The sequence below is a fragment of the Carettochelys insculpta genome, chromosome 27, assembly GCF_033958435.1.
Source record: "Carettochelys insculpta isolate YL-2023 chromosome 27, ASM3395843v1, whole genome shotgun sequence".
Lineage (NCBI taxonomy): Eukaryota > Metazoa > Chordata > Testudines > Carettochelyidae > Carettochelys > Carettochelys insculpta.
Window position 1 is genome coordinate 14410490 of NC_134163.1, and position 57329 is coordinate 14467818.

A 57329-nucleotide genomic window follows, 5' to 3' on the forward strand; every position below is an offset into this window, starting at 1 on the left:
CAATGGGACCCAGCCCCACCTTGAGGCACAGAGCTGGGATCCTGGGGGCAGGCGCTAAATTGCCTCAGCACGGCAGTGCCGGCCAGCAAACTGCAGGAGGGAAGGGGCGGACTGGCTCCCCGGGCCTCCCCCGGCAGGACTGGGACCCTGCTCCCCAACCCAGCCCCGTGTGGACGCGCTAAACCCGGCCAGCAGGCTCAGCCGGCCAGCAGCGCACAAGCCCCGCCCTTCTCTGGGTGCTTGGCCAATCAGCCGGCGGCAGAGGCGGAGCTTCTTGCCCTCACCTGAGGCCGCAGCGCGCGTCATCAGGAGCTGGCGGCGGCAGGGCCGGAGCTGCGGTCCCGGGCGCGCTGCGCCCCTCCCCCCGCCCGCGTGCTGGGGCTGCTGCGGGGCGCTGCGGGGGCGGGGCTTGCTCGGACCCCCCGCCCCCGTTGCTGCGCCCTGCCGGGGGCCATGTGGCCCGGCACGTGGAGGAAGGCGCTCGCCGCGCTCAGCCCCCTGCCTTGCGCTGCTGCCAGGTGGGTGGGTATGGGGGGGTCCCTGGGGGCTCTTGGGGGGGCAGCAGCAGTCGGTGGCAAGGGCTGTGTTTGCCCAGGCTGCGCCCCCAGCTCAGGGCATGTGCCCGCCTGCGTCGGAGCCGGTGCCCCCTTCCTGGGGTCCCAGGGGTCGGCTGGCTGCAGGGTGACTGGCTGGGGCGCACCATGCGACTGTGGCTCATGGGGGGGGTGGCCAAGGGGCCCCCAGTAGCCCCAGCCTGGGATCTGTTGTGGCTGAGGCCCCATACAGCAAACAGCTAATGGGGAGTCCTCCACCAAAGGGGCGGGGGCTGTCTCCTAACCGTGGTCCCAGATGGGTGATTGGGGGGTGGATGTGTGGGCACACACAGCCCTGTAGGCCTCGCTTTTGCGGGCTTGCTAAGGGTGCGGGAAGAGCGGCAGCTCCTTTGCTCGTGGCCAAGCATCTGCTTGCCCGGGTGGGGCAGTTTTGTGCACTGGTGAGGGTAGGAGACCAGGCGGATTGGACAGGGCGACTGGAAGGGCGCTACAGGCTGCTCTGTAGCTGCCCAGTACGAACCCCTCCCAGACCTGGGACCCAGAAAGAAAATTCATGCAATGGCTGGGCGGGAGCGGTGAGTCTGGCTGTGGTGCATCAAGTCTCCAGGTTGAACCTCTCTCGTCCGGCACCCTTAGGATCTGACCGGTGCCTACTGAGGGAATTTGCCAGACCATGGGAGGTCATATTAGCTGTGTCTACACGTGCACGCTACTTCGAAGTAGCGGCACTAACTTCGAAATAGCGCCCGTTGCGGCTACACGCGTCGGGCACTATTTCGAAGTTAACTTCGACGTTAGGCGGCGAGACGTCGAAGTCGCTAACCTCATGAGGGGATCGGAATAGCGCCCTACTTCGACGTTCAACGTCGAAGTAGGGACCGTGTAGACGATCCGCGTCCCACAACGTCGAAATTGCTGGGTCCTCCATGGCAGCCATCAGCTGGGGGGTTGAGAGACGCTCTCTCTCCAGCCCCTGCGGGGCTCTATGGTCACCGTGGGCAGCAGCCCTTAGCCCAGGGCTTCTGGCTGCTTCTGCGGCAGCTGGGAATCCATGCTGCAGGCACAGGGTCTGCAACCAGTTGTCAGCTCTGTGTATCTTGTGTTGTTTAGTGCAACTGTGTCTGGGAGGGGCCCTTTAAGGGAGCGGCTTGCTGTTGAGTCTGCCCTGTGACCCTGTCTGCAGCTGTGCCTGGCACCCTTATTTCGATGTGTGCTACTTTGGCGTGTAGACGTACCCTCGCAGCGCCTATTTCGATGTGGTGCTGCGCAACGTCGAAGTTGAACATCGACGTTGCCAGCCCTGGAGGACGTGTAGACGTTATTCATCGAAATAGCCTATTTCGATGTTGGCTTCACATGTAGACGTAGCCATTGTCTAGCAGTTTTACCAACACTTCTACTGCTTACTGTGCTCTTAAAAGACATTTGAGGGTAAATTACAGCTAAATAACAGCACAGAACACTGAGAGCCAGGCCTGGTGGCTTTAAACAAACTTTATGGGACTGTTGAAAACTTGGCCATGCCTATGGTAAGTGGACATCTGGCTAAGGAAAACCATGCTGGATTACTGATGTTGCCAGAGGAGGGTGTTCTGGATTAGAGAGGTTCAACCTGTAGTAGCAGCGGTTGGTACCAGGGGCTTCAGCAGAAGGTGCTAAGCTGACCTCACAGCTTGGCCCAGCATTCGGTGCTGCTCACAGGGTAGCAGTCTCTCTGCTGCTGTGGGTCATTGATCAGACCTGGGTGGTGGGAATCTTTTGCTTCTGGGCCCATTGCTTGGGGCATTTTCACCTCTGGACTTTGGGGCTTTTAGGCTGGCCAAGTGGCTCTCCTGCCCTGCCGGGAAGAGAGACACCATCTTTGCCTTGTCTTCGGGCCATGGGAAATGCGGTGTGGCTGTGATCCGGACCAGCGGCCCTGCCAGCGGGGCGGCCCTGCGGAGTCTAACTGGGCAGCAGGACCTGCCCCGGCCTAGAGCTGTCACCTTGCAGAGGATCCACGACCCCAGCTCTGCGGAGACCCTGGACCGGGGCCTGGTCATCTGGTTCCCAGGTTAGAGCTGAAGGCTGTAGCAGGCTCTGTAGGGCTGGGACACCCGGCCCATGCACACAGGGGGTCTTGGGGGCAGCTCCCACCTTGATCCACGTGGGGATTGACAGGCACTGAGACCCCAGGGATACTCAGTCTGTGCCGCAGAGCATGACATTTGCTTGGTCTCTTGCCGCCCTCACTAGCTGGATGGAAACAGCTGGCTGGCGGGAGCTCCCCCGTAATAACCCCCCGGCAGGGGCAGCCACCTTCCGGAGAGGGTCGCCCGCTCGTTCCTGTCCGCAGCTCCCAGCACTAACCCCACAGCATGTGGAGCTGCAGCGAGGTGCCCAGCCCAGGCCAGCCCTCTCTTGGCACATCTCTGTCCCAGGGTCACCCTCCATCCCCATAGTCACACATCCTCCCCGCCCCAGGAGAGATTCCCAGCTGCATTTTCCCGATCCCCACTCTCCAGCTGCCTCCCAGCTGATCTTGCGTGGCCTCATCTGCGGCTCTTCGAGCAGAGCACGTGCAGGATCGGGGCCAAAATGGAGCCTGGTTGTGGCTGGCCGTGGGCAGCAAAGCCCACGTCATTGGGCCCGTCTCCTTGTGGCTGGGTCCCGTTCTGTCCGGTGTGGTGTTGCACGAGACACCAGGGCAGGCATTGCCCCAGGATGGCTTGTCTTGCCCCAGCGCTGTGCCAGGCCTGTCCTCCCTGCGGCCTTGGGCCCTCTGTGTGCACGTGGCCTGGGGCGGGCGAGATGGGATTTCCACTTTCCTGATCAATCGCCATCTGCTTTCTCGCCTCCGGTGGTCTCCCGCCCTTCGTGCACAAGGGAATTGGAATGGCCGAGCCCTGCGGGTCACAAGCCCTGTACCGGGGGTGTCTGACTCACAGCCCAGGGGCAGCCTGAGCAGTTCTGTGTGAGCCCTCGGGGTAGGGGTGGTGTCCATCCCCTTTCCCCAACTCCAGCTCTGCTGTGCCCTGGGCCACCTCTTTCCATCCCTGCTCAACCCCCGCCCCCTGCATTGCACCCCTCCCTGGGGAACTACCGAGCTGCCTGGCAGGGGGTGGCCACGGGGGTCAGTCCCGCTCCCCACCCACCCACCACAACAGTGGGAGCTGCAGGGAAGTGACACGATGCTGCAGCATCTGCTCTACTCTGCTGCCATCTCCCAGGCCAGCCCGGTTCCTCCAGCCACTGCTGCGAAGCTTTGCTTTCCTGTGGCTCCTGTCATGAGTGCAGAGGAATGACCCCTGGCTGCTGGCCCCAGCATGCCCAGAGCCCTGCAGACTAAGCCGAGTATGGGGGCGTGGGGACGTCCCGTCCATAGGACACTTGGGGCAGCTACTGCGGGGGCCTGACAAAATGTGGGGCCTGGGGGTGGCCGCGTCGAACCTTTCTGTGGACGGAACAGCTCTGAACTCACCACCTGCAGGCCACAGGGCCATGCTGTGCTACCGGTGTGGTGCTGGGGACCCTGCGGGGGGTGTTTAAATGGCCCCGGGGCAGCAGGAGGGACCAGGTGGTGCATGAGGAGGTGGGGAGCATGTAGGTGGGCCGGTGGGGCCAGGAAATGTGCAGAGGAACGACCACAGCGAGACCCCCAGCTCCCCCGGAGCCTTACCAGAGTGGGGTGCCCGCTGGCCCACGAAGAGGACATGAGCCCTGGCCCTGGGGTACACTGCATTCAAGACCCCTGTCCTGTACTGAGAAGAGCTAATGAGGGGTTTCCGTTCACGCCAGAGCTCTGGGAGCAGGAAGGGCCCGGCTCTGTCCTTGGTACTTGCACATGGCTCCAGAGAGCTCGTGGGTGTCTTGCAGCCTTTACAAGCAGCATTGCTTGCGCCCTCTGTTCTTGTACTTCCCCCACCTCCTTTGCTATTGTTGAGAGCTCCGGCATGAAAACAGGATCTCTGCTCCCCAGCCCAGCAGTCCGTGAGGCTGCCAGCGAGCAGCTGTCGGGTCCTGGCTGGATGAGGGAACATCCCAGAAAGCCCCTGGCGCCCAGGCAGAGTTCCAAGGCGGATGTTGTGTGAGGGTTTCCCGCCGGATGCTGAAGGGCTGAGATGCTCCCAGGCACAGGGCGTCTTTCTCTCCCGCGGCTGAAGGGGGAGACCGTCAGTGCAGGGCAGTCGGAGGGGCTGGAGCTGGCTGCCATCGATACCCTCATTGCCAGGGAGCAGATCTGCTGTGTGGGGTTGGCTGTGGGTCCCCTTTCAGCTGCCGCTGGGACAGAATTTGGCACTTCTGGAGCTCACCAAGCCCCAGTCTCTATTGTCTGCGTGAAGGAACTTGGTGCTCAGCTCATCCGTCCCCTGCCGCTGTGCCTAGACCGCCCTGCGGAGGGGGCCAGAGCCCGGCTGCTCAGCAGGCGTGGGACCAGGATGGGATTTGCAGGGTCTGGGACCAAGTCTCCTCTAGGAAGCCGGACAGGGCTCGGCTGGGCTGGGCGGGTCTCTTGCTACATGGGTGGGACCAGTGAGTGGCGACTGTGGCCAGTGCAGGTGGAGCTCTAAGGGGACTGCGGTTTGGACGGTGGGCCAGGAGTTCAGGCGCTTGCCCGGGGGATCCCAGCTGGGTCGTGATCCCGGCTAGAGGACCAAGGGACTGGGTAGTTGGAGAGTTCAGCTTATTGTGTGCTGGGGTTGCCTGGAAATCCAGCCCCCGGGGCAGGCACTGAGTCCTTGGCTCTTGGGCCCCCACCCACCAAGTTCCGACCTGAAGCACTTGGGTTTCCCCTGGCACGTTTCACAAGAGCCAAGATGTTAGCTCTGTTTGCAGCCCTGGCCAGAGGATTCCCCTTGGCTCTCTGGGTGCTGTCTGCAAAGCTGCCGTGCTCCAGCCGGAGGTGGGGGCAAGTGATTTCCAAACAGGGATTGGTGTGAAGGCAGCTTTGGGGAGCACCATCACCACCCCACCTCAGTCGCTGTCTGGCTGTGCGCTGCAGAGGGAGCTTTTCATTCCTTCTCTGCTGTCCGTCTCAGCCACCTGTCTGTCCCTTCCCAGCAGCGTCCTGTCCCTGATTGCCCTCATTCTAACGGTCGGGCCCTTGGCCCATCCTGGCAGCACCAGCGCAGAGACGGATAGAAATGCATTAGCATTTAACCCGCTTCCTGCCCCAGTTGGGCAGCTTCCCACAGGAGCCACATGCAGGGATCCCTCTAATTCCCCCCGGCCCAGTCATTTGTGGAATAAATTTTGTTGTATGCACCAAGGCATGAGCTGATGTGCACCACCCATAGAAACACAGGCTGCTGGCTGTGGGCACTCTGCTAATCAGCCGGGCGCTATATAAACCTCTTCTGGGTGGCCTCTGGAGTTCTCAGTGTAGAGGGGACACTGGACGCATGTCCTAGGTAAGCGCTGTCTCTGATGGGCTCTGTGTTTTGCAGGGCCCCACAGTTTCACTGGGGAGGACTGCGCAGAGCTGCACGTCCACGGGGGGCCGGCAGTGGTGAGCGGCGTGCTCCAGGCCTTGGGTGAGTGTCTCCCTCCGTCTCTCTGACAATCAACAAGCCAAGTTCTCCGTCGCTCTGTCCCCCCTGTGCTGTGGGCCTGGGATGGGGAGAAAGGGCCTCAGGTAACACCTGCTGAGTTGGGCTGGTGTCAGGGATGGATCTGGGGAGTGGATCAATGGTGAACCATTGATAACTAGGCTCAGTGAAAGGTTGTCCAACCAGTTATGCACATGCCTTATAGTAACCCTGTCTAGCTGCATTTCCCTAGTTCATCGATAAGAATATTATGCAAAACTGTATCAAATGCATCACTAAAGTTTAGGTGTGCCACATCTCCCCTGGCCCCTTATCCACAAAGTTTGTTTCCCTATCAGATTGGTTTGCCATGAGTTGGTTTTTTTTTCTCACCACCTTGTTATCTTCCAGCTCTTAGCAAATCGATTCCTTAACTATTTGTTGCATTATGTTTCCTGGCACAGAAGTTAAGCTGACTGGTCCGTAGTTTCCTGGGTTGTCCTTATTTCCCTTTTCGTACGTGGGCACTATATTTGCCATTTTCCAGTCTTCTGGAATCTGTTCCAGGACTTCTCAAAGACGATCGCTAATGGCTCAGATACTTCCTCTGTCAGCTTCTTGATTATTCTAGGAAGCCTTTTGTCAGGCTCTGGTGACTTGAAGACATCTGACTTTTCCAAGCAAATGTTTAACTTGTTCTTTTCGTATTTCAGCTTCTGAACCTTCTCCCTTTTCTCCAGCGTTCCTTGTGCTAGGGGCCAGTCACCACCAGAGTTCTTAGTGAAAACTGAAACAAAGTAATTCAGCACCTCTACCGTTTCCTTTCTCCTCCCCGGCCTCCTTTTTTTCTGGTATTGTTTTTTCCCTCTTCGTTGAGCAATGGGCCAGCCCTGCCCTGGGTCTTCCTCCTGCTTCTGAGATACGTGTGGACTGTTTTCTTGTTTCCCTTTATGTCGCTAGTGCGTTTGAGCTTTTTTTGTGCCTGGGTCTTTCTAATTTTGCCTCTGCATGTGTGTAGTTTGATCTTCTTTCCACTTTTTATACAACTCCTTTTTGATTTTTAGATCATTAAAGATCTCCTGCTTCCGGCAGCGTGGTCCGTTCCTAGCTTTCCTACACAGTGGAATAGTTTGTTCTTGCATCCTTAACAATGTCTCTCTGAAAAACTGCCAACTGTCTTCAATTGTTTTTCTTCTTAGTCTTGCTTCTCCTGGGACCTTACCTGTCAGCTCCCTGAGTTGGCTAAAGCTGGCGTATTGAAAGCTGTTGTTTTTATTTTCTGCTCCCTCCTGCCATTCCTTGGAATCACAACCTCTGTCATTTCACGATCGCTTTCACCGAGCTGCCTGCCGCTTTTACATTCTCAGGAGCTTGTTTGATTTTGTTAAAATCAAATCTAGAACAGCTTCTCCCTGGTCGCTTTTGCCACCTTCTGAAGTCAAAAATCATCCTTAATCCAGGCGCCAGCAACCTTTCTGAGGCAGAGGGCAGAAATTTGACCTTTTGATCCCATTATACGACCGAGTGCCGGTGGTACTTCTTCAAGTCCCTCATAGTCCTACTTACAACAGCTTCATTCCTAACGCACTGAAGGTGCAGAGCTTTGCCGTTGAGGTGGTGGCTGGCAGCATTAGCTGGTCTTTTGTAATCCATAGGCGGCCTGGCTGGAGGGGCAGGAACCCTCGTGTGCCAATGAAAATCAGCTCGCGTGCCGCTCTCGGCACCAGTGCCGGGGGAAGCTGACCCCTGCTCTAATCCATTCCAGAACGTGGCCCCGGGATGCTCTTATTTCACTGCTGGAGATCTCTCTCCTCCCAGAGGCGGGGCAGGTTGCTGGCCACACAAGGAGCCATGCCCTTGTGGGTCCACTGAGGTTTGCTGTGCGTGGTTTTTCTAGGGCGCCTGCCCGGTCTGCGCCCTGCCGACCCCGGCGAGTTCACCAAGCGGGCGTTCCAGAACGGCAAGCTGGGCCTGACCGAGGTGGAGGGGCTGGGGGACCTCATCCATGCCGAGACGGAGGCCCAGAGGAGGCAAGCGCTGCGGCAGATGGAGGGGGAGCTGGCACAGCTGTACCAGCGCTGGAGCGAGGAGCTCACCAAGGCAAGGTCCCTCTCTGCCCCAGCCCGGAATGGCTGTGCTGGCAGCAGAGGGGGATAGCGTAGGGCGGAGAGACTCCTGCCTTCGGGTCATACCCCTGCTGCTGCCGCCCCGGTGGGCCTTGGCTCCCCTCTGTAACCAGGGCGCCTCCTTCGCCAGATGCCTTGAGCTCCTTGGATGCAGAGCAGTTGAATATTCCTGCACCATGTGATCTGACCCTTGTTCCCAGCAGCAGGCTCCATCCCCTGGCCGGGTTAGGCTCTGACCTGACCCTGTGCCAGCTGGGAGGCCAGAACTCCACAGGGCTGGAGGGAGTCAGGGGGTTACTGATGCCGTTTCAGAGGTGCCAGCTGTGAGTCCGGACTCCTGGGTTCAGCTCCCCGCTCACCCTGATTCCATCGGTGCCTTTGAGCAAGCGGGATCCTCTCTCTGGTCTCTGTCCCCCCAGCTGCCGCCTGCTCCAAGCTCCCAGGTGGGAAGCGCTAGGTCAGGGTGGGGGGTGAGCAGCTCTTGCGGGGTGGCTGAAGCAGCTGGCCTGCTGTAAGGGACCCCGGAGGGTTAGACGCCCAAGGGAGCCACAGGTCTGAGTTCGCTGCTGGAGGAGCGCTGGGGGTGCAAAGATGCAGCCCGGGTCCTGAGTCAGAGCCAGGTGGGACTCCGCCTGGGTGCTGGCACCTGACCTGACTGCAGGATCAGGGCCGCAGCGAGCCAAGTGCCGTCCTCCTTTCCACCCCTCAGGCCCTGGCCCACGTGGAGGCCTTTATCGACTTCAGCGAGGAGGACAACCTCGAGGAGGGCGTGCTGGCCCAAGGTGAGTGGTGCTGGCCTGCCCTTAAAGGGGCAGTGTCCTCATAGAGCCCCCAGGCTGAGATCACCTGTGCCTGGCGCCTCACCCTGTAGCTTGTGTTCGGGGGAAGCAGGGCCCAGACGTTGTCGGGACAGCATTCCAGGCTCCTGTTGGGCTGGTGTGAATGATGACACAGGGGTCTGAGCCAGAATTCCCTCTAATTTTTAACATCCAAGGGCGGAATAAATTTTGTTCTGTGCACTTAAGCCTGTGCTGATGTGGGCCCTCAGTAGCAACTTGTGCTGCCAGCGGCTCTGGTTGCTCTGTTCATCAGCTGGGTGGCACCTGAATCTCTCCTGGGCGGCCGCCCAAGCGCTCGGCTTACAGGGAGCCCTGGTCTGGGCAGTGACTTCTAGAGCCCTGACCCCATTAAAACTGGGAAGTCTGAATTGCCTTGGCTGCTCTGTGGTTCGTTCGATGCAGGCTGTGCCTTGGATCTGGGCATGCTCACGTGCTGTGCCATAGGGCTGTCCAGAGCTAAGTGGTGCCCAGCCCTTGTGCTGGGGTCACTTTCACCCTGTCCCTGGGTGTCTCTTTCTCTAGTCGGTTTCTGTTTCATCTGCAAACTCCCCTTGATTTCATGCCAGAATCGAAATTCTGGGCCCTTTGAACTGGTGGCCAATAGAGGCACAGAGCCAGCTGTGGCACTAGATTCGGACGGGTCTGGGTCCATTCCTGGCTCTGCCACTGACTTGCTGTGTGGCTTGGGGCAAGTCACTTAGTCTGCTCTGGCTCTCTGCTTCCATCTCCATTCCCTCCCTCTCTCTGCACTGTTTTCATTTCATGTTACTGTTCCCCCACTCCCTTGCTGCTCGCTGGGATGCTGGCTCGTGACCTGGTCTCAGTGGATGCTGCTGTGCAGATGCTGGAGGAGGAGCTGAAGGGACACCTGCTGGACGGACGTCGCGGGGAGCGGCTGCGTGGGGGGGTCCATGTGGTGATCGCTGGCCCCACCAACGCTGGCAAGAGCAGCCTGCTCAACCTCTTGTGTGAGCTGGGGAGAAGGATGGGGTGGGACCTTCCTCTGCAGTTCTTAGTGTCCCCTGTCATTCAGGGTCTCACCCACACCAGGGATTGGTTCAGCTCACTGCGGGGTTAGGTGCTGGCTGGACAGCCAAGGACCAGGGTTCCCTCTGATTTTTTGCCATCCATGTGCAGGAAAAAATTGTTCTGTGCACCGAGGCATCTGCCAATGTGCACCACCCATAGGGACACAGGCCGCCGGCTGCGGGCGCTCTGCTGATCAGCTGGGCAGCACCTGAATCTCTCCCGGGTTGATGCCCCAGTGCTCAACTTCCAGGGAACACTGCCCAGGGCTCTTAATTCCTCCCAGAAGGGACAGGCCCTGATTAGCTTCCCACTTCCCAGTGCCGGGGGAGTTCACGCTGGTCAGCCCTGGCTGCTCTGTGCCGGGTTCCCCAGCACCCGGGTATTAACCATCGCATCGGCTGCACAGTGTGGCCGGGGCAGCCAGGGGCCAGGCGAGGGCCGGAGCAGATGGCCGTGTTCTGTGGACCAGGCAGAGAGGGAGACACGACATGGGCCCTGGGTGGCAAAGCCAGGGTAGGGGATTTGCTGCTGCTCTCCCCAAACTCCTGCCCAGTTTGAACCGGGGCCCGTTTTCAAGCCTGCGCTGGTCTTCGGCTGCCCCCAGGCTGGGCTTGCTTTGGGGTGGGGGGCACAGGCGGGGGCCCCTGAGGCTGACTCTGAGGAGCTGACACCTGCAGCCTGGCGCCTGTGTGGTGGAAGCCCAGCATGGCTAGAATTGGGCCCAAGCCGTGGCAGCCCTGGTAGCCTGTGGGGCCGGTGGCTGTGGGGAGCGGGGGTCTGGGCTGGGGTTCCCCCTGCGGGTTTGGGCTGTGAGTGCCCTGGCTGAGGCTGGTGCGTGCTGGTGAGGGAACAGGCCGGGACGCTCCCATGCCCACTAGGTGGCAGCAGGAGGCCACGCTGGGCCTGATGCTGTGGAAGGGTGCTGAGCCCCTGGCTTGTGTAACCAGGGTCTGCTGTGGGCCCCAACTGAATGGGTGGGCGCTGGCAGCCTGCCACAGCCCCACACGCTTCAGGGGGCTGCACGGCCACCTTCCCCGCCCCACTGCGGCCTGAGGGAGGAAGGCCTTGCCTTGGACGGGTGCTGGGATATGGGGTTGGACTGGGGCACGGCTGGCCCTGGCCCAGTGACTGCCAGACGCTGTGACCGTATGCAGGGTGCCCTGTCGACATGGACGGGGCTCGGGTGCCCCTGTGCTGAGCAGCTGCCTGGAGCAGCCCTGGAGAAAGGCCTGGGGGTGCGGGGGGGCTGTGGGATCTTGGGGCCGGGTGTGGCTGGGGGTGGCAGCCCCATGCTGAGAGCTCCTCAGTCCAGGCCCCCCGCCTGCCTCCTGGCCGATCGCCCAGCGTGGTTCCTGACCTCTCCTGTCCAGGCCAGAGGCCCGCGGCCATTGTCTCCCCCGTCGCGGGGACCACGCGGGACGTGGTGGAGTCAGCGCTGAACGTCGGCGGCTACCCCGTGGTGCTGAGTGACACGGCCGGGCTGAGGGAGGCCCAGGATGCGGTCGAGCGGGAGGGCGTGAGCAGAGCGCGGGAGAGGTGAGAGAGCTGGGACGGGGGTGCTAGGAGTGGGGAGGGGTTGGGGGGCTGGGACGGGGTCGTCGGCTATGGTGGGGGGCTGGGACAGGGGTGCTGGCTGTGGGGGGCGGGGCTGGGATGGGAGTGCTGGCTGTGGGGTGGGGTTGGGGGGCTGGACCGGGGGTGCGAGGAGTGGGGTGGGGTCAGGGGTCTGGGTCAGGGGTGCCAGCTGTGGGCGGGGTCGGAGGCTGGGCCAGGGGCGTCAGCTGTGGGGTGGGGTTGGGTGGCTGGGCTGGGCCAGGGGCGCTGGCTGTGGGCGGGGTTGGGGGGCGTATGTATTTCTTAGGGGCTGTCTGTTGTGCCGGGTGGGGGGACCCACTGGGCTGAGGCGCCGGGGGGGTGGGGGGAACGCAAAGCTACTGAGCTGTGCTGGGGATCGGGGCCCCCCAAGGCCGCGGGAGGAGAGGGGACCCAGCCGGGGGGCTCTGGACAGACTCAGCACCTCTTGGCGTTCAGGCCTCTGGGGGGCTGTGAGGCGTGGATGGGGGTCCCGCCAGGCCTAGCCCTGGGGCAGCGTGCAGCAGCCTCCCAGCCCCTCTGCCCCCAGGCTGCAGCGTGCGGACCTGGTGCTGGCTGTGCTGCCCGCGGTGGACGTTGCCCCAGAGCCTGGGCACCTTGCCGATGCCCTGCGAGCCGTCCTGCCCCCCGGCGCCCCAGCACCCTACATCCTGGTCCTCAACAAGGCCGACCTGCTGGAGGGGGGATGCAGAGGGGCCCTGCTGGGAGCCTGCGAGGAGGCAGCACTGTCTCCCGCCTGCCTGCTGTCCTGCAAGACTGGAGAGGGCCTGGACAGCCTCCTGAGCCTGCTGGGGGTGCAGCTGGAGCAGCTGTGAGTTGCTGGGGGTGACGGGTGAGGGATGGGGTGGGGGGACCTTAGTGGCAGGTGTGGGGTCTTGTGGGCTGGGACCCCTGTTTGTGATGGAGGGCACAGTGGTGCCCTTGGCAGCAGGGGGCGCTGCGGGGCAGGGAATGGGGCTGCCTCTCGTACCAGGGCCAATATGGGGGCTGCACAGGCGGGCACAGGCTTTGCTTCCTGGAGCTCACAGCCTGAACAGATAAAGGAGGGAGGGAAACTGAGGCACGGAGTGGTGTGGCTGGTCACTCAGCAGGAAGCGGCAGAGCTGGGACTAGAGCCCAACTCTCCGTCCCCCCGCCCAGTGCTCCATCCACTAGACAACCCAGTCTGCCGCAGATCACAAAACTGCTCAGCGGGTTGACAAGGGCTCGAACAGGCAAGCGCTTGGAGAGGCCTCCCATTTCCAGGTGAGCCTGTGGGATTAGGACTTGCCTGTGGAGCTAGAGGAGAATCGCTATCAGCTCTGAGCAGTACGGGGTTTATGACATGCATCAAAGCAGAGGGCAGCTTCTGTTTGTTCTCCTACACGAGCTGGGTTTTGGGCATGACCCCCCTTTTCATCTGCCAGGTGTGGCGACCCTCTGGCTGGCTCCCCGAGCCTGACGCAGGCACGACACCGCCTCCACCTCACCAGCTGCCTGGGCTCGCTGAGCCGGTACCACGGCTACAAGGCGCTGGACCTGGTGCTGGCAGCCGAGGAGCTGCGACTGGCCCGCAGGTACCTGGGGAAGATCACGGGCCGGGTCAGCGCTGAGGAGATCCTGGATATCATCTTCAGGGACTTCTGTGTTGGGAAGTGAGGGGCTCAGGGCTGGTGTGAGATCAGGCCAGGGGCTGGAATGCCTCCATGGTGGCAGAGGAAAGTGAGGGAGGACAGCGCGCTAGCAGTGATGAGTTGGCAGGGCTCAGTTTCAGCCCTGCAGTAGTTTGCCCTGAGGCAGAGGCTCGAGGGGCTGGAAATGCTGCAGGTTGGGATGGAGGGGCAGCTGTAGGGGTTGGGGGAGCCCAGGGCCAGGGGGCAGCAGCGGAGCTGTGGATGTGGGATGCAGCTGCTCAGGAGGCAGAGGCCACCCCCTTCTCCCACCTGCACCCACCACCTACTGTTTGCCCCCCATTGTGCTTATTAAACCCCCCCGGAGCACTTTTCCCTGCCCTGTGATCTGTTCTTTCCTCCCCACAGCAGGAGGCCCAAGGAGGTCGTCCCTCTACCCTGCAGTGAACAGCAGGCGCTGGGCTGGGCAAAGCAAGGGCAGATCAGCCAATGGCTTGTTCCTTGTCTTAGCAGGGGAAACTGAGGCAGGGGGAAGGGAGTCTTCCCATTCAGAGCCAGCGGTGTGCTCGGAGCTGTATGGGGCTCAACGGCTGTAGTGGGAGGGAGGAGGGGGAGGGTTTGGGCCCAGTGTTACCAGTGGAGGGAGGGGTGAGGCATGGTGGGGGAACTGGAGCTGGTGGGGCTGGTTGGGGGCAGAGCCAAGAATGGAACCCAGGCGTCTGCCCCATGGGCTGCCAGCTGTGGGCTCCAGCCTGCACAGCGGGTGCGCCCCAGGAAAGGGGGGGACCCTGGGGTGCTGGTGTCAGCTTGGGAGGGGTCTCGGGCCAGGCGGGTTCTGCCCCTACCAGGGCTACACGTTTCTCCTGTGGCCCCACACCCAAGCCGGCCTGGAGCTGGCCAGTGCTGTGCCTAGACAGGACGGGGACACTGCCAAATAAGGCTTGGCCCTTTCTTTCCAGCCGGCCCCAGCCTCTGGTCTGCCCAGCAGTAGGGGTTGGAGACCCCCACCTGGGGGGTTGTATCAGGCTGAGGGTGCCGTGAGCCCAGCCCGCTGGAGGTGAAGCAGCTGTCAGGCATGGGACCAGCCTGGGTGCCCGCTGGGCATCATGGCAACCTCAGGAGCAAGGCTTGAATTCTGGGCTTCAGCGCCATGACTGTAGGAGCTAAGGGAGAATCCTCATGAGCGGTGTGGGGCCAATGACACACAGCTGAGCAGCTCTAAGCCCAGCCAGCAGGGGACAGAAGTGCACCCACTTTCTGGTAACTGAGGCTGTTCCCACTGCCTCCCCCTGAACTCCCCTCCCCTCCTAGGTTGGGAGTCCTGGCTCCCACCACCCTGGGTGGGTGCTGGTTAGGAGCTGGCCCCGGCAGCTGTTCCCTGCTCTCTGACTCAACCTGCCTCCTGCGTGTGCTAGCACCCCCCCCGCCCCCCGGCAGCCAGGCTCTGTGTGCAGTCCCTGGCCTTTGCCTTCTCCATCTTGTTGGCCCTGAGCCCTGCCCTGGGGCCTCATTACCACAAGGCTCCCGGCTGCCTGCTGAGGAAGCCCATGTTTTGACGGGTTATTTATAGAGGATTTCCTGAGGCTGTACAAGGAATGCGCTTTTCCCCTGCTCTTACCGGGAAGCGGGGGCGGGGGGGGGGCAAGAGCCAAGTGCCCCACAGGTTCATCCCACGCAGGGCTGCGGACAGGCGCTGGAGTGACAGCCCTGGGGCTGCTGCCCTGGGCCCAGAGAAGCTGCTGCAGAGGCCTCATTCTCCACGACCACCCCCGTGGGCAGCGAGTGTCTGGCTGGTTTCAAGCCGCCTTTGCACAGGGGCACTTTTAGGTTAGGAAGCTACCTGGTGCCAGTCACAACAGCCCTGGGGCTGCTCTAACTTACGCTCTGCTCCCCAAAACTCCAGGGAGCAGCTGCAGGACCTGCATCTCCCATGGCGCTGCTGTGCCGCCTGGGGCTGGGAGCCAGGTGGGCGTAGACCCTTCTGTGAGCTCCACGGGGGGTGGGGGTGTGTTTTCATCTGCTTTAAGGCCCCCTTGTGTGGCCAGAGGGGCCTTTCGGGGCCTTGGGGGTGCTGCAAGTCCAGCCCAGCGGGGTGGGTGCCAATCAGTGAGCGGAAGGGGAGTTTACGACGCAGGGGAGAAGGGAGCCAATGCTGGGCGATCTGGCCTGCCCCCCGCAGCCCCGTGTGCACACAGCAGCAGTGCTGCAGCTGAGTTTCCCGGGTGCCGCCAGGCTGTTGGTAGCACCCCAGGGTGCCAGCTGCCCTCCCATCCCGATGTGCTACACCAGCTGCGTTGCCTCCTGAGTGTGGGTGAGGCAGGATGGGGGGACTCTGGTTTCTGCTGCTGTAGGCGCGGGGGAAGCCGTGTCAGCCTCAGCTGCATGGGACATGTACAGGCCCCAGCTCTGGTATGTGCCTGCCCTGGCTTTGTGGCACCAGAGCCCGTCAGGATTGGGGTGACCTGTTCCTGCAGCGGGGGTGGGGGGTGCTGTTTGCTTCCGTGCTGCTGCTCCCTCCTGCACCGTGACCTTATCTGCTAAGTGGGGTTCAGTCCCCCCAGGATGGGGGGGCTCAAGTGGGAGCTCTCCCCTTGCGGGCAGGGCGGGCCTTGGTGGCCCTGCATAATGCTAGATGGAGGTGGGGGAGGCTCTCATTAAACCCCACCCCCACGTCTTGGTCAAATGCCTCCTCCTGCTCCCCTCCATTCTTCATGTCAGCTGGCGCCATCCTCAGCCTTCCTGCCTCCCCGAGCGCTGCGGCGCACGGTTCAGCTGCTGCCTTCCTGCCCCCAGAAGTGGCCGCATGGTGGTGGCTCAGGAAAGGGCGCAGTTTCTGTGAGCGCAGCTCGGGGCTGACGTTAGGATGTGAACGAGGCCCCTCGCTCGGCGCTGTGCAGAGCGAGCGGGATGCAGGGCCTTTCCCAAGGAGCTCGCAATCCAGCAGCGAGTTCGCAAAGGCTGATTGTGATCCCCTCGGGGGAGATGCAGTCCAGCCATAAATCACATCATGGCAGCCAGCGGGGCGAGTGTGTCCTGTTCAGTCCTAAACAAACCCTCTCATCCTGCCGTGGCACAGAGACGCCCTGCGGAGCCCCAGCCTGCGAGTGAGCTGAGCCACAGGGCGGGTTAATGTATTTAACAGCAGTCCCTTTGCCAGGCCCTCCGTTTCCTACGGCCGCAGCACTGCTCAGATCTAGTGGATCTGGGAGTCAGGCGCTAGGAGGGGCAGCATGGTCTAGTGGTTAGAGGCACCCGAGTCTCAGTCCTGCTGGGTTCTGCATCCAACTCGGCCACCTCCCTGCTGTCATGCTGCTGCTCTGGGCCTCAGTTTCCCTCCCTGCGAGGCGGACTGCTCTGAGCTGTGACAGATGTGCCCGGCCTGCACGAGCCCGATCAGGGGGAAGTGGCTTCAGGTTAAGGGTTGTCTGACAAACCTTCCCTTCCCAGCAAAACTCCCGTGGGTAAGTCTCCGGGTCTTTTTCCCTCAGGAGGGACCCCAGAGCTTGCCGTGTCAAGCCGGAGAGGGGAACTCCCCTTCTGGAGGGGGGAGCGAGTTATGACCCAGAAATCTGGGGCAAAAGCCCCTTTGAGAACCAGCCCCTAGTTAACATCACCGCACCTGCCCCCATGGGAGCTTCAGCTTTCTGCCCTCCCCCCCCCCACACACAGGGGAGGCCTCACCACTCTTCCCTCTAAGTTTTAATAGTCATGGGCAGAGTAAATATTATGAGCTCCACCAGTAGAAACACGCTGCGGCTGGGGCCACGCTGTCCGGCAGCCGGGTGGCACTGAACTCTCTCCTGGTGCTCTAAGTGCTCAGCGTACGGGGGACGCTGCCCCGGCTCACTCGCCCCTCCCTGCCCTGCCCAGGCGCCGGCTTGCCAGCAGTGCGAACACAGCACACGACCTCCAGGTCCGGCTGCCGTCAGGCGTGTATTCAGCTCAGGGCCGAGGAGGTGAGGGCAAAGCGAGGGGAGCCTCTGCCTGCTGCGGGGCTAAACAGGGCGAGCAGCTGGAGAAACTGCTGCTTCCCGCCCCTGCATGAACCCGCCCGCCAGCCCCGGGCGTTGGGCAGGGACCCCAGAGCTAACCAGCTGCCAGGACTGGGGCGAGCTGCAGGGCCCTGGACCACAGGGGAAAGGGCCTGCAGTAGGGGGGTGGGCTGGGGTTGCAGAGCCTGAGCAGGGCAGGGGCTCCGGGGCTGGGGGGAGCGAGGCCGCAGCAGGGACAGGAGGAGGGTGGAGTAAGACTGGTGCAGCCCCAGGGGCAGGAGGACGGAGGGCATCAGGGAGGGTGGATAAAGCCTAGAGGGCGTTAGTGGGGTCAGACAAGAGGGAGCCCTACCTCTCCCGCCCCCATCCGCCAGGGCTTGTCCCTTGCAGCGCGGCTGGGTCTGGCCAGCTCCCTCGCCCTATAGTCAGGGGAGCAACTGTGGCTCAGCGTGAGCCCCCCCGCCCCCATCAGCTAGTCCTGTGCCACATGCACAGGGGGAGCTGGTGAGCCAGGGCACCTGGACAAGCAATGGGGGGGCACCGAGCGTGTTGGGGCGGGCGTGAGCCCAGTGTGGGGAGCGTGCATGTGAGCCAGGTTCAGCAGGGTGGGCAGTCCCAGGCGTGCGCAGCAAAATCCCCGTCCGGGCACGTCTGCCGGTGAGGGGGTGAGCTCCCAGGCCGTGCGCCAGCTCCGTTCCCCCAGGGTGTCGCCACTCGAGTCGTGCCCCCTCGCCTCTGTGGCCGCTCAGCTCCCGGCTCCGCTCCCCGGGGTCGCTCCCCAGCTAGCCGCTGGCGTGGAAGGAAAACAGCGTAAGGCCAGGGTGAGCGGCGCTCCAGCGCCGCCGGGCCGGGGAGGAGGTCGCTGGCTGCTGTGCTATCCTGCTGGCCCAGGACTCCCCGTGGCCTCTGCCCTCCCCCCCGGGGCAAGGAGCCAGGCCAGGGGCTCCGGCAGGTTCCCGTGTCCCCCAGCGCCTTTCTGCAGAAAACAAGGGGCCTGATCCTGCGCCAGCCGGAGTCACCAGCCCGACTGGGGATTGTCCAGGGCGTGTCCAGGGAATGAATGACCCCTCTTTGCAGCTGCTCGGGAAACGTGCGGGGCGGGGGGGCTGCCGCTCTGCCCTCCATGTGCTGTCTTGCTAATGACCCCCCGGCCCGGCACCCCCAGGAGGCAGGTGAGGAGCTGTGACTGGGGAGCGCTGCACCCCCCGCGCCCAGGAAATGCTCTTGTGCAGCCAGCCAGAGATGATTGTTTTAGCCCCCCTGCCCCCACCTCCCCACTGTCTGCTCGTGGGGCTTCTTCCCAGAGCAGGAGCTGCCTGACCCCCAGTCTCAGGCTTCAGGGTGCAAAGGGTCAGGAAGGGTGCGAGAGCGGGCATGACACACACCGGCCTGTGCACCCTTTGTTTTACACACACACACACACACCGGCCTGTTCACCCTTTGTTTTACACACACACACACACACACACACACACCGGCCTGTGCACCCTTTGTTTTACACACACACACACACCGGCCTGTGCACCCTTTGTTTTACACACACACACACACACACACACCGGCCTGTGCACCCTTTGTTTTACACACACACACACACACCGGCCTGTTCACCCTTTGTTTTACACACACACACACACACACACACACACACACCGGCCTGTGAACCCTTTGTTTTACACACACACACACACCGGCCTGTGCACCCTTTGTTTTACACACACACACACACACACACACACCGGCCTGTGCACCCTTTGTTTTACACACACACACACCGGCCTGTGCATCATTGGTTACACACACACACACACATACACACACACACACAGAGGCCTGTGCATCATTGGTTACACACACACACAGAGGCCTGTGCATCATTGGTTACACACACACACACACACACACACACTCACACAGGCCTGTGCATCATTGGTTACACACACACACTCACACAGGCCTGTGCATCATTGGTTACACACACACACACCGTACTGCACAACCCAGGTGCAGTGGTGCTGGAGTGTTCACTTTATGATGGTGAGGGAGATGTGAGAGGGCTCTGAACTGCTGCTCCTGCTGCTCCCGCAGCTGTGCCCTGCCCTGCCCTGCCCTTACCTGGGCTGCTCCACGGGTTTGGCGGGGGACTGGCTGGTTCTCCTGAACTCCTCCATGATCTGCTGCCTCAGTGCGTCCAGGGTGGCTTTCTCTGTCGGGGGAGAAGCACCAGAGATCTCAGCTAGAATCTCCTACCAGTGAGTGGAGGGGAAGGGCCCCCCCGCCCAAGCCCCCACTCCGGGGCTGGCCCCGCTGTTCCTGAAGGGTTCTGGGACCAGGGGTCCAGTTTGACACACCAGTGGCCAGAGACGTGGCTCTCACACACACACCCCCCAGCTACCCACGGGCCTGGTCTGGAGCCGCTGTCATGACTCCAGGTTGGGCATGCACAAAGGGGCAGGGGAGGCGAGGGGCTGGGGGGAACCGCCACGTTGCATAGCACCAGCCTCCCCGCCACTCCTGGGGTTAGTTCAAGACCCACGCTGGCGGGCTGGGAGCAGGGGTAGGAAAAGGTGGGGCTGTGTGCACAGGCTGGTTCCGGGCGCTGCTGCAATGCATGAGGCAGGGCTGGGAAAGCATGCGCCCACGGCCTCTTGCCCTCCCTGGCACGGGCACTCACCAGCGTTCCCAAGAGCCCCGGCATTCCCCAGCATCCCGGGGATCCTGACGGTGCCGGGGAACCCGGGATTCCTCAGGCCTGGGTTCCCTGGGAAAATGTGCTGTCAAAGAGAGGAGAGTCACAGTGGTTAGCAGAGCCTGGCAGTAGCCAAGTGGGGGCACTGAAAGCCATCCCTCTGGCTGGCTGGGGGCCCTGGAGCCAGCAAAGCCCTGGGGCAGGCAGCCAGGACACCAGCATGGGGGCCAGCAGCAGAGCTCTGGCTAAAATCTGGGGGTGCAGCAGGACCCCCTGATCCCTAGTTCCCCTGCCACAGAGTCATCCACGTGAGCCAGCTCACGTGCAGCCTGAATCCCTTTGCTCTTCCCAGTGGCACCAGACCCACGAAGACCTGTTCTGGCTGACTCGGGGAAGGGATGTGGCTGGAGAAGGTTAAGGGAAAGGCCTCTGTCACCTGCTGGCCTGGGGTGGGGGACCCCAAGAGCCAGCAGGAGGCTTTGGGGGAGTTGAACGATTTGGGGGATTTGCTCCAGGATTTTTACAGAAGGGGGAACAGATGTAGGGGGCATAAATAGACTCTGTCCACCCCCCAACCGATATGCCCTCTAATTATTTCCATCCATGGGAAGAATAAGTTTTGTTACCTGCACCAAGGCATGTGTGAAAGTGCACCACCGGGAGAAAACAAACCTAGCTCTGCTAATCATCTGGGTAGCATTAGAACTGCCCCCGGACAACTGCCCAAGCGCTCAGCCCCAACCCGATGAGGCCATTGGTGGATGAACAGACATACACAGGGCAGGAGGAATGTGTGCAGACAGCAGGCTGCCTTTGTGGGCAGATTCCCATGGGCCAAGAAGTGTGCGCGCTCCGCCCAGCATCAGGACAGACGCACGCCTGCAGGCAGGCAGACAGACGCAGGACAGACACACCCCTGTGGGCAGACAGACACCAGACACTCACACCCCTGCGGGCAGACGGACACAGGACAGACGCACGCCTGTGGGCAGACAGACACCGGACACGCACCCCTGTGGGCAGATGGATGCAGGACAGATGCATCCCTGAGGCAGACAGACGCAGGACAGACACACCGCTATGGCCAGCCAGCCCCAGGGCCCACCTCACCTTTGCCTTCCTGCAGTTCTCCAGCTGGGCCTTGGTGTCCTCAGCCTGGGCCAGAAGCTTGGTCTTATCCTGCAGCTGCTGGCTCAGCTTCCTGTTCTCTGCCTCCAGCGTCAGCTTCTCCTGGTAGCTGCGCATGGCCTTGGTGTCGCAGGTGTCCTTCTCGGCTTGCAGCTGGCGCTGGAATTGCTGGGCCTCCGCCTCGCGGTCCCGCCGGCACTCCTGCAGGCTGGCGTCGCAGCGCAGCTTCTCACTGTTCAGCCTCCCGTTGTCCCGCACCTGCAGCTGCAGATCCTGCTGCACCTTGTCCTCCATCATCTTGAGCTGCGAGCTCACCAGCTGGCGCAGGGTGACGCACTCGCTGGGCAGGTAGGCATTGCTCAGCGTTATCTTGTCCACACCGGCCTGGATGGTCTGCTGGACGCCCTGCATCTCACCTATCAGCTTCTCCCCCAGGCTGCAGCACTGGCGCTGGCTCTGCAGCAGCCCGCTGACCTGTGCCCGAAGGTCGATGGTCTGCAGCCGGCACTGCTCCCGCTCGGCGTTGGCCGCGCTGGCCTCCTGCCTCAGCTTCTCCGCCGTCTGCGAGCGGTTCTCCCGCAGCTGCTGGGCCTCCCGCCCCAGCCGGTCCCGCGTCTCCCGCAAGCTCAGCTGCTCCGCTGCGCCAGGAGGAGACGGCGGGGGTGAGACTGATGGGGTAACAGCTGCCCACCTGGCCTCTGTGCCCCCGGCTCCCCCTCCCCTGCCCCCGGACCTCCTCCCCCCTCCCCTGCCCTCAGTGGCCCCGGACCTCCTCCCCCACCCATGCCCCCAGACCTCCTTCCCTGCCCCTGCCCCCAGTGCCCCCAGACCTCTTCCCCCCTCCCCTGCACCCAGACCACCATGGCACCACACCATAGAGAACCTACAGGGACCATGGCATGGAGAGCGTGTGGGGACCTTGCCTGGCCTTGATGCGACTCTGCCCACGCCAGCGAGACTGAGCTGGGCCAGGCCTGGGGCTTCCCCACAGAGGAGTTGCAGGGTCTCTCGGTGTACGGCCAGGCGCAAGGCCTGCCCTGACGCTTGGGGGCTGAGCGTCACTGCGATCTGGGGCTCGTCTCGGTGGCTGTGCTGGCAGGGTGGGTCGGGGCAAAAGCTGGGGGATCTCACCCACCGAAGCAGGTGATGTTGAGCAAGTTCATGTTCCTGGAGCACTCGTCTGCCTGGCTCTTCATGTTCACAGCATACTCCAAGATGTACCTGCACTCCAGCTGGAGAGAGAAGGGGGGACCATGAGCATCAGATCTTCCCTTGTGCAAGGGCCCTGGCCCTGGGGGAGCGCCACCCTGGCAGTTCCTGGGAGGGCGGCAAAGATGGAAGGAGCAAGTTGGCCTCTTTCCCTTTGCGGGATGGTGAGGAACGTGGGCGCCCCGGAAGGAAAAGTGGGTGTTGTGTGTGCCTGCACGCCCAGGAAGCTGCTCTCTTGTGAACATTCCTGCCCTCCTGGTGCCCCTCAGCCCTGACCCGCAGCCCCTTCCTGGGCTTCCCCTACATAGCTTTGCTGGTGCCCCTCAGTCCTGACCCACAACCCCAAAGCGCAGGAGGCAGTGAAAGGTGAAGGGTTGCTCGCTCAAAGGAAGAATCCAATGCAAAGTGACCGGGAGAGAGGAGGCAGTAATTCCTGTCCTGCTGGTTCCCTGCCCGATTTCCCCCTCCCCATGCTGGGACTTGTGCATTCAGCAGCTAGCTCTGCAGTGGGACAGACCCTGAGGGTGAACAACTGGGTGCATGTCCTTCCCTCGAGCGCTGGCACCGGCAGAGCTCCGAGTTCCCAGCAGCCACAGGACAGTGCGTGGGATCGGTCGCCGAGCACGGGGAACAGGAGTGTCTTCTGCAGTCAGGTGCCACCCAGCTGATTAGCGCAGCACCCCCAGCCAGCAGCCTGCATTTCAACTGGTGGTGCACATCCGCACATGCCTCAGTGCACAGAACAACATGTATTTGTAGCCAGACAATTACAAGCCAGCTTGCTCGCTGCCCCCCCCCTCCACTGAGAAGCACACAGGGCACGGAAATGGCTGCTGACAGCACAGTCTTTGATGCCCTCATTGAGGCCCAGATATGCTGGCTTATCGTGACCCTGAGAAGCAGAAAGTACAGCTAGAAGGCTAACAGGCCAAACTGTCAACAAGGGTGGGGACCCTCAAGAAATCACCCCAGCTGGCATTGATCGATATGATGCACACACACAATCACCCCAGAAGGGGACGTGCCCTGCCCACACAAAAGAATGTCCTGTACGCCTCAATTGCTTATCTCTTGTCTTACAAGTGCAATTTAAGTAAGAAATGCCCTTGTAACAAACTGGCGTCACAAAGACAGACCAGTATGATCTGGCACCATAGATAAGAAAGAGAATACGTAACCCAGAGGGGTATAAAAGGTGGGTCCAGCAGAACTTTAACTTTGAGTGCATTCCACCAACTACCTGCTGGTCGGGTCAGGTGATTGCCTCCCGAGGTCCACAACTGGGGATGCCCAACCTCGTATTCGTCTTTCCGCGGAATTGAGTGACCGATCCAGCTTGGCTACGCTGGTATCGAGAGACGCAGAGAGGGTAAGATACACCCATGCTAGGTCTCCGACTTTTTTTGTGCACAGCTAAAGAATTAGAGCTCTGTAACTAGTGTCAAGATATCATTGTGTTAGATGGTAACAGATATCTTTGTATTGGATTGTAACGTAACTTGTTAACACCTGTACTTTGCTAGCATATAAGAAGTAAACAATAGCCTTTTGTAACCGCACGCTTATAACTGTAGCTTAATAAACTTGTAACTAGTTAAGCTCTGAGCCTAACTGCTGTTAACCCTTTTGTCACTGCAACACAGTCGGCACAACAAAAAGAACTTTAACCGTTTGGTTACTACAGCCTGGCCGTAGGTGAGAGTGCTAGGAGCTGCCTGCTCTAACAGTAAAAAACTGGGTTGCTTAGGACCCAGGGGAGTACCTCACCACACATTACCCGGCCACCGGCTAACAGTATTCTGCACATGGATGGAAAAAAATTACAGGGAACCCTGCTGGTAACACACCAGTCCCTGCTCGGTAATTATTGAATCCCCCTGGCCAGGAGCAGCAGGTCTGAAAACATTTTGGGGGTGCCAGACCTGGTCCAAGTCCCTCACTGTCTGGGCCGCAGGGATGTGCCTGCTGCTTTGCACAGAGCCAGAGCTGGCAGCAAGCTGTTCTAGGCCAGCTGAGACGTGCCAAGGGCCCTGGGCCCTTTTAAATTGCCAGGGGCGCCAGACAGGCCAGGAGACACACCCCGCAGCAGGGCAGTGGGAGACACCCACTCCCAAGTTTTGGTGGAGCTAGGGTTGTGGGCCATGAATATTCATGGTGTCTGGGCACCGTGTGCCCATAGAACTCAGCACCCGTCTCTGGCTCCTGTCTGATGTTCAGAGGCGCTGAGGCCAAGGTCAGCACACAGCAAGATGCTGAATACAGAAAAAATTCATGGAAACTTTCAAATCAATTTTTCTATCAGCAAGTGGCAGAATGAAAGTCCCCTGGGCTTTTTTACTACTACTACAACAACAAAATCCATCCCCCAGTTCTCTGGCTTGCTAATGGGCATAGATAAGTGTTAGAAATACCTCCAATGAGCATGACCTAAAAGGAGAGCTCATGGAGGAATAATTTGACCCACCACCACTGAAATGCTGCCACCTCTGGGGTGGAGCACCTTTAACAGCACACAACACCCACAGGAAGAGATCTTTTAGGATTCCATTCCAAATTTCCTCTGCTGAGTGGTATCACACCTGTGCACATTACAGGAGAGGAGGCACTCTTTTCCTGACATTTACAGTGCCCGTCAGGGGATCAGGATAGCTGGAGATGAAATCTGAATCGGTCATTTCCTTGCTTCATAAGTACCTCTGTGCTGCAGTGCATTGTATCTCCCTTGTCTGCCCCTAAGCAGGTAGGAGGGATAAGCTGGACATGGTGAGGCTCTACGAGGTTACTTTGGGGGTGAATTTGGCTCTGAAATGAGCATTACATTTGTTATTTCTTTGTTGTGACCAAGGGACGAATCCTTGTGGTGGGAAGAAACAGACAGACAGACAGACAGCCGAGGGATGGCTGGATAGATGCACGCAAGAGGTTCTACGAATGGTGAGGGATGCGCAGTAGCACGGAGGGAAGGAAGGACAGACAGCTCAGGCACAGGCAGCCCAGGGAATGGCTCTCGGAGGCAGACCTACCTCTCTGCCCGTGCAGGCCCGGAGGCTGGAGTTGCACTTTTCCAGCTCTTTCTGAGTTGCCGCCTTCTGTTGCAAGCAGCCGAGCTTCTCCTTGGTGGTGGCGTTGAGCTGCTGAGTGAGGTTCTGGTTCTTGGCGTTGAGGGCCATCACCTTGCTGTACATCTCCTGAACCTGGTCCTCCAGGTGCCGCAGGTGGGTGTCAGTGCCGGCATGGGCATTGCCGTAGATCATGAAGAGAACCAGCCCCAGGATGATGAGAAACTGGATGAGGGAGGTGAAGAGGAAGATGTACTTCATGTAGAACCCGCAGTCCTTCCTGGAGAGGGTGTCCCTGGACTCCAAGCCAAACTTGGCCATGGCGTAGGCGTTCTTCTCCATGCTGCTGGGCCACTGCTGCCGCGTGGCTCCCAGGCTCTCCTTTCGTCGGCAATGGCGGTCCAGCGGCGTTGGGGCTGTGTAATGGCAGTGGGGGCGTGCCCACCCCACCCACTCCAGCTGAGTGTTTATATAGTTCTAGTTAATATTTCCTCCTGCCTGCCTCCTTCCTGCCTCTCCGGACACGCTGGGCTTTGAGTTATCACAACCCGGCTGCCGTTTCCACAGGGGCTATTGTTCCCAGCCTGTGATGGACAGGGGTGAAAGAGGCCAAATCTCCTCTTCCTGCCCCAGCTTTCTGTCCCGGCACCTACTTCCAAGCAGGGTTGTGCGTGTGTGAGTGTATGCGCTCCAGGATGGGGGCTCATGGCTTGATCTAAGGCTCTGTGAAAGCAGTGGAAAATCTCCCCTCCGAATCCGTCTCAGTAGAGTCTCCCCACGAAAGGGCCTGGAGCTGATTACAGCCCGGTCCACTCCTTACGGGAACTGTCAGCTCCAACGCAAGAGGCGGGGCCTGTTGAGAGCGAGTTGCAGCATCCCATCAGACGTACTGGAGAGCAAGGCCCCTCTGCCACAGCCTTAAGGCAATTCATACTGTTTCCAACCATGGGCAGAATAAACTTTGTTCTGTGCACTGAGGCAAGTCTGGATGTGCACCATTGGGGTAGAAAGACGGGCTGCTGGCTGGGGGCGCTCTGCTAATCAGCTGGGTGGCACCTGAATCCCTCCTGCATGGCCACCCAAGCGCTCGGCATACAGGGACCGCTGCCCCACAGACACTAAGACCACTGACAACGGAGAGGGACATCTCTGCCCCACCGCCTTAGCTGAATGGCTGCTGGCCTTTGGCACATGTGGGGAGGCACATGGCTGTAGGCCCTGAAGTTCGTGCCCTCCTGCTGACAGACCAGCCTTAGACGGAGCATCTAATTTGCAGAGGGTTATGCCCGTGCTGCAGGCTGTCGGGAAGATCTGCGTGAGCCCTGAGGGTGACTTTCCTGCAGGGCACTGGAGCAGGCAACGGCCCTTGTGAGGCAGTGGTCCCAGGGCGCAGGGCTGCAGCTTTGGGGGCTAAGAACAGCCCTGCGCCGTCCGAGCCGGGACGACATTGTGTGACTGTCCGCCGCTGACTCATCCCCTTGGCATCGCTGGGGCCATGCACGTGATTAGTTACACACATGCCTAAGTGCTTGGCTGGCTCAAGGTCAATGTCAACAGGGAGGCTGAGTCTCCCCTGTGGGGTCTGGCCCGGCATCTCGGCCCATGGCCTTTCAGCACCAGCTGCGTCACAGGAAGGGCCAAGAAAGTGCCTCGGGGGCAGGTGTGGAACAAGCGGCCATTGAGGGAAATTCTCCCTGACCCCTCTGGTTTGGTGTTTTATTTATGCCCCAAAGCAGGTGGAGCTTTAGTTCCGGAGTGTAGCCCTGGTTGATCCCGTGATGAGTGGAGCCGTCTCTTCCTTTGGCGATTCCTGCCCGGCTCTGGTGCTCTTGGCTACCTGCTGGCAGAGAGCTTCCCAGGCCTGTCGTGCTGGAGTTGCTCCTGGATTATTTTAAATCTGCTGCCTTTCACCGGGGCTGGAATATTGGAGCTGCTGTCAGTGGCCTTCGCTGTGGCTGGGGTTTCTGTGTTGCTTCTGCTCCACGGCACCTGAGGGAAAGCACAGTGCCCTCCTTTGCTGTTCTGCAGCCCCCAGGGGTGCAGACTCTCCCCCCCCCCGGCTTGCGGCGCTGGAATTCACCTGTTGACAAGCCCCTAAGCCTCTGACCTTCGTCAGCGACTAGAGGCCTCGGCTGAGCTCCGGGGTCCCACGCTGCCTCGTGCCGCACAGCTGCACAGCAAAAGACGATCCCTGCACCTTGAAGCATCCCCTTTTAAAAGGCAAAGGGCAGGAGGGGAAACTGAGGCGCCGTGGGGGGACGTGACTTACCCAACGTCGCAGAGCAGAGCCAGGCATGGAGTGCAAGTCTGCTGAGGGCGAGTCTGATGCCAGCAGAGTGGTGCCGTCTTCCCTATCGTCTGCCCTCGCCAAGTGGGGGTGTGAGGGTTTGCTTCCGGCAGCGAGGCCGGGTGTGTTTCCTGCTGTCTGGTGGGTGCCTCAGTTTCCCTCGGCACAATATCAGTGCACGGCGACCAAGGGGAACTTGGGTGGTGACTTCTCACAGGTAGGCCAGGCCCTCCCAGCTCTTCGTAACCTAGGCAACCAGGTGACCCCCCCCACCACCACCCTTCCTTCCCCGCGAAGCAGGACAAAGGCGGGAGGAGGGGCCTGGCTGGCTGGAACTGGGGCTGGGCAGTTGCAGAAGGGAAGTTTGGTCTGGCTGCAGAGAGAGGAGGGGGCCAGGGCCTGACCACCAGCAACTTCCTGTTCTGGGGTCATTGGTGGTTTGGCTTCCCAGGCGCCAGCCAAAGTGCGAGGGGAATGGGGCAGTGCCTCAGCCGTGAGGGGCTCTGCGGGTGGGTGAGGCTGGACTGCAGAGACCCAGCTCTTGCTTAGGTGTAGTTGTGCTCATGCAGTTGAGGACCCTGCGGGAGCCCTGCTGCTTCCCCAGGGTGCTGGTTTCAGACTCGCAGCGGGGCTGGGATGGGGGCGCCTGGGCTCTGGGCCAGGCTTTGAGCCTGACCTGCTGTGTGCCTGCGTGTGCTTGAACCCAGGTCCCTCAGGGAGCGGAAACAGACCCGGGCTGAGACTGTGGAGAAGGTGTGGGAAGCGGAACTGGCTTGTTCGGCTGAGAAATGTGGCTGAGAAAGGGCCAAGGGGTGAGATGCGGCTGCTGACCCCCAGGGTGGGTCTACACTGCAGTTCATCCCAGGCTGTTTGAGGGGCTGTAAAACCACAGTGCGGACACGAGGGCTCAGGCTAGAGCCCGGCTCTGGGACCCGGCCAATGGGGAGGCTCCCACAGGGCCCCTGCACCCAGAAGGGTGACGCTTCTCTCACAGGGGCAGGTGTAACCAGGGTGCTGGGCTACCTGGCCGACGCAGGACATGGGTGGAGAAACCAGGCACATGGGAATCATACAGGCCCTGTCTGCGGCCTGTTCCGGCTCCAGCCCAAGGCACTGGGAAGCGGCTAGATCTGGCCAAGCTGAGAGGCTCCCAGCACGCGAGGGCCAGTAGCTGCTCTGCCCTGCCCCGGAGTAAGGGACAAACTTGTGGCGTGGGAGGGGTGGATGGCCAGGGCTTTACTGCACCCCCCTCACACACACACTGACAGCTGGCAGATGCTCCAGGGGCTGGTAAGTCGGCATCTTGTCAAGGTAAGTGGGCTGTCTGCAAGCGCTGGAGACTGGGAGTGGGTGTGAGGTGCAGCCAAGAGCACCTGCCCAGGGGTCGGCAGGACATGCAGGGTCCCTGGGCAACTATCAGAGCTCTCCAAACGCCTGGCTGCCTCCCTCGGGTCTCTCCTACCCGGGCACAGGGCTTCCAGCAGGGAGCACGCTCCGCTGAGGTTGCCGGTGCAGGGCACAGGTCTGCCCCCGCCGACAGGGCACAATGCAGATGTTTCCAGCTGCTAACTCACAGTGCAGGTGTTACCAGCGGGGGGGGGCGGGGCGACATACAGCCATGGCCAGCTCACACCATAGGTGGCTGCCAGTGCAGGTGTTTGCAGCAGGTAACAGTGGCAGACGCCAGTGAGAGAATATGCAGGACTCTGGCGGGGGGGGAAGTGTTTCATACACCCCACCAGGAAAATGAGCAGCTCACACCCCCGAGAGAAGGAGGGAGCTGGGAAAGACGTCTAGGGCCAATCCCCAATTTGCAGCCCTCTGGCTGAGGCTGGGGGCGGAGCCGCAGTCCTGGCCCAGAGAGAAGCTCTACCAGGGGATTTTGAGGCTCTTTTGTACCAACACCCCTCGCATGGCTCATGGATTCCCCAGGACGATGGAGGAGATGGCTTGGATTGTATATTGGCACTTCAAAATCCTTGCCGTCTCCAAAGGGCTGGCAGCTCCAGGCTCTGTCGCCCCAGCCCCCAGGTCGTACACCTGGGTGGCTGCCACCTCGCACTCTGCTCCGGCTGCCTCCAGAAATACCACCCAGACCCCTTCCCCCGCAATGGGAGGCACAGGGTGTGTTGCATGCGGGTGTCGGCCTCGCCCCCTGTGCAGACCTACGTGTGGGCGACGGTGTGTGGGGCAGGGCCTGCGGTCTCCAGGGTCTTTGGGAAGCTGGTGCTCTGCTGGGCACCCGAGGCCCCTGCCCGGGAGGCTGTGAAAGGGGGCCTGGCGGGAGGCCCCTCCGGGAGCCCTCTGCCCTTGCTGTCACAGAGCCTAGGAGAGCAACGTGCATTGTTCAAGGCAGAGGCTCCTTCCTCTGGTGCCAGATCCTGCCTGATTTCAGTCTTGGGATGTGGCCAGAAATAGGCCTGGGTTGTGGTGTTTTCCCTTCCTGTTCCAGGAACAGATTCCCTCGGGCTCTTCCCACGACAAATGGCAGCACAGCCCCCAGCCGCGCCAGGGCCCGTTGCCAGCGTCAGGGGCTGGAGCTGGGAGTCTGGTTCTGTGGCTGGAGATGCAGAATTCACAGTGGTGGGGGGCAGGTGCCCCAGGAGGTTGTACTGGGGTGGCTGTCAGCGCAGGGGCTGGAGGTAAGGAGAGGGGCCTGGCGGGCTGAGCCGGGGCGGGGGCTGTGTCCTACCACAGCAGGGGGAAGCTGGCGGGAAGGAAGGCGGTGCCAAATGGCTGCTCCTGTTGCCTGCACGTGCCTTGGGGCTCTGGGGCTGTGAATGGACATCAATGGACACGGAGGCCTGATTCTAGCTGGGTGTCTCAGGGTCTCACAAGGAGCCCTTAGAGGACCTGCAGTGCCATGTGGTGGGAGGCCAGACTCGGGCCAGGGTGCACCGCAGGGAGTGGGGGGCAATCGAATGAAAGGACCTAGAACTGTGGGCATGAGCAATGCATCTGCCATGGGGCAGGGCTGGGTGATGTGGGGAGACAAGCAGGCCCGGTGCTGGGGGGAGGGGGTGTAGCAGGGTCTCTGGGGCTGGTCATTCACAAGCAGGGTGCTACTGTGCAGCCATCCGGGGGGCAGGGAGCAGGGGAGTGCCGTAGAATCCAACCCAGCCCTACTCAGCGCAGTCGAGAACGACGTCTCGTGTCTCGCGTACGACAGTCCTCTGAACACTGCCCCGAAAACTGTTTGTGGGGGTTGTTCTTTGTTTTTTCCAAGCGTGCCACCCAGCTGACTCACATTTAGCTTGTGCTCCAGCCTGACCCCGGATCCCTTCCTGCAGTGCTCCTGGCTAGGCAGCCGCTTCCCATTTTGCACGCATGGAACGGCCTGTTCCTGCCCATGTGGAGCACTTTGCATATGCGCTCGCTGGACTTCATCCTCTTCACCTCAGACCATTTCTCCAGATTGCCCAGATTGTTTTGAATGATGACTCTGTCCTCCAAAGCGCTTGCAACCCCACCCAGCTGGGAGTCATCCACAAACTCCGGAGACGCGCTCTCTGTGCCAGTTATCTAAACCGTCAATGACGATTTTGAAGAGAACCAAAACTGATCCCTGCAGAACCCCACCCGTTATGCCCATCCAGAATGTCTGTGACCCACTGATATCTGCTCTCTCTGAATGTTTATCCAACTGGTTACGCGCTCACCTTATAGTAGCACCATCTACCTCGTATTTCCCTAGTTCATTGGTAAGAAGGTCATGTGACACCGTACCGACTGCTTTATTGAAGTCTCGGTGTATCATATCTACTCCTTCCCTCTTATCCACAAGGCTTGTTATCCTGTCAAAGAAAGCAAGCGGGTTGGTTTGACATGATTTGTTCTTGACAAATCCATGCTGGCTGCTCCTTATCACCTCGTTGTCTTTAAGAAGTCTGAAGATGAATTCCTTAATTATTTGTTCCAGTATCTTTCCTGGCACAGAAGCTAAGCTGACTGGTCCATAGTTTCCTGGGTTACCCTTCTTTTTATAGATGGGCACTATACTTGCCCTTTTCCCGTCTTCTGGAATCTCTCCCATCTTCTGTGGCTTTTTGAAGAGGATAGCTAATGGCTCAGATACCTCCTAAATCAGCTGCTTGATTGTTCTAGGATGCATCTCGTCAGGCCCTGGTGACTTGAAAACATCTAACTTTTCTAAGTAATTTTTAACCTGTTCTATTTTTGTTTTAACTTCTGAAGCCACCTCCCTTTCTCCAGCATTCACTTTTATAGGCACCAGTCACCACCAACCTTCTTGGTGAAAACCAAAAGAAGCATCATTAAGCGTCTCTTCCATTTCCATATTTTTTGTGATTGTTTTGTCCTTTTCGTTGAGCAGTGGATCTACCTTGTCCTTGGTCTTCTTCCTGCTTCTAATGTAGCTGTGGAATGTTTTCTTCGTTACCCTTTATGTCTCTAGCATGTTTGAACTCATTTTGTGCCTTGGTTTTTCTAATTTTGCCCCTACGCACTTGTGCAATTTGTTTATATTCATCATTTGTACTTTGAGCTAGTTTCCACTTTTACTAGGACTCCTTTTTTACTTTTTGCTCATTCAAGATCTCCTAGTTAAGCCAGCATGGGCTCTTGCTGCACTTCCTATCTTGTCTCTGCGGTGGCATGGTTTGCTCCTGCACCCTTACTAATAGCCCTTTTAAGAAAAGGCCACTCTTCTCAATTTGTTTTCCCTCTGAGTCTTGCTTCCCGTGAGACCTTACCTACCCGCTCCCATAGCTTGGTAAAGTCTTTCTTCTTCAACAGACTTGACTTACGTGACTTAGACCCTTGTATTCTGTGTGGAGCATAGGTCATCTACAAGTCTCCTCCACTTCACTCTGTCTCAGGACAAAACTTCTAGCTGACTCTGGCTGGATAACCATACTCAGAGAGTAGTTCTTAATGGCTCTCAATCCTGCCGGAAAAGTATAACAAGTGGGATTCTGCAGGGGTCTGTTTTAGGACCGGTTCTGTTCAATATCTTCATCGATGGTTTCGATATTGGCATAGAAAGTACGCTTATTAAGTTTGCAGATGGTACCAAGCTGGGAGGGGTTGCAACTGCTTTTGAGGATAGGGTCATAATTCAGAATGATCTGAATAAATTGGAGAAATGGTCTGAGGTCGACAGGAAGAAGTTTAATAATGACAAATGCAAAGTGCTCCACTTGGGAAGGAACAATCAGTTTCACACATACCGAATGGGGAGAGACTGTGTAGGAATGAGCACAGCAGAAAGGGATCTAGGGGTTATAGTGGACCACAAGCTAAATAAGAGTCAACAGTGTGATGCTGTTGCAAAAAAAGCAAACGTGATTCTGGGATGCATTAACAGGTGTGTTGTGAACAAGACACGAGAAGTCATTCTCCCGCTCTCCTCTGTGCTGGTTAGGCCCCAGCTGGAGTATTGTGTCCAGTTCTGGGCACCGCAGTTCAAGAAAGATGTGGAGAAATTAGAGAGGGTCCAGAGAAGAGCAACGAGAATGATTAAAGGTCTCGAGAACGTGACCTATGAAGAAAGGTTGAAAGAATTGGGCTTGTTTAGTTTGGAAAAGAGAAGATTGAGGGGGGACATGGTAGCGGTTTTCAGGTGTCTAAAAGGGAGTCATAAGGAGGAGGGAGAAAAGTTGTTCTTTTTGGCCTCTGAGCATGGAACAAGAGGCAATGGACTTAAACTGCAGCAAGGGAGGTTTAGGTTGGACATTAGCAGTGCGACCAATGCCATCGGGGTCCCTTTGCCCCAGCAGTGGGCTGGCAGCCCCACTCTGCATCCTCCCTCACATCCTGCGACTTGTAAGCCCCCTGCCCATGGCTGGGGAGGAGCCTTGGTGCATGGGGCTGGGCTGGTGGGACTCGGTCCAGAGGGCTCCCGGGGAGGAGCAGGCTGAGAGGGACCCTCACCTACACCCCTGCAGCCCTAGGGAGCACACAGGCACAGCACAGACGCAGAGTGAATGGGCTGGGGCAGCTCTGGGCGTGAGCCCCTCTCCTGGGAGGGCTGCCAAAAAGGTGTCGAGCTGAGACAATTCACCCGGGTGCAGAGCTGGTGCTGTGACACTGGGGTAGTGTGTGCAGGGGGATTCCCTATGGGGCTCAGACACTCACTGGGTGCTGGCCCCACAGCAGCAGCTCTGGTTTCTGTTCTCTTCGTGTTCCCAGAGGTGGCTGGGCTGGCTGACTGGGGCTGGTAAGTGTCACTAATTGCTCCAGACAGCGTCTGCCAGCTACTGCAGCTTCCTTCCTGATCTGGGAATAGCAGCTGTGAGTCAGTCACCTCCCACCCAGCCCCCACCCCTGGGACAGGAGACTGGCTCCCTGCTGCCCCACACTGAGTCCCACCCAGTTCAGCAGCACTGCAGGGTGAGACCCAGCAGGGCCTGGGATGTGGGGCCCAAGGGAGCAGCACGAAAAGCCTGGGGCAGCTCAGCAGTGGGTGCTCTCCCTGCGGCATCCGTGCCGAGCCCCAGTACCTCGTGTGGCCCGAGCGGGTCTTCTCTTGCGTGGAAGGGGGCAGGGGTTTAGCGGGAGGCAGGCTCCCCTTGGAGTCAGGGCTGAGCCCAGTGTATGCTGGGGGTGCTGCTTTGCTCAGTATGGGGCATGGCCCCTTGGAGGTCAGGCTTGACCCCAGCACGCTCTTCTTGGGATATTTTCAACCAGGGTTGCAAAGCTGGTGGAGAACAACTGCCCCCCTCCCTGGTCACCCAGCACTGATTTCCCCTGGACCTCGGGTGGCCACTACAAGCAAAGCCTGTGGAGGAATCGTCCTGCGTGTGGGTTAAGGCCCTGCTTCCCACAGGTGACTCAGTGCAGCACATCTCTCCGGGGGACCCCGGCCTGCTGTTTTCATTGGACCTGCAGCTCCCTCTCGTGGTGTGTCTGTGCCGCTCGCGTGAGGATGGCCAGACCCTTAGGCTGGGGAGCCAAGTGTCAGTTACCCTCCGGGGCCTGCGACTCCCCATCCTGAGCCAGCTGCAGCCCAGTGCCTTCCGAGGGGGAGCAGGGGGGCAGCTGCTGCAAAGGGAAGGAAGGATTCTGGTCGTGCGGCATCCATAAAATAAAAATCCTTGTAGCGGGGCCCAGCTTGGAAAAGAGGAGACTGAAGCGGGCAGGACGGAGGTGCATAAAATCATGACAGGTCTGGAGAAAGTGAATAAGGAAAAGTTCTTTACTTGTTCCCATAACACAAGAACTAGGGGGGTCACCCAATGGAATGAATAGGCAGCAGGTTTAAAACCTAACAGGAGGCAATATTTCTTCACGCAGTGCCCAGGCAACCTGTGGAATCCCTTGTGAAGCCCAGGACTTTAACAGGCTTCCAAAAAGAAGGACAGAAATCCCTGGAGGTGAGCTCCATCCATACATGTTAGCCAGGTGGGTAGGGAGGGATTCCAGTCTGTTTGTCAGAGGCTGGAAATGGATGACAGGGGATGGAGCACTTGATGATTTTCTGTTCTGGGGCACCTCATGGTGGCCACCGTGGGAAGACAGGACACTGGGCTGGGTGGATCTGACCCACTACGGCCGTTCTTATGTTCTTGAAGGCTAAGCAGCCTGCAGGTGTACCCTGTGCTGTGGTCACTAATGAGACCTCTTAGGCAGCTCCTTTTTGACCATGAATGAGTGCATCTGCCTGCACAGAGTATTACATGGTGGCTGGACTCGCCCAGAGGTGGACCCAGTCCCAGAGGGGAAGTGAGCACCAGGTGTGATTTTTCTCAGGGTGAATCGACCCTGCAGTCAGGAACGACACCAGGCAGCTCAGAGGCAGGCATGCGCTGTGCGGAGCTCCCAGGCAGAAGCATGACGGAGGGAGAGAAGGGAGGACCAAGGACAGGGAGACAGAGGAGAGCCGGGATGCGGAGAGAGACGCCCGTGCTGCAGATTCTGAACGGTACAACGAGAGGTTTCCCAGCATCCTTTGTGAGCGTTTGGGCCTAGTGAGAGCCACTGGACTTGGCGTCTTCTCAGTTAATTTATGGCTGTTCCTCTTGCGGGAGGCAGCTGCTGGGTCTTGGCGTGGGATGAAGTGGTGCTATGCTGCAGCTGTGTCTGGGGTGGGGCTGCAGCATGCCGTAGAAGGTGGGACGGGGAATGGTCAGTCATGAGCCCTGTTGTCGCCGTTAAGTCCAGCTTCCCTTGGATGCTTCAGATGTAAGGTTTCAACCCTTCCTGCGGCAGGGAGCGCATATATGGACACATGAGTAATTGACGTCTACCCGCGTGCCCCACACGTCTGCACTCATGCTGTTTTATCGTTCACGCCGCGGGCTAATGGCAAGAAGCGGCAACAAGTATTCAAAGTCAAATCCGCAGCCAAAGCTCCTTGGGACAGGCAGACCCTGGGCCTACCCTTGAAGCGCCATGCAAAGCCTCTCCGCCCATCAAGGCCGTGTACGTTGGCGTAGCAAGGTCAGTGGAGCTCTGCTGGGGGAAGCCAGCTGAGGCTAATTGTCATTGTCCATCCCCATGGACGCCCACCCCATCTGCCCGTCCGGCCATCGCTACTGGACAATTTGTAGTTGGTGTCATGGCAACAGGTCCTGAAGGGCAGGAAGATGTTAGTGGCTTTCTGCACACAAGGGAGAGGTGGGTGGGATAAAGGATGGGCAGCAGGAGCCTGACAGCTTCGTGCAGCCAAAGCCCGTGTGTGTCCGTGTGCCTGCAGATCTGTGTGTGGAGGGGAGATGCAGGCGTGGCCGTGAACATGAGTAGGTACATATGTACGCATCCCTGTTTGGGCTTACATGCATGTGTGGCTCCGTGAACATACATGCACCCATGTCTGTGTCTGCACGTGTGAGCACCTGGGAGAACGTGTGCACCTGGGCATGTGTCTGCTCGCCCCCAGGAGAGCCTATCTATGCCCTTACGTGTATGCTCGAGCACCTGTGTGCGCACGCGCACGTCTGACTGTACGTGCTTTGGGCTGTAAGACCAGCTCTGCTCTCCAGCGGCACAACAGCTGCTTTCGGGACACACGAGTGGAACGGGGGTGGGCCAGGTTCTGGCAATAACTGGGGAGCCGGGGGAGTGGCTTACTCCCGCCAAGCCCCTTGGCCCAGCCCTCCCGCCGTGTGCATGCTGTTAATTCAAAGTCTCGCCTTTCCTCAGCACTTACGAGCCAGAAGATAAAGCCCACGCTTGCCATCACCCACACAAAATACCCGAAGGGGGGGCACCTGCGCCCAGTGGCTCTGGAGCTCAGCCGCCGTCGGAGGGTCTCAATTTCGGCCCGGCAGTCCTGCCTGCGATGGACAAAACACATGCAGGTCAGGCCACTTCAGCCAAAGTCACTGCCCCTCCCACGCCCCTTCCCAAAGAGCCAGCAGCCCAGTGTCCCCCCATGTGACGGGGCTCTGCCTCCAGGCCCTGGCAGCAGAAGGAACCAAAGTATTGCTGCGGTTTTGATTGGCTGAGAGTGGAGAGGGGAACAATTCCGGAGGTTCTGATTGGCTGAGAGCAGTGCTCTGGGCCGGTGAGTGCATGGGCGGCCACCCTGGAGAGATTCAAGTGCCGCCGGCTGATTGGCCAAGCGCCCCCAGCCAGCTGCATGTGGTTCTATGGTGGTGCACGTTTGAACATGCCTCGGTGCACAGAACAAATTTATTCCCCACACGGATGGAAAAAATTAGAGGGAACGTTGGCTGAGCGCCAGTGGAAGTGGAGGGTTGGGAGTAAGAGGGATGTGACTGGGTTGGAGTCAGGAGGTAACGAAGGCTGGGATTTGATTGGCTGGTGAGCTGGGTTTTACCCCCCCAGGGATGTGATGGACTAGGGATTGGGGTCAGTGATGATAGGATTGACTAGGAGATGGGGGTTAATACTTGGCCAGCGCATGACTGGCTGGGAGCCAGGTGGCGAATGCTCTTGAGATGCTATGATTGTCTGGGAGCTAATCCCTCCCCGGCTATGATTGGCTTGCGGGGAGGCCGTTGTCCAGTTCCTTACATGCTGTGCTGGAGTTCGCTCTGCTGGGCCTCGCACTGCCCTCTCCAAGCCTCTGATGCCTGCTGCTGCTGTAGGGCCTCCTCCAGCCGCCTCTCTTGTTCTGCTGCTTTCCCCTGCCACTGGGTCAGCTCCGCTGCGGGAGGAAGGCAGAGAGCAGGGCTCATGCCCGCCAGAGGGCAGGGGCTGGGTGAGAGGGGCACCTTCCCTCTCCCCGCAGTGCCGGCCTCTGCGGCCCGTTGCTTCCTCTGGGAGCGGTGACGCTCACAGCTGCAGGAGCCTCCAGGGAAGGGTGCCTCGGCTAGCGAGTGGCCCCTCTCCCTCTCGGTGGGCTGCAAGATTCTTGTAACTTACCAGGGGAGGGTGAAAACAACCACGAGTCCAGAGGCACTTTAAAGATGAACCGTTTAACTAGGGGTGCCCGAGGGGCGTCTGCCAGAACAACGCGAAGTCCTGTGGCACCTGACGAAGCGGGTCTGTGCCCACGAGAGCTCGTGCTCCAGTAAATCTGAGAGTCTCTGAGGTGCCACAGGACTTCTCGTCATTCTGTGACAGCCTCAGCTTTGTGAGCGGCACATGGCTGGTCTCTGAGGTCCCCCCGGGCGCTCTTTTTGTTTTCGCTGAAATGGACGCCCAGGGCTGCCCTCTGAAGCCGGGCAGGGGCAGTGGTGCTAACCGCGTGGGCGTCCCTGGCATGTGCGGGCAGTGCCGACTGACCCAGAGCAGCGCTTGGATGGGATGCACAGGCCTCTCACCATCAGTGTCGTGTGCAGTCAGCATGCATCTCCCTTCCCATACCCTGACTGTACATGTGTGTCACTTTAGTGCTACTGGGGGTGGGGGAAACCGGTGCAGACGGAAATTAGTGGAGTCTGGCAACCCTGCGCATGGCCAGCGGTGAGCAAAGTGGATCATGGCCCACACTGACTGCCCCCTGCCCCTGCTCCCCCAGTGGGCTGCTTGGGGTGGCAGGCTGCCCCCCACTGGTTTAGCGGGATTGGGTGCTAACCGTGCACGCTCCAGCAAAGTCGAGCCCTGCTATCTGAAAAGGGCCATGCTCAACCATGGCTGTGCAATCAGCGTGAGCAAGGGACCTGAGGCCAGCTCCCAGGATGCTTGAGACTGGGCTGCCACGTGGGCCTGGCTGGGATTTCCAGCAGCCGAGAGCTGTTCCGTGGGTGGTGCACACCTGCCCAGGCCTCAGTGCACGTAAAATTTATTCTGCCCATGGATGGAAAAAGTGGGAACGCTGTCCTGTACCCCCACCTGTGCCCCAGCCCTGATGCCACAGGGCAGACTCTCGCCCTGCTTGGGGGGTGGGCTCCCTGCTCCCACACATCCCTCACTCCAGAGGCCCCTGCCGGCCCCACCTTGCAAGGCAACGTTCCTGGTGTCCATGGCGGTGCCCTCCAGCCGGATGGTGGTGAGTGCGTGCTGCAGGGCGGTCAGGTTGGCGGCTAGCGAGCTCTGTGGGGCGACACAGTGAGCAGGGAGAGGAGTGGGCAGGGGGCTTACAAGTCGCAGGCTGGAGCAGGGGAAGGGGGGAGGATGCGGAGTGGGGCTGCCAGCCCACCGCTGGGGCGAAGGGACCCCGATGGCGCTGGTCACTCTGCTGAGGCACAGCTGGGGGGTGGGGGGGGGAAGGCGGGTGGTCACATCCGCATGTGCCTCAGTGTACTTAAAGTTTATTCTGCCCATGGATGGAAAACGTTAGTAGAAACCTGTCCTGTACCCAGCCCTGAGCACCCTCCTGCACCCCAGATCCTCATCCCCAGCCAGCACCCTCACACCCCCTCCCCAGACCAGTGAAAGGGAGTGAGGGTCGGGGAGAACAAGTGATGGGGGGAGGGCAGATGGAGCGAGTAGGTGCGGGGACCTCAGCTTAGAGGCCGGGCCTCAGGACAAGGCAGTGTAGCGGGGCCCTAGGGCTGACTCGGAACCGGGGCCCCCTCCCATCTTGCCCCCCAGCACACGGCTGCAGTCAGCACCGCTGAGGATGGGCGAATGGGTAGACAGATTAGACACTGTAGCCAATGGCCGGAGCCTCTGTCCATCCCCCCAACCCTCTTTAACTCCAGTCTCCTTGCCCCACTCCTGCCCCGCTGTGTCCCCCACTGCCAGGGGCGTGTGACCGCTGTGCTCCCGCAGGAGGGATGCACCGGGTTCCCGGTTTGAGGTTGCCAGAAAAGCCAGGTTGCGGTGGCGGCGCGAGCCCTGGGCATGGCTTGGCCCAGTTCCCACCTGGCTGCCGGCCCCTAAGGTGACTCTCTAACCTGGCTGTTCACGGCGCCAGGCCTGTGCGGGGCAGAGAGCTGTGACCCCATGGGGTGAGCAGGCAGGGCAGATTACCCCACCCGTCTATGCTGATTTAAGGCAGATGGATTTTTCAAAGGATGTGTGATGGGTGGGGGCTTGCTGTGCCTGGAGCACTGGAGCTGCGTCTACACGTGCACGCTACTTCGAAGTAGCGGCACCAACTTCGAAATAGCGCCTGTCGCGTCTACACGCGTCGGGCGCTATTTCGAAGTTAACTTCGACGTTAGGCGGCGAGACGTCGAAGTCGCTAACCTCATGAGGAGATAGGAATAGCACCCTACTTCGACGTTCAACGTCGAAGTAGGGACCGTGTAGATGATCCGCGTCCCGCAACGTTGAAATTGCTGGGTCCTCCATGGCGGCCATCAGCTGGGGGGTTGAGAGATGCTCTCTCTCCAGCCCCTGCGGGGCTCTATGGTCACCGTGGGCAGCAGCCCTTAGCCCAGGGCTTCTGGCTGCTTCTGCGGCAGCTGGGGATCTATGCTGCAGGCACAGGGTCTGCAACCAGTTGTCAGCTCTATGTATCTTGTGTTGTTTAGTGCAACTGTGTCTGGGAGGGGCCCTTTAAGGGAGCGGCTGGCTGTTGAGTCCGCCCTGTGACCCTGTCTGCAGCTGTGCCTAGCATCCCTATTTCGATGTGCGCTACTTTGACGTGTAGACGTTCCCTCGCTGCGCCTATTTCGATGTTGGGCTGAGCAACGTCAAAGTTGAACATCGACGTTGCCGGCCCTGGAGGACGTGTAGACGTTATTCATCGAAATAGACTATTTCGATGTCGCAACATCGAAATAAGCTATTTCGATGTTGGCTGCACGTGTAGACGTAGCCTGGGTGGGCAATGCCAGTCCTGATAACAGGACAAGCCCCACCCAGGCTCGGGGCCTCCCAGGCTACTAAAAGCAAAGCACTGCAGCCAGGGAGGGAAGTGTGGTGCTGCCTGTGGGTAGGTCCAGCAGAGAGGAAGTGAGCTCTCCAGGCTGGGGGGAACCAGGGCTGCAGCCAGCCAGGGCCTTGGGGAGCAGTGCTAGGCCCTGCAGACACCGGAGCAAAGCCTGGGAGGTTCAGGTTTTCTTCCCATTGCCTGGGTTGTTTGGGGCTGGGGGAGAGGGAGCTGGACAGTCATGGTGTCCCCCGTGAATTGTGGTGCTGTTTGAACTGCGTTATGGAAGCAGGGTGCCCCAGTGTCTGGGGGCTGGCCCCACCCCACCGGCGGGGCTAGAAAAAATGGAATCAGCCCCACACAGGACCTGACCCCCTGGCCCTGGGTGTGTCCCCTGCCTGGGAAGCAGGAGGGATTTTTTCCAGACTCTTCAGTGCCTGGAGCAGCTCCACTGCGTAGCAGGAAGCAGCCGCGGGTCTCTCTCCGAACAGGGCGAGTCTGAGAGCAAGGAGGAGGGTGGGATGGGCAGCCCCAGGACAGGCCCTTTCCCAGCTGGGAGCTGGAGCAAGTAACACCATGTGGGAGACGACTTCAGCTGCACAACACCAGCATCCAACCTCCACTGCTGCCTTGAGACACCTAATTATATGTGTCCCGAATGGCTCTGGGCTCAGAATAGCTGCAGGCTCCTGCTCCAGTCCCTGCCCTGCGGCTCTCAGCTGCAAACGCAAGGGAAGTCCTGGGGGGTTTTGGGGTCTCAGTGATCGGGGCCCCCTGGGACAGAGCAGGAGCACTGACCTCCCCTCTGTTGAGCAGAGGGACCAGTGACCCCCCACCCGTGTCCCATGAGCAGGCCCCCATGTGCTTTGTCTGTTGTACCCCAGCCAGGGCCCACCCAGCAGCTGCACAAGGGCCCCCTCCTCCCCTACTGGGGGAGCAGCCCAGCATCCCCGGACCCCTCCTGCCCTGGTGGACTCCAGGCCGTGAAAGCCGGGGCAGGCTGAGGCAAAGGCAAGGCAGCTTGTGGGGGGGCGGGGGGCACTGGGTCTGCACCTGTGCTTGGCCCCCGGGTCCCTTGCAGAGGCTGGGAGCCAGGTGCTCCGGGCTCCTTGCTTGCTGGCTGCCAGCCTGCCCGGGGAGACCAGTGCCACTCAGAATGCCAGCAACCCTCCCCTGCCCTGCTCAGTTTGCAGGACGAATCTCGCTGTTGCACGCCAGTGCCCAAGACCCACCAGCTGGGAAAGCCATTGTCCTGGGAGGGGGTGCCAGTCAGCTGGGTTACAAGTGGTGCCCCAGCCCGGAGCACGCCTTACAGCCTCACTGCCACACAGACTGCAGGAGCCCACGGCTGCAAGGGGCCAGTCTGAGCACCTAGCATTACCCTATATTCCTGACACCCCCACTCCCAGAGCCCCCCAGAGCACGGCTCCTACCTCACGCTCCTGGCAGGACAACAAGCTGGCACGGAGCTTCCTGCCATCCTCCTGGGCCTGGCCCAGCTGCCTCCGGAGCCGCTGCTCTCCCCGGGTACCCTCTTCCAGCCGCCCCATCAGCTCGGCCATGTCCCGCTCCAGCTCTGCCACACGGCCCACTAGGGCAGAGGTCTCGTTGGCCGCCTGCTCCCGGCAGCTGTGCAACTTCCGCAGGGCCTCCGAATGCCGCATCGTCACCGCCACGGAGACAGTCACCGCAGCGACCAGGCAGAGCAGGACCACGCACAGCCCCAGCACCTTCAGGGTGGCTTTGATCCCTGAGGGGTCCATGGCTGCCCAGGTGGCGACCGGCCGCCTGCAGCTGCTCTGCCGTGTGCTGGGAGCCTGCAGCCAGGTCACTGCCCGTGTCCCTCTAATTACTACGTGTGGGCTTCCCTGACCAAAAAAGCTCCTGCCTGTGGGTTCCACAGGTCACGGCCGAGGGCCTGTTATAGCCTGTCTGTGTCAGACACTGGAGAGGGCCCCGGGGGTGCCGAGCTCCCCGGGGGGAGAGTGCAAGGGGGTGTGCAGGCCCCAGGCCCAGCAGTGAGGGGAAGGTGCTACAATTCCCTGGATTGAACCTGCCATGACCCTGGGAAGGCTGCACTGGCTGCTTGTGCCTGGAGGGACCCCTCAGCTGGGGCTGGTTCGGAGATGCGTGTAAAAGGGAGAGGGTCTGGCTGTTCACAGGCTGTGGGGAACCAAGGGCTGAGCCTCCATGGTCTGTGCCTTAGAGAAAAGAGGGAGATTCAACAGCTGGAATAGTGTGGGTGGGTGGAGGGGTGGTGTCCTGGCTTGAGAAGCACCAGCAGAGCTTGGGGTGGGGTAGCTCGGGCCTGGGATAGCGGGGGGCTGGGAGGGCTTCCCCAGCCAGCAGCATCCTGGTGGTGCACGTCTGCAAATGCTTTGGTGTATGTAACAAAATACATGCCACCCCAGGAGGGAAAAGAGTGCAGGGAACGGTGCTCCCCCCCTACTCAGCATCCACTGGCTCTGATGCTCAGCGCCCTGAGCTCGGCCTTCCCCAGCAGCCGGGCCTGGGATGGCAAATCCAGACCCGCCAAGGTTAAAACAGACTCCTGCACCGAATGGAGCGGGAGGCGCAGTGGGGACCAGCAAAGCCCATTTCTTCGGCCAGTGCTCTCCCTGCCAAGAGCTGGTCTGTTACAGAGACTTTAATTTCCCTCCCCAAAACATGGGAGCTGCAGCTGGGTCACAGTCTGAGTGCGACTCACACGGGGCACCCCAGAAGCAGTCCCCCCCGTGAAAAACCATGCACAGCCCATTGGTGGTTTGTACCCAGGCAGGGTGTCATGGGGCCATCTGGGCTTCAGGTGGTGCGTCTGAAACGTAGCACAGGTCATCTCCAACCACAGACCCGTCTCCGCCTCCCCCTCATCCATCACAGCCCCTCTTCCTCCGTCCACTGGTAGCAGCTTCCTCCACAGACAGGCCAGCCTGGACCCCCACCGTCACTCAGGCCAGGGGATGTGTGCCAGCCCTGGGATCCGGTGCTGCTTACTCCCTGAGCGTCCTGATCGCTCAGCTGCGGGGCTCGGTCCTGAAACAGATCAGCCCCAGGTCGTCTCGTCGTTTTCGCGGATACAGACGAACATGGCCCCCTCTGAGACTTAGCCAAGCAGAGCAGCTCCTGCCGCTGCGGTGAGAGCAGGGGAACCCACCCCTGCCACTGCCACAGGCCAGGCCTGCTGGTGATCCCCCAGGTGAGGTCCCTTGGGGCAGCGGACTGGAGGGAAGGGGTGTGATGGGGGGAGAGGGCGGAGCAGGGGCTGGACCTGGGGAAGAGCACAGACACCCCCAATGGCCACGGGGACTCACGTGCCAGCAGCTGTGGGTGGGGCAGATTGTGGAACCCCTGGGCCCGCAGGGACCCCCAGGCTGGGAATCAGAGACGCTGCTTTACCCTAATCGGCAGTCAGGGGCCTGCCCATTAACCCCTGCTGGCTGCTCCCCGCTGCCTGTTTCACACCACTGCCGCCTCCTCGTCCCCCATCCTCCTCCCACCCTCTGCTACTGCCTGTCAAGTCCATCCTGTCTCTGCTGGCCATGCACGTTACCCCAGATGAGTCCTTCCACGAAGTCCCCGGGCAGGAGAGGGTTAAGCAAAGAGCCTGGTTTTGCAGGGCGGCCCTGGGGAAGCTCCTGCAGGAGCTCGCAGCTGTGTGGCTCCTGACCCACATGTGGAATTCGTGGAGATCCAGGAACTGGGTGAAATCCCACCGTGGCCTCTGTCTGTCTTGTCCCCTCTGGGAGGTCCTCAGGAAGGACTTGCCAGGCGCCCCCAGGCAGGCAGACCCAGGCACAGGCTGTCCCAGCGCAGAGGGCCTGAGAGCAGCCGCCGTCTCACCTTGTAACCTGGTGTTTTCCCCCTCTTGCTGGACAATACGGCTGTGTAACTGGGTGACCTCCTGGCTCAGGCTGGTGACATTCTTCTGCAGGATGTGCTGAAGGAGGAGAAAAGAAAAACACCTTCAATTTTCAGAGAGCCCCACGGCCTCAAACTGCCTGGGACTCACTCGGCTCCTCACAGGGATGCAGCCATCTCTGGGGTGGGGCACGTCCATCAGCTGGCAGAACAATTGAGGATGGGGGAGGAAAGTGCCTGTACCCCTGAAGAGCCAAGTTCCCAATAATACTGTGCAAGATTCTGACCACAGTCTTTGTTCAGGATCTTTAACATATGCCCAGACAGAGCAGACCTGAGACCTGAGACCTAGCTAACAACAAACAAGGTGTGGCAAGAAAAGCAAAGAGCTGAAACAGCATAACCTTGGGTGCAGCACAGTAATTGGGACTTATCTTGAGTTGTAGACCCATAACTCACCGAGAGGGGCCTTGAAGTCGGCTTCCCAGTTCAGGGAGAGCTAACAGTGCATCCTCCCCGAATTCCAACCTGAGTTCAGGAAAAGGTCTAATGTGTCAGCATGAGTGATGGCGTCCACCTCTCACACAGGTCAGTCTGAGTCCAGAAAAGGGGCAGGGGGGCATTCATCATTGTATACGATGCCCAGTGCCATGTACTGTTGATCGTTCTCTTGGTCCCAAGACCATCCAGGAACCTACCTGCAGGCGAACCTGCCAGAAGGGGCCGCCCCTCATTCCCAAAGCCCGTCCTGGAATCGGAACTTAACCTGAGTGCTAGGAGAGGGATAACACCTGCGTAGTCCCAAACGTGGAAACCTGAGCCAAGGGCAGACCACTCGTGCAATCTGTGAACTCTTGGCTTATTGCGCTCATTCCGTCCTGCGGCTAGAGCCTCCCATCCCGTTGCTTCTCTCCGCCCATCGGCGCCCTGTCTCACCCATTGTAATCAGCTGCTTGTCAGCCTCCCTGAGCCGTGCGAGCGAAGTGGTGCTCCGCCAGAGGTGTGTAATAGAAGCCTCGTGCTTGAATCTGCGCGGTGTCAAATTTCTGTGCCCTCACCCACCCGGGAAGAGCAGCACACAGTCACCCAGGATAGTGCTGGGCAACCGACAGCCTTGTTCTTCTCCATTTGCTCAATACCTGCCCAGGACTGAAGCAGATGTGGGGCAGGACTGAGGACGTCAGCGAGCAGATGACTGGCAGCCCTGGGAAGGGGCATCGTTGGCCGGACTGCGTGGCTGGGGGCTGCCAAACTATTCCACCTCCTGGCTGGGTTCCAGCCTGACCTGTGTCCCTCCTGCTGACTCCCCCCATGGTGCCCAGTTCCTGGCTTGGGCCCCTCCCAGGGCCCTACTCAGCTGACTTCTCCTGCACGTGGAAGAGCTGGAGGCAGCAGGCAGGAGCTCTGGTAGGGAGGGGAAGACACAGCAGCGTCTCATCTGCCTCTTGCTGCTGCTGTTTGTCGCTGGTTAGCAAACGGAGGAAGGAATCCCTGGCAGCAGAGGGAGTGGTGAATAGCTGGCTGGGGCAAGTGGGGGCAAGTCCCTGCCCCTTCCATGCCAACCTGGCCCCTGCCACTGCCCCCCTCCCCATGATGGCCCCTGCCCCAGAGGTACCCCAACAGTTACTTGAGTACAAGTGCAGCTGCTTGCAGTGTGTGTACTTAAGCACAAGTCACCAGTGTCCCCTTGGAAAATGACTTGAGTAAAAGTACTCAGGCACACACACGGCACACCTTCATCGTACTCAAGTATCCAGAAGTGAAAGCAGCAGCACGGCCACACGAGTAACTTTTGGGTTACCTATTCCACCTCTGCCCAGCCCACAGCGGCTGGCTCCTGCCCCCTCCCTCTCCCACCGCAGGTGCTGGCCCCTCCCAAAGCCAGGCAGCCCCTGCTCCCCACCCCTGGGGACCAGAGGTTGACCTTGTGGCCCCAGCTGTCCCAGAGCTGCTTGGGAAGCAAAGGGGCCTCCAAGGCCAAGCTCCCGTCCAGCTCCCAGCAGGCTGGCACCCGTGCCGCGCCGTGCCGTGCCGTGCCGCATGGAGCCCCGCCACCTACCGCATGGCTCTGGAGCGCACCCCAGGCCTGCTGCATCTTCTGCAGCATCCAGTTGGTGCCGGCCGCCTCCTCCCGCAGGGCCTGCGCCCCTTGCCGGCACTCCAGCCACCGCGCCACCAGCCGCCGCTCCTCCGCCACCCAGTGGCCCAGTCCGACCGCCAGGAGGAGGAGGAGGAGGATGGCGAGCTCCGCGCTGGCCACCGCGATCCAGACCTTCCCCCCGCCCCAGGCGAGCTCCCGCTCCCCGGGGTCCGCCATGGGGGCACCGCAGGCTGCAAGGCGAGGAGCAGTTTGGCCTGGGTGTGCCAGTGCCCCGGGTTCACACGCGTTACAGCGCGGCCTGGGCTGGGGCGCCCCCCACTGAGACCCCAGATTCACGCGCGCTTCCTGTCCCCCGCCCCCCCATGAACAGAACTCGAGCGCGGGGCTCATTAACATAGTGGCGCCCACGGCCAGCCGTGCCCGGGGCAGGGGGTGCAGCGCCCCTGGGTGCACGGGGAGCTGCCTGCGCCCTGCCCCCATCCCCCCCGGCTCACCTGGGGAACTCCGTGGCTTCGGCTTCGGTTTCGTTTCTCTGCAGACGCAGCTGCGGAGGGGCGGGGGCGGGTCCAGCCGCGAACCGGCGGGGCCAGGCGAGGGCGCTGCGGAGCTGTGGGGGGGCCCCAAAACTGGGGCCCAGCGGCCTTCAGGCACCGCCCCCTCCCCATAGGAGCAGCCGGGGCCCCCCTCTCCGGAGCGCTGGGGGGACCCTTGTTGAGGGGGGACCCACGGCGCGTTCCCCCCCGCCCGGGGCAGAGTCCCTGGAACAGTGGGGCTGCACCTCGGCACCCCATAGACATGCAAAGGGCAGCTCCCCGCTGCCCCGGGCCTGGCCAGGGAGAGGGTTTGCCCCAGGACCCAGCCAGCAGCAGAGTGGGAGTTGCCCATGCCCGGCTCTCCTGCGGCTGGTGGGGTGCGCCAAGCCCCGGGGCTGCTCACGCCGAGCGCAGGTCTCTGGTGGGGAGGACAAAGGACACCCCCCGGCCATTGAGGACGGCTACATTTTCTTGGAAAAATAGAAAACAAATACCCCAGGTGGGGCTGAACCCCCCTGTCCCCAGGCACCGAACACAGGGGTCCGGTTGAAGGGGCAACCCCCTCCCTTCCCCCCTGGAGCTTCACTGTGTCCCATCATCCCCCATCCAGTGCCCTGCAGCGTCACCATTTCCCACCCGGTGCCCGTGCGATCCATGGGCCACGCCAGGCGGGGCAGGAGCCTGTCCCAGCCCCGGGCCAGGGCTGGAGCGAGCTAATAGCCTAGAGGAGCGCAGAGCCATCCCAGCCTCCCCCTGTTGTGGGTGCGGGGCCCTGAGTTAAGCAGGGAGCTGGCAGTGCCGCCCGGCTTGCTGTGAGGTGGAAGGCGCCACGCTGGGCAGGCGAAGGCTCTGCTCCCTGCCGGAGAGACTGTGTACCTCACAGAAGGGTGCAGGATCCTCCGCAGGGGGATAAAGCGAAACGCTACATTTCTTGGTAAGACAGAGGTCAGGCTCTATCACAGGTGCCCAGCATACCCCGCCCATGCACTCTCACGCACACAAGCACACCCCGTCTGGCTGTTACCAGCTAGTCGCTCCCCCCAGCTTCACTGACCAGGTGAGTTAGATGCAGGGGTGTGGAGCAGAGCTGCTGCGGGTCCGGATCAGCATCTGTTGTCAACAAGACCTGGGATCCCCTTGGAAGACACCTTAGATGTGTTGCAGCTTCCCCCTCGTGCAGATCTAGGGTCATTACATGCACATGCAGAATCTGTGGGGCCTTCTTCTGGGTGTTGTCTTAGTGCTGACACGTGTCAGAGAGGGAGCTGAGTTACTCTGTAGCTTCAAAACCAACAAGAAGTCCTGTGGCACCTCGTAGACTAACAGCTATTTTGGGCAGGACAAATGGCACCGCAGACGTTTATGGAAGCAGCAGCTTCCCCAGCAGGGGCTTAACCTCACTCAGGGCAACTGTTGCCTGGGGCAATCTCCCAGCATCCCCAGCTGGGTCCTCTTTGCCATTTCTTCATCCTCTTCCGGTCAGGGCAGGAGCCGAGATTCTTCTGCCAGGGAGAGGCTGGGCAGGAGCCTGTCCCCACGCAGGGTCCATGGGAACGGCCAACGCCATGGTGTGGGTAGGCTGAGGGGAGCAGGGAGAGCATGCTGGACAGCGCTGCCTGGGAGCTTTTCAAGGGGATAAGGCAAAACACAAGTGTTGGGAAAACGTCCATCAGTCACTACTTTGTCATATGACTTACTTGAGTTAAGCCCTTGTACTCCAGGTGGAGCACAGGTCACCTGCAAGTCTCCACTTCGCTCTGTCTGGGACCAGACTTGCAGCTGGCCCCAGGAGCACCCCAGTTGTTGTCCTTCAGTCTCAGGAATTCTCCAGGGTGCCCGAGGTTTTCCTCGTGGGTTCCGTGGGAGCGCTTGACGGCCTCTGAGAGTGGGGCCTAGTGGCCGCGTGATATGTTACACTCGTGCCCTCACTCACGCACACAAAAACCAAACCATGTGGACTAACGTATTTTGGAGCATGAGCTTTCGTGGGCAAAGACCCCGTTGGTCAGATGCGTCTGTTGAAGCCCCTGAAAGCTCCTGCTCCAGAACGTCTGTTGGTCTGTCAGGTGCTGCAGGACTTCTCAGTGTCTTTTCAAAAATCTGTGCACACTTGGCTGCGTCACTTAGTCATGCTTGGTGCCTCTTGAGCACTGCCTCAGTGGTGCCACATTCATCTTCAAAGGGGGCCTTTGGAGCTGCTTTCAAAAGGAGGTGCTTGCCTCTGACCCCCAAAGACATCAGTCAGTGTGTTAGATCTTCCCCTGGACAGGTGTTTGCTGTCCTTGGAGCTTGTCCTATTCCCCTCTCCAACTGTGGGATACGCTTTCCTTCCCCGCCCCTCGTTCACACCTCCTTCATTCAACAGGGCGATCGATTAAGGAAAAGGGGGGCCATCTTACCGAAGACTTAATGCAGAGATCTATAGTCCCAGGCAGGCAGCCTTGTTTCCTTGCATCACAGTTTCCAGTTCTGGAGACAAGTATCAGAGAGGAGCCGTGTTGGTCCTTAGCTTTGAGAACAACAAGAAGTCCACTATCGGAGGGGTGGCCGTGTTAGTCTGGATCTGTAACAGTAGCGAAGGGTCCTGTGGCACCTTATAGACTAACAGAAAAGTTTTGAGCGTGAGCTTTCGTGAGCACAGACTCACTTCATCAGATGCTCATAGCATCTGATGAAGTGAGTCTGTGCGCACAAAAGCTCACGCTCAAAACTTTTCTGTTAGTCTGTAAGGTGCCACAGGACCCTTCCTTGCTGTTAAAGAAGTCCTGTAGCACCTTATAGACTAACTGATGTTTCGGAGCATAAGCTTTCATGGGCAAAGACCCACTTCATCAGATGCATGAGTGGGGAGGTGGTTTCAGAGGGGTATTTAAAGAGTGGGGTCCCAGGAAAAGGGAGGCCAGAGCTGACAAGGTCTATTCAGTCAGGTGGAATAGGGCACCTAGGGCAGAGAAGCTCCTTTTGTAAGGTGCGAGCCAGTCCCAGCCTCTGTTTAATCCTTGGTTAATGGAGTCAAATTTGCAAATAAATTGCAGCTCAGAGATTTCTCTCTCCATTTGATTTTTTAAATTTCTTTGTTTCAGGATTGTCACCCTTAAATCTGCCACTGAGTGCCCAGGGAGATTGAAGTGGTCCCCCAAGGGCTTCTGTACATCACTGTTCCTGATGTCTGATTTATGTCCATTTATTCTTTTACACAGAGACTGTCCAGTTTGGCCAATGTAAATTGCAGTGGGGCATTGCTGGCACATGATGGCATATATTCTATTAGTAGACGTGCAGGTAAAGGAGCCCCTGATGGTGTGGTTGATGTTAGGTCCTGTGATGATACCACTGGTGTAGATATGCGAGTAGAGTTGGCAGCGGGCTTTGTTGCAGGAGAGGTAGCCGTGTTAGTCTGTATCTTTGAGAACAACACAAAGTCCTGTGGCACCTTATAGCTAACCAGATACTTTGGAGAATTATTTTGTTAGTCGGTGCTGCTCAGCTGCTTGTTTGGTTTACAGAGATCTTTGTATCTCTTCAAAAAGACAAAACACAGTTTCTACGTGAAGACGGTGATTCTGAGATCACAAAGGTTCTATATCGAAAGACTTGATGCAAGGTGTCTGAGATACGCACCTGGCCAGTGGCACCCGCTTTCTGGCCACCCCATTTGGAAGGCAGCGCTGCTCCCAGCCACGGTGCAGAAGGAAGCCTTGCAGTACCGTATCGTCCTACACTTCCTTCGGCCCTGCTGCTGGTAGCAGCACTGATTTCTGAGCAGAGCAGCTGGGGCGTAGTGTCCGCTCGCATAATGCTGGACTCTGAAGTCACTGCCACCACCGGCAGTAGAGCAGAGGGAAATGGCAATACCATACCAAGCCACCCTTCCTTCAACACTGCTGCTGGCAGGGATGCTGCCAGCTGAGCTGGGCACCTGGTCAGCAGCCACTGCTCACTGGCCACTCATACCAGAAGGCAGCCAGCCTCACCGCCAGCAGCAGGGCAGCCCACCATCCTCCCTGCCATTCTCATGAATCTATCATTTCACTTTGTTTATCTCGTTAGTTAGCCTGCGGCTGCGGCTGGCGGTTGTTCTGTCTAAACAGCCGGATTTCCCCTGCCCAGCGCTGGGGAGTGTGCTGTTAGCTTTTGCTTTATAAAAGCATAAGGAGGCTGCAGCTTAGAACAGTGTCCAAGTTAGGCCAAGACAGTCTCACCTCCTCCTCTCCTTCTTCAGCCTCCAGCTCAGGGTCTCAGCTTCTGAGCTGGGTGATTTGATCCCTCAGGGACACAATGTGGTTGCACTGGAGGATGTGCTGAGCGAGAGATGAAGCTGCTTCTTGGCAGTGACTCACGCAGGAAAACCCTTCCCCACTTACAAAATGCAGCCTCCTCTGAGGTGGAAGGAAGCAACTGCTCAGTAGCTCACAAAAGGCCACACGACAGTCTAGAAAACACAGACACATACCCACCGAGGTTTCGGGAGTCTAAGGTGCCAAAGCTGACGGCGGGAGCTCAGCCTGGCCCCTCCTCCCCCGTGCAGCAGGGAGCTTACTGAAGGCCAGGCAGCTAACAGAAGAGCCACTAATGCTACCAACCAAGAGGTCAAAAGGGGAAATTTTGGCCCTCTGCCTCGGAAAGGTTGCTGACCCCTGCATTAAACTTAACTTAGTACTCCAGTTCTCCTACCAATGTCAACTTCCAATAGTTCTTGTTCTACACACCTGGAGTTAATAAGTTAAAAGCTGCCTCTCCCCTGCTCTCAGATGGCAGGTCAGACATGCGACAGCCCCCATGTGACAACTCTGAGCCCTGGGTCTCTGATCGGGCAGGACAAGAGACATCACAAGCCTATGGGGTTGGCAACATTTTATTAGAAAAATAACCCCCTAACTGAGCAGCAGATACCCCAGCTGCGGCCAAACCTCACCCAGGGCCACCCTCATCTGGGGCAAACTCCAGCCAAGAAAGGCTGCGGGCTCCAGCTTTACATGAAGTGGCTCCATCCTCCCTGAGCCCGTCACCTGCTTCACCGTTTCTCCATTGTTCTCCCGGGCTGGGCAGGAGGCGACGAGATCCCTCCAGCTGAGCTGGCAGGAGCCCGCCACCATGTGCGGTCCGGGGGGGACGCCAAGCACGCGAGTGGCTGAGAATAGGTCCCAGGAGTGTTTTGGGACTGGACCAAGCTGGCTATGCTATGCAGTGTGGGCTGTTCCCGTGGGCGCATCCCACGCCTCTGCTGCCTGGTCAGCCCTGAAACACAAATACCAAGGGGTAGATGGAAGAGTGGGCGGCAGAGTCCTGGCTCCCCACCTCAGACCCACTGCCATGAGCAGAGGGAGCGAGAAAGGGGAGCTGGACAGCGAGGGGAAGGGGAACAGAGAGGGAGCGTGGCTTAGTGGCTACAGCACAGGGCTGGTACTCGGGGGGAGGTAGGGTCAAAGCCAATGTTCCCTGTAATAGGAGGGCTTGGGTGGCCCCCCAGGTGAGATTCAGGTGCCGCCCAGCTGATTAGCAGCGTGTCCGCAGCCGGCAGGGTGTGTTTCTCTGGTGGTGCACATCCACCCAGGCCTCAGTGCACATAACATTTATTCCACACAAGGACGGGAAAAATTGAAAGGAACTCTGGTCAAGTTGTGATGCACACATCAACTCTGGCTGTCAAAGGGGTCAAAGTCTCTTCATTTGCCTGGCCTGGCTACTCTCTGCGTGAGCTGGGCAGGGTACAGCTGAGCTCTGTAAGGGCTGCCATGCTCAGGGAGGTGTTGGGGATGGGATGGAGAGGCAGAAGGAGGCCGCGCTGCTCTCCTACCTGCACAGGCAACGCCTAAAGGCAGGAAGGAGCTGCCTTGGATGGAGGTACCAGACTGGGGCCCTGCAGCCTAGGAAGATGGGAGGAAAGAGCAGGAGGATGGGGAACTGTACCAAATCTACATTCAGGCTCCTCAAAACCTGGACGCACCTGCCTCCCTCACAGGAGCAGGATCTCGGCGAGGGACAGAGCCAGCAGGCTCAGGCAGCCGACTGGGGTGGGGGTCCGGAGGCTGATCCCAGCAGAGCTCTGATTCTTCAGGCCCTGGTGCTGCTGCTCCAGCTGCCGGACATCAGCTTGGAGTTTATCTCTGGAGGAGGGAGGGGACAGCATGGGAGCAGAGTGCTGTGGGTGAGTCTCCCCACCACCAGCCTTACCCCAGCACAGCCCCTGGGACAGGGCTGGGTTGGGCTCACCTCTGCTGCAGAGCCTCCTGGAGCTGCTGTCTGAGCTTGTCTATTTCACCTGGGGAAAAAAGACAGAAGGCCAGTCAGATGAGGCTGTGTGGTTCTCCCCCAGCGTGCGGCCTCCCCCGTCAAACTCATCCCTACAGCCTCGGGCAGGGGTGTGATGGAGTGTGGGGGGTGCATGTGTGAGTCAGGCTGGATGTCTGAGGCAAGCAGCAGCTCCCAGGGGCTAAGGATGACCCTGGGGCTACAACTGGCAGGTAACACCTCTGCCTGAACAAAGAGCAGGGAGGAGCTGAGCTGGGTTTTGAATCGGGGGCGGCAGTTAGAGGCTAGGAAAAGGGAGAGCTGGAAGGCAGCCAGCCTGAGGAGGGGGAAACCCACACCCCAGAGGGGCACCCCTCGGGGTCTTCCCCCCAGGACGGGTTGGAAGGACTGTCTCTGGCTGCTGTACTGTCGCTTCTGTGAGAAACTGGGCTTCTGTTGCCTAATAAACCTTCTGTTGTACCTGCTGAGTGAGAGTCTCTCCTGCCAGCAGACGGGGTGCAGTGCAGGGGGACCCCTGAACCCCATCACAAGGGGTCCCCAATCTTTTCACTAGCGTGGCCCCCCAATCATCCACCCAAGCTGCTCATGGACCCCCCCAATCACCCCCCAAACCATTCACAGACCCCCCCATTCACACCCCAAACCATTCACAGACCCCCATCAAAGCCAATTCTAGTGCCTGTATAGACTTCATTATGTGAAAAAGGGAACCACCCCATCGCCTGTCAGACTGTGAGTCATAACCTGATTGAAGGAGGTTTTATTTAAAAATAACACTGGGTTGTCACTTTGCAATTTATTTACAACTTGTTGTCTAGGATCAGTTTTATCAAGTCTTCCCTTTTTTCCACAGACCCCCTCCAACACCCTCGCGGACTCCAGGTTGGGAACCACTGTTCTAGGGTATCCCTCGACCGTCCCTGGCCTCTGCCTGCCTCTTCCAGGACGGCTGCCTGAACTGAACTATTTCAGCCAGGTCAGGCTCCTGTGTCAATGCAGTAGATCCCATCTCCAGACAGGAGAAATCCACCCACGTAGAGTGATACAATTTCCTGTTATTCAGCCCTGGTTGAGAGAACTGAGCACAGAACATGGGGCTTCACACCCCTCTGGGAACCAGGCGAGCACCCCAGAGAGGCACCCGCTTAGAGAGGATCTCAGCCCTTGGGGCCAGTGGTGATTAGCTGTTGTCTTACCTGGTTCCCCTCCTTGCTGTCTGCCTCCCAGCTGAGCGATTTCGTCCTGCAGGGCGGTGAGGTTGTCTTGCAGGGCATGCTGAAGCAGAAGACGAAAGAGAGAAGAATCACCCTCTCGGACAGCGATGCCCACAGAAAAGCCTGTGTGCTATGCAGCTGCCTCTGGGGTGGACGGGAGCCGCAGTGGAGCAGCTCAGAAACATACCCCCCCGAGCCCCCGATGGCTTAGTGGTTGTGGACGTACCCATTGCCATTGTGGGGGATGAATTCCTGTCCTTAGAACAGGCCCAGGGTGCTGGCAGCAGACCTGAATGCTGGCACCTCCAGCAACATGCAGAGCCTGGCAGGGGGGCGCTGCTCTGGATTCACAGAGAATGGCACTTCCCCCCATGGCACTGACCCCACGCCCGCCAGGCCTAGGTAAATGGCCCTCATGGGCTGTTGTCCAAGAAGCTCTTATTTCTTCCTAGCTCGAGGTTCCTCTTTCCCCTGCCCTCTCCAAAGTGGGCGTCTGAGGGTTTTATTCCCCTGGTGAGGCTGCATGTGTTTCTTACTGTCCTGCAGTAACCCAAGGCGGGTGCCTCAGTTTCCCCAGGCACAGCATCAGTGCACAGTGGTAAGGGGAGTTTCACTGGGATGACTTTTCACACACAGGCTATAGGCCCCCTGCCCCTTGTAACCCAGGTCACCAGGTGACCCCTTTCTTCCCCGGGAAACAGGACAAAGGGCGGCAGGAGGGGGCCTGGCTGGTTGGAATTGGAACTGGGCACTTGACGAGTGGGGCAGGCTGGTCTGGCTGAAGAGGGGGGAAGGAGGCGTAGGCCTGGCTTGGGGACCCCTCTGGGCCCCACTCCCCAGGATGGATGGTACTGACGGCTGCTGGTTCCTGTGCTGATAAGTCTGTTCCGCGCTGTGTCCCTGTCACCTGATAACCGTCTGTTCTCCCTGCCGAGTCAGAGTGGCGGCTGCCTGCGGGTGGGGGGCAGGGCCTGGGGACCCCCCACACAACTGGCTGGTGCCCAAATCAGCTTTTCCTCCTCTGCTGGGGAACGAACCTCACCCGCAGGGGTGCTGGCCTGGCTTGCGGGGTGCATGTTAGACCAGGCCCGCAGGACCTGCACGCCTCCTGTCCCAGAGCTCTGGGATTGCAGGAGCAGGGACAGGAAATGACCAGATCTGATGCTGAGGAACCAACAGGAACAGAGGCTCAGGAACAGGCAAACATGGACTGACAACCAGCCAGCTTTAAATGAAAGGGACACAGTCTGTCTGTCTGTCTGTCCTGCTCCATCTCCGGCTCTTCACTGACTCTTGTTTTTCCTCCTAACCTCTCCCTGGCCTGGCTCCTTCCCCTGCTTCTCCCAGGTTAGTCCCAGGCTCCATTTCTCTCTGTCTCTCTCGCAGGCTCCCCACTGCTGGCTGGTTCTCCTCCCTGTCCTTCCAGCTGTCACTTCTCTTGCCGGGGAGAGACTGACCGTGTCCCTGACCACCCCCTGGCTGCAGCCCCCAGCCAGAGTCGAGTCCCACTGGAGGTAACCACAGAAGGAATTAGTGAAAAGCCCCCAGGGATGCAGATGACCCACAGGGCTGGTGCAGCCGCCTCTCACCCCTTCAAATCCTGCATTGGGGAGCAAATGAAATGGGCAGCTTGGGGCTGGTCCCCACTGCTGGAGGGAAGGGGCACAGCCCTGGCTCAGGAGACTCCAGGATGGACCAATAGAGGGTGATGCTGATGCCTGGGGAGGGACCCTGCAGGAAGCTGCTCGAGCTGGCAGACAGGGTACAGCCAGGCACAGACCCTGCCCCAACCAGACAAATTGCTGCAGCATTTTGGGCAGCAGCCTGCAAAGCGCCTAGGCTGTGAGCTGCCCGGGCTAGGCCTGGCACTTTGCACAGCACCCTGCACCCAGATCCTGGACAGGGCCCCTTGAGCAATACCGTGTGCCAATATTAAATAGCAGCACCTACCGTCAGGCTCCTGCAGGATGCCCCGTGTTCCTGTGTCTCCCAGAGGGTCCGATTGGTGTTATCCAGCTCCAGCTGCAGCTGCCTGACCTCTGCCCTGGCCTCGTCCCGCTGCTCTTCCAGGGTCCCCTTCTCCCCCTCCAGCGCCGTGAGTTTCCCCGTCAGAGCTGCAGTGTCGTTACCCAGCTGCTCCTGGCACCTCTGCAGGTGGCTGGGGGCTAAGGAGATATGGACCAGGCAGGCAATCAGGGCAACTGACGTTAAGAGGAAGGCGACGGAGAGGAAAAAGCAGCCCCTCTTCCAGTTGTTCCCCATGCTGCTCCTCTGCAAAGCACCAGGGAGCTGGACTCATCTCAGGATTTCAGCCTCCTTCTGCTCTGCAGATGCAGCCGCCCCAACCGGAGCGGGGCTGGGCCCTGTGAATAGGAAGAGTTGCTTTTGCCCTCTAGTGTTCAGAGCTGGGCAGCTGGCGAGCAGGAGGAGGCCTCGTCCCAGGCTTCCTGTGCTGTGGGGGAGACGGGTGCCCTTGGGAACGGGACTTTCCGGGAAATCATGTGGTTGGAATGTATTGGGCTGGGCTGGATTTGGCCACAGACCCAGCACCTGCCCCTCCTTCCAGCTGCAGTATAACCTGGAAGGCTCGGAGCAGTACTGGGGGCTCAGGGCTGGG

General features: G+C 59.7%; 3 protein-coding genes and 1 long non-coding RNA gene across 6 annotated transcripts; 2 read left to right on the forward strand and 2 right to left on the reverse strand.

Annotated features, from left to right (window-relative positions):
- Window positions 1-303: 303 nt before the first annotated feature.
- Window positions 304-13813, forward strand: GTPBP3 (GTP binding protein 3, mitochondrial). The gene is made up of 9 exons (XM_074978352.1): window positions 304-518; window positions 2369-2607; window positions 5981-6067; window positions 7959-8161; window positions 8897-8969; window positions 9851-9994; window positions 11426-11591; window positions 12178-12459; window positions 13055-13813. The coding sequence occupies exons 1-9, from the start codon at window positions 454-456 to the stop codon at window positions 13284-13286; spliced, it is 1491 nt and encodes a 496-aa protein (XP_074834453.1). The 5' UTR covers window positions 304-453; the 3' UTR covers window positions 13287-13813.
- A 3131-nt stretch (window positions 13814-16944) lies between these two features.
- PLVAP (plasmalemma vesicle associated protein) lies at window positions 16945-25759 on the reverse strand. The gene is made up of 6 exons (XM_074978622.1): window positions 25300-25759; window positions 22203-22299; window positions 21050-21705; window positions 19925-20024; window positions 19366-19456; window positions 16945-18039 (listed from the first exon to the last, which is right to left on the reverse strand). The coding sequence occupies exons 1-6, from the start codon at window positions 25675-25677 to the stop codon at window positions 18033-18035; spliced, it is 1329 nt and encodes a 442-aa protein (XP_074834723.1). The 5' UTR covers window positions 25678-25759; the 3' UTR covers window positions 16945-18032.
- Window positions 25760-27092: 1333 nt separating this feature from the next.
- Window positions 27093-54453, forward strand: LOC142002482 (uncharacterized). Its single transcript, XR_012642675.1, has 3 exons — window positions 27093-27839; window positions 28330-28434; window positions 54352-54453. It is a non-coding gene; the product is annotated as an uncharacterized LOC142002482 (long non-coding RNA).
- CCDC194 (coiled-coil domain containing 194) lies at window positions 33373-49808 on the reverse strand. 3 transcript variants are annotated; one of them, XM_074978625.1, is made up of 7 exons: window positions 47208-49808; window positions 44595-44691; window positions 42188-43787; window positions 38929-39025; window positions 37562-37694; window positions 36793-36858; window positions 33373-35782 (listed from the first exon to the last, which is right to left on the reverse strand). In XM_074978625.1, the coding sequence occupies exons 3-7, from the start codon at window positions 42515-42517 to the stop codon at window positions 35773-35775; spliced, it is 636 nt and encodes a 211-aa protein (XP_074834726.1). In that variant the 5' UTR covers window positions 42518-43787; window positions 44595-44691; window positions 47208-49808; the 3' UTR covers window positions 33373-35772. The 3 variants fall into 3 exon arrangements, with proteins under 3 accessions (XP_074834726.1, XP_074834724.1, XP_074834725.1); XM_074978623.1 differs by having other exon boundaries at window positions 33373-36858; XM_074978624.1 differs by lacking the exon at window positions 47208-49808 and adding an exon at window positions 46672-47195 and having other exon boundaries at window positions 33373-36858.
- Window positions 54454-57329: the final 2876 nt, after the last annotated feature.

What these genes read in the sequence shown, in the direction of transcription:
- GTPBP3 (XM_074978352.1), top strand. Translation starts at nt 454, where the DNA reads ATGTGGCCCGGCACGTGGAGGAAGGCGCTCGCCGCGCTCAGCCCCCTG. An exon ending in GGAGCGAGGAGCTCACCAAG is followed by an intron (nt 8,162 to 8,896) that starts GCAAGGTCCCTC and finishes TCCACCCCTCAG; the next exon opens with GCCCTGGCCCACGTGGAGGC. An exon ending in CAGCCTGCTCAACCTCTTGT is followed by an intron (nt 9,995 to 11,425) that starts GTGAGCTGGGGA and finishes TCTCCTGTCCAG; the next exon opens with GCCAGAGGCCCGCGGCCATT.
- PLVAP (XM_074978622.1), bottom strand. Translation starts at nt 25,677, where the DNA reads ATGGAGAAGAACGCCTACGCCATGGCCAAGTTTGGCTTGGAGTCCAGG. An exon ending in GCTCAACATCACCTGCTTCG is followed by an intron (nt 21,706 to 22,202) that starts GTGGGTGAGATC and finishes CTCCTGGCGCAG; the next exon opens with CGGAGCAGCTGAGCTTGCGG. An exon ending in AGAACTGCAGGAAGGCAAAG is followed by an intron (nt 20,025 to 21,049) that starts GTGAGGTGGGCC and finishes TCTCTTTGACAG; the next exon opens with CACATTTTCCCAGGGAACCC.
- CCDC194 (XM_074978623.1), bottom strand. Translation starts at nt 42,517, where the DNA reads ATGGACCCCTCAGGGATCAAAGCCACCCTGAAGGTGCTGGGGCTGTGC. An exon ending in TGTCCTGCCAGGAGCGTGAG is followed by an intron (nt 39,026 to 42,187) that starts GTAGGAGCCGTG and finishes GTCGCCCCACAG; the next exon opens with AGCTCGCTAGCCGCCAACCT. An exon ending in AGCGAACTCCAGCACAGCAT is followed by an intron (nt 36,859 to 37,561) that starts GTAAGGAACTGG and finishes TGTCCATCGCAG; the next exon opens with GCAGGACTGCCGGGCCGAAA.